Source organism: Amborella trichopoda, chromosome 5, assembly GCF_054954075.1.
Source record: "Amborella trichopoda isolate Santa Cruz 75 chromosome 5, AtrichopodaSantaCruz75HAP2 v2.0, whole genome shotgun sequence".
In the NCBI taxonomy this organism is placed as follows: Eukaryota; Viridiplantae; Streptophyta; class Magnoliopsida; order Amborellales; family Amborellaceae; genus Amborella; species Amborella trichopoda.
The window spans coordinates 13461076-13521981 of NC_142340.1; the positions used below are offsets into that span (position 1 = coordinate 13461076).

Genomic DNA, 60906 nt, shown 5'->3' on the forward strand with positions numbered 1-60906 from the left:
CGCTTGCCCTTGGATCCACACACACTTCGCGTGCTCTGCACATACATTTTTTCTCTCCTTTGTACTTAGAGTATATTGTATGGGAATACGTGTTCTTAAATACAAACAAACTCTCTCTTCTTTAATGTGGGACTCAAACCCACATCTTCTTCTCTCTACAAAGGCATTTTAGGAAAGTACAATAAAACCACAGTCATGATTTGAAATATACTTAAGCATTTTTCAAACAAAAAATACTAGCAATTTCCTCCACTATTTCAAAATAACAGAACAAAACATAAAAAACATATTATTTACATACCATCAAAATATCTTTCGATTTGAACTTTCACTTAGAGTGTACACTACAAAGTCCATCAAGTACCGTAGTAGCATATAGCTTTGAATCAAGTTGCTTACTTAACAGACTGGTATTATAACTCACAAACAATATTCAACTCTAGTGTATTTTTAGCTGCCAGCACGTTTATCCTAATTTCATAAGTACTCTAGAGACGAGTCCATCTCGTAGGAAGCGACCTCACTTACACACTTTAATAGGTGTGTCTATCAATAGTGCCCCTATATATAAAACACTCTGACTTATAATAGTATATCAACAACATTAAGAGCATAGCTCATCCTACTAATATACAAGTCATTACTAGACTTATCCACCTTATGGATTTTTTTAGAATTGGTGCTTATTATATTTTGTCGTCTAATCATCAACTAACCATACGTACAGTTTGTTTTTACCACATTGAGCTTAGAGTTTTGAGGTTACAAAAGATTAAGTTGGGTTCTCATTGTAGATGTTTACTCAATGGACTCTAGCCCTATTCGTTTTAACATCTTACTCATGTTATCCCTTACAAGGTCTTTAGTCAAATGATCAGTCAAATTTTCTTTTAATCTTACATATTCCATACTAATCACTTCATCCCTAATTAACATTTTAATGGAGTTATGCCTTCTCACAATATGTGTAGATTTTTTATTATATACATCATTACAAGCTCTCACAATAGTAACTTGAATATCACAATATATTGTTATTGTCGGTTGTTTTGGCCATATGGGAATGTCATATAACAAATTCTTTAGTCATTCAGCCTCTTTGTCGGGGGAGTCTAAAGCAATAATTTCAGACTCCATAGTAGAGCGTTAAATACACGTTTGTTTACCACCTACTAATGTAAATATATATCCGGATGTTGATAGTGAAACTTGGATTTCATTATTCCAATTAGCATCACTATACCCTTCCAACACTCTAGGATAACCTGCATATATTATGTCATAATTGATAGTTCATTTCAAGTATCTTAATACTCGAGATATAACATCCTAATGCTATTTACTTGGGCAAATTGTATATCTACTAAGTTTGCCAATCGCATATGCAATGTCAGGCCTCATACTAGTCATTGCATACATCAAATTTCCAATTACCCTAGCATATTCAAGTTGAAATATACATCTCTCATTATTTTTCTTTAGTTTAATATGAGAATCTATAAGGGTAGATATTGGTTTACTATTAGTATGCGCAAATTTATTAAGCATTTTCTTAATGTAGTGAGATTTAGTCAAGATTAATATTTTTTCTTTTCTCACTATTTTGATACTAAGTATCACATCAGCTTCCCATAAGTCCTTCATATCAAAGTTAGATGCGATGAACTTTTAGGTTTTCGCCACAATTTCTGGATTAGAGCCAAAGATAAGCATGTCATCCACATATAAAGAATTTATTTTCTTACTATACACACGTTTATCAGCCTCATTTCTCTTAAAACCATTTGACATCAACACGTTGTCAAATTTTTATGTCATCGTTTAGATACTTGTTTTAGTCCATAAAGAGATTTAACCAATTCACAAACTTTTTTCTCATGACCTGGCATTACAAACCCTTTGGGTTGTTCCATATATATTTCTTCATCTAAGTCACCACTTAAAAAGACAGTTTTTACATCCATTTGATGTATGACACGATGATTGATGGAGGCTTTTGTTAAGAGCAATCTAGTAGTAGCAATTCTTGCCATAGGTGCATATGTGTCAAAATAACCAATATCTTCTTTTTGTTTAAAACCTTTAGCAACTATTCTTGCTTTATATTTATTAATAGAACCCCAAAATTTATTTTTCTTTCAAAATCCATTTACAACCAATAGGTTTAGAACTTGGTGGAAGATTTATGAATTTCCAAGTTTTATTAGCTATTATGGAATCCATTTTTTTATTAATAGCTTCTCTCCAAAAAATTGCATCTTGAGATGCCAAAACTTCTTTTAGAGATGTAGGTTCTTCCTCCATATTTGAGAATATAAGTAAAGAGTTCAAAATTTTATTTTGATTAGCCTCAACAAGATAATTATAAAAATCAGGTCCAAAGTTGTAAGGTGGGTCACCTCTAATTCTCATACTTCTTCTTGGTTCTATTCTTTCGACATCATTATGTTCTTCCTCAAGATTATGATCATTTTCTTGATTATTTTCCCTTTGCATGCTGATTGATTCATTCAATTCACTTTTACAAGTGAGATTTTCACAACATTCAGCATCTCTAGATTCCAAAATTGTGTTAGAATTTAGATCCAAAAATCTATAAGCTTTATTATTATGAGAATATCCTACAAATACACATTTAAATGTTCTAGGACCCAATTTATTTCTTTTAGGATCTAGAAGTCTAACATGTGCAAGACAATCCCATACTTTGAAAAAAATTAAAGAAGGTTTTTTATCAAACTAAAGCTCATAAAGGGTCTTATCATTCTTTTTATATGGAATTCTACTCAAAATAAAGCATGCAGATAATAAAGCTTCACCCCACAAATTCAATGGCAAAGAAGAAGAAATAAGCATTGCATTTACCATTTCAACTAAAGTTCTATTTTTACTTTCTACTAGTCTATTTTGTTGAACGGTATAAGGAGCAGTTACTTGATGAATAATGTCATTATTTTCACAAAATTAATTAAAGTCATTTGATAAATATTCTTCTCCTCTATCACTTCTAATAATTTTGATTTTCTTATTAAGTTGATTTTCAACTTCCGCTTTGAAACTTTAAATTTTTCAAAAGCCTCATCTTTATGTCTAAGAAAATAAACATAAGAAAATCTAGAAAAAGCATCAATGAAGGTAATTAAATATCTTTTACCACCTCTAGTAATAATATTATTTAAATTACATACATCACTATGTATTAGTCCTAGCAATTTACCATTTCTTTCAATTGAAGGAAATGATTTTTTAGTAATTTTAACTTGTACACATTTTTCTTAGTCAATTAATTACAATTAAAAATCAATCCTAATTTAACCAAAGATTTAATAGAAGTATAATTAACATGTCATACATTACAAGAAGTAACAATATACGCAGAAGACTTATCCATTTTATTAACAAGATCAAATTTGAACATCACATCACATGAGTACACTTTGCCAACAAATACACCATTTTTTGTCAAGATGAATTTGTAATACCCAATGACCATTTTAAAGCCATTTTTGTTCAAGATACCATCTGAAACAAGATTTTTTCTCATGTCTGGTACGTAGTACACATTTTCTAAGGAAAGTACCTCGTTTAGTTCCACCATCCCCTTTCCATGCATATATGTCATAGCTTGGGTTCCAAGTTGAACTAAATACTGTCACCCACTGGTTTAAAAGTCTCAAACATGTCTTCATTATTAGATATATGAATGGTAGTGCCGGTATCAACCGATCATCCATTGTCTTTATCGATCATGTTTACTTCAGTGACCATTGCTATGTTAGGTTCACTTAGTCTCTAGGCATTTTAAGCCCTTTCCAGTGTCGGCACTCTCTTGAATAATGTCCCGATTTTTCACATACATAACAAGTGGCTTTCTTTTTATTTTTGTATCTAATAGACTTTTGGTCCTTATAATTTTCATTATGGACCTTAGAAAAGAAATGTTTCTTATTACAAGAAGCATTTGATTTTTGCTCAACAAAGTTTACCTTAGAGTGAAAATTAATTGATTCATCTTTCTTTTCCCTAAGTCTATTATCTTCTAATATATGAAGAGATCTTTGAAGTTGAACCAAATCAAGGTCAACTTTATTGTATTTCATCTTCTTTTGATACTCTCTCCAAGATGGGGGTAACTTATGAATTATTGAGCTCACTAGGAAATATTCATCCAAAAAAATACCACAATCTTTAAGTTCATTAAATACAAATTGCAATTCATATACTTAAGAGAGAATATGTTTGCTTTCAATGAATTTACAATCTAAAAAGTTAGATATCAGAAATATTTTGTTACCGGACTCTTCCATGAGGTACTTAGTTTCAAGTAGTTTCCAAAGCTCTCTCGCCATGCCAATGGAGGCATACATATCATAGATCGAGTCTACCAAGGCATTTAGGATATGGCCCTTACATATATAGTCATCCTCCATCCATCTCTTTTATGATTGAGTTTGCTCGTCGATGGAGTCATCCGATGGTAGCGACAGTGCAGGCGTTGACTCGGTGACTATGTAAGCTAGTTTGAGAGTGGTAAGTAAAAAGAGAACATTTTGCTGTCATATCTTGAAATTCAGCCCGTTGAAGCGTTCGAGTAAAGTAAATCGTGATTCATAACCTTCAAAGAAGTCATGTCAATCTCTCTTCTTTCACCCTCGAGATATCGTCTTGAATTATTGGAATTTGGTGGGTGAAATGGAAGCAAAAAATAGTACGATTTGTAAAAATGAAAGCTCAAACTCTTCTTGTTTTCGGGCACGTACATGCACTATTTCATGACGTTATTTGCCCCCCATCGATAGAGTATTTGATGTGCATAAGAAGGGCAACTCGTCCTCGGGATACAGGAAAACAAAGAGGTCCTTTACAATGTTCTTAAGCTCTATGCACCCGAGCTTGGATCCTACACAATAGATACTAGAGCCTTGATGTATAAGAGAGAGAAAGAAAGAAAATTGATCTAAGTATGTAACTCACATGGGTAGGAGGGCCCTTGTTATAGAGCACCAAGAGGCTACCCATTTAGTGTTGAGGTAGTTATATGCACCACCCAACTGCTACAAGTTACATGCCCCCCAAATGCTACAAGTTACATGCACTTGAAGAGTTATATGCACTTGATGGTTGCTACAAGCCTCCATCTCATCAACAGCAAGATGACTGTTGGATGTTCCATACGTATCAACAGCTAGATGACGGTTGGATCTCCTTATGAGCCATGCTAACAAAAAGATAACGAGCCCCACCTGCACACGTGCTCGGGTGAGGGGCGCCTCATGCACCAATGCGAAGTGCAAAGTGAGCCATCAAACGCCCTTGTGTCCACTCCCTCGCACGTGGACGCACGAGCACGTGCACGTCTAACTCTTCATGTGCTCCTCACATGTGATTTCTCTCTCTTTTGTATTTAGAGTATATTGCATAGGAATGTGTGCTCTTAAATACAGCTCAAGAAACTCTCTCCTCTTCAAAGTGGGACTCAAAATCACATCTTCCTATCTCTACAAAGACATTTTAGGAAAGTACAATAAAATTAAAGTGCTGTTTTGAAATACCCTTAAGCATTTTTCAAACAAAAAATACTAACAAACACTCCCCTTCGAGTTGGTGTATAGATTTCCATAGAACCCAACTTGGATAGTATCTTATGGAACTTTGTCTTTGCAATAGCTTTGGTAAACATGTTTGTAAGTTGGCTGTCATTTCAAACTTAAGTAATAATAATTTTTTATTGAGTCTTTTCTCTCACAAAGTGACAATCAACTTCTATATACTTGGTTCTTTTATGAAGGACTGGATTGGATGCTATATGCTTAGCAGTTTGATTATCATAGAACATCTCAATTGGATTGACCGTTTGGAACCCCATATCTCAAAGTAGTGATTTCAGCCATATTAATTCACTTGTAGTTGCAATCATAGCTCTACATTTGGCCTCTGCACTGAATCAGGCAACTACATTTTGTTTTTAATTTTTCCAAGTGACTAGGTTCTCTCCAACTAATATACAATAGCCAATGATGGACCTCCTGTCAATTGGGCTACCTCCCCAGTCAGCATCAAAATAACCAATAATATTAGTGTGATCATTTTGTTTCATCCAAATACCTCTGCTACTTGAAAATCCTATTGACAGTTTCCATATGACATGATTTAATAGCATGCATAAATTGGCTTACAAGACTAACTGCATGCATTATATCTGGTCGTGTTACAATCTGATAAACTGATTTGCCCACAAATCTTTAAAAGTGACCCTCATCTTCAATTGGTTTTCCATCCGTTAAATTAAGCTTGCAATTAAAATCAACAGGGATGTCAACGGTTTGACTCCCATTTTCCCAGTTTCTTTCAACAAATCTAAGACATATTTCGTTTGAAAAATGAAGAGTCCCTTTCTTGAATGTGTTACTTCCATGCAAAGAAAATATTTTAGTTGACCTTAATCCTTGATGTCAAATTTCTTATGAAGATAATTCTTAAGCTTCATGATTATTTCTTTATCATCACCTATAATAGTAATATCATCAACATAAATGTGTACAACTGTTGTACCTGAAGTTCACATTTTTACTGATATCAAAGGATCAGCCAAACTTCTAAGAAACCCAACACTCATCAAGGCTGCGTGAGTTTGGCATACCATGCGCAGGGTAATTGTTTAAGTCCATATAATGCCTTCTTTAATTTTCACACAATGCCTTTCTCCTTTTCTTTGAGATGACCTGGACGACGACTCATATAGACTTCTTTTTCAATATCAATATGTAATAAGGCATTTTTAAGATCCTTCTGATTAGGAGACCATCTACATTAATTGTGATAGACAAAAGAACTCAAACAATATTCATCTTGGCAACTGGTGCAACAATATTTTTATAGTCTCTTCCATAAGCTTGAGTAAATCCTTTAGCCACCAACTACTTTCCTCCCTTTAGGTAACTTGATAATGACCCAAGTATGGTTCTTGTCAAGTGCCCAAAGTTCTTCTTTTGTGGCCTTCCTCTATACACATTAAAGAAATAGCATTTGGAAAATTGGTTAAGTCATCATTATTAGAAATAGAACTAAAAAAAGCAAAGTAGTTAGGAGAAATATTTTCATAGGAAATATGATTTTGAATAAGATAAGAACTTGCATGATAAGTATAAAAATTTTGAAGTCTAGAGGAAGGTTGAGATACGAGAATACCTGTGTAAGGGGGAATCAAGTGAGGCCACGGCAAAGTCTTCTTCTTCTAAATTAGCTTGGTGGGTTTCAGAAATATCTTCAACTTTACCTTGATAATCATAACTTGTTCTGGGTATATTGGACATATCACTAATACTGATATTAGGCAAGTGTAAACGACTTCTTGAACACTCATGCTGAGTCTTATTTTCCAAATCAATTTTTGTATCATTTTACTTTGGAATTTCTTTGACAAAAAAGTGAATAATCGCCAACTTGTCCCTGTTCAAGATTGGGAAGCTGATAAAGTAAGAGCAATCTGGTAACTCAACAAATTTAAATGGTATGAGCCAAATTATGATAAACACCTAGATATTTAGGGATAGATAAAACAAGTTCTCATAGTGAAAACAAGTGAGCTATGAATTGCTAACCCCAAACAAATAGGAGTATTACCATAATTTGGCATTTTTTGTCGCTGATTTCAATCAACAAAGGGTATTATAATCATTGAGCTTAGGCCACTAAAGTGAGCCAAATTACTAAAATACATCTACTTGCTAAGGTTCCCAATCCTAGACAAGAGCAATTTGGTTATTTTCAAAAATATTTTCTGATGAATTTTCCAAGTGAAATGAAACTTAAAAAGGAATCATTCAAAGCAATTTGGTTATTTTCAAAAATATTTTCTGATGAATTTCCCAAGTGAAATGAAACTTAAAAAGGAATCATTCTATTGTTGAATGAGAAGGTTTGGCCGTCTTAATGATTTTGTAAATTGATTTGACCATTCAATTGATATTTATTTTTTAAGTTTTATTGTTAGAAATTTCTTAATAATACTCGAGACTCACCTTAGTTAGACACAAATCAAAGTTTGATTCTAACTTTTTAAACAAATATTTTTTCCATGTTGCCATGCCTCTATTATCCTCCACATATTTGATCGATGACGGGTTTGATGGTATATCGTACTATATCCATACTCTACCAATATTGTGTGGAAATGAATATAGTGACCTCAGTAATATATGTTCCAGAGCTTGTCTTGAATTGAGATGGCTTGATACCCCTTGCTATCATTAGATGTTAGCCAAGGTATATGAGTTGATCGACGTTCATGACTCTTACGGCATATAGAGGCCCTCACATAACAAGTTCTACGTGTATCACACTCTACTATCATAGTAGGAGCATGCCTCACAAATATTTTTTCAAGAATCATATCTATAGGGTTTGTATAATGATCCACCATCAGCCAAAATATATAGACCTGGAGTCCGTTCAATGCTTATTTCATGCATTGCATGCTTGGGTTTGTATGTGAATTTCTCTAGGTGTACTTAGTCTTGTATTATACTAAAAATACACCCAACAAAGCCTTAAATACAAAAATTTCTAGGCAGACAACTAAGATTGGGTCAATAGACCTCATGAGACGACCATCCTTTGAGGATTGGTTCTAAGACTTTCAGGTTTTCGTTCATTCATTTGTCTTGGCTGTCTACGTTTTTGTCACTCTCTTGTCCCTTGAAGGATAAGAAGTGTCAAAGAGGGGTAATTGTAGACACTCTCCTCGAATTCAACTTTATTTATGAATTTTAAAACCATGCTCTAACTTAATATACCAAAGGACACACTTAATTATAGTCATGCTCAAACCATAGTCCAACCTAGAATATCCCTAGAATATTCCATATTTCCAAATATCCCATTTTAGGAAACCAAATATTCTTAGATATCCCAAATATTCGAACTTGGGGAATTCGATATTTCCCAAATATTTCCAAGATATTCCTAATATCCTCTAGAAATCCTGAATATCTCATTTTGGAAGCCGAAACATTCCCAAACACTCAAACAAGCAAGTCAATCTCCGAGTATGGAAACCAAATTTCCATATTAGGCAGTTTCTGTAACTTGAAAGGGAGTAACTGCACCTTGCGAATCTCTAGAGGCATTCAAATTCAATCAAACCACCACCATTGGACTGAACTCGACATTCTAATTAATAAAAATTAAGAAACAAGGAAGAGATGGATCAGCATGCAATATGTGGTGTGGAAAATTGTTGTGCAAGACATGTGGCACCTCCATATAGGTCCGAACATTGCTTTCCTTTTTTAGGGTGTATTTTGCCTATATAATGACATTTTCCAGCTATTTCAGGAGTGAAAGACCCAAACAAACACCCTAGTCCTAATCCTCAATCACATAAACATTAGAGCCCTCAAATCCTAAACGTTGGCCTTCAAATCCTAGTTCTAGAGACCTTACTCCAATCATTTTCCAATATCAAAATCCCTAGATGTAGAACTCCTAGGCATCTATGTCTTTCCCCAGGTGTCTTTAATTCAATCAGATCTGCAGTCTCAAAGATCTAAGAGTAAAGACTTCTCATCGTTGTCAGGCCTAACTCTAGGTATCAGGCCTAGCTTCCAGGTTCGTTATTTCCTTACTACTTTATTGTATTTATTATTTGCTTTACTTCATTATTTTCTTTAATTGTTTAATTCATCTTCTTTTGTAAAAGAATTAAATAATTACATTACTTTTTTAATGAATAAATTCATTATGATGCACAACAATAACAATATGAATAATCTAAATGTAATATATTAATAATAAAATATTGTAATAAAATTAAATTTGATAATTATGAATTCTAGTAAGAATACAAATATTAATAATTGATGATTACAAAATAATGGAATAATTTTAATATTTTGACTAACTGTAAATATTAATTAGGATACACGATAATTATGGAGATGTTCTACTAAGAGAAGTTATGAATAGTCATAATTCTACATAAAAGCAAAATTGCCCAGCCAACATACACATTACAATTCCAAGAACACATCAATTTTTACCACAGGGCATTACTCATCACAATACTAAAAACTTAACGAATACGACTCCTTATTGATTCTAACCTTTTTTAATACAAGGACCCAGTTTCTATGCGGCCAAGCCTATTTAGAAATGTGGGCCTATTAATAAATCTATTTTTTAGATAGATTTTTGGATTTAATTTTTAAAGATACAGAGATCATGAAAATGAAAAAATAAGTAAATTTTAAAAACTAGAAATAATAATTCTAGTAATAGAACATTTGGAGCATTAGTTTCTGTTGTTTTTAGATTGAATACCTATTTGCATCCATCTTTAAGATGGATGCTTTACATTTTTTGGACCGCATAAATAGTGGTCCAGCCCGCATGAAACAATTTTCCTTAATACAAACATAAAAGTAGTAAAACAACGTTACTTTTCAGAAATTCCCTTTTTTCCCTTCTTTTAGGATAGAAGGGGTACATGGAAAAAGTACACAATAAATTTTTAGCAGGGACACATGACACATCAAAGGGAACATACTAAACTAATTTTAGGGTTATGAATTGAAAGAAAAATGAGCATGCCTCAAAGTTAAGGGAAGAAGGTACCCTCCTCTTATATGCAAACTTATATACAAAAATTATAAATATAATACATTATTAATAAAACCATTGTAATTTACAAGAATCAAATTATCTATAAATAAACTTACAAAGAATTAAATACTTACACTATTTTTAGTGGATAAATTAATTGCGACACACAATTATAGGAATGGTTTATTGAAACTTCACAAACACTAAAAAATACTTGTCTAAAACACACATCTAGACAAAAAACAAGCACCCAAAAAACAAACTCATGTTATTCTTCTCAAATGGCCTTAACTCATCATTAGTACAAAAAAAAAGAAAAAGAGAAAAAAAAAGGATGTAACTATTATACCGGTTACGTATGGATCACTACATTTCATTGAACCACAACATGCAATCAGTATCTTTCATGAAAATAGCAGTGTCATTTTGGACAATTCCCTATTCATGTAGTTATTAGTACAATTGCAAAGAGCATACATCTTCACCCAGTTTCTCTATAAGAATAATCACCCAGTTTCTCTATAAGAATAAGCACTATGAGAGAGGAGCATGAGGTCATAGGGTGGGAAGAAACATAAGGTCTATATCTATTTCACAAGGACCCTAGTTAGTTGGACTTATACCCTAAAGCATTGTGATGCAACCCTAGTTAGTTGGACTTATAATTGTAGAGAATAAGCACTATGAGATAGGAGCATGAGGTCATTTAGTGGGACGAAACATAAGGTCTATAGCTATTTCACTAGAACCCTAGTTAGTTGGAATTTGTTTGATCAATTATGGATCCTTGTATATTGTGAAAGGAAAGCATATATTGTGTATCTCGTTAATATGGAAGATATATATTGCAATCTGTATATTTAGAAAGTGTAGATACAATATCTTGTATTTATAGTAAGTTTGGGTATAATATACGAAACTGTGATTTATTTCTATATTTTCTCATGTGTAATTTTTCCTCATGTGTAATTTTTCTATAAAAGACAAGTCTGTATATTCATATACTTAATGGACATTGAGTCTCTTCAAAGGAACCAGAGACTCTTCAGATGATTTCATAGTCACATTAATCTTTGTATTGTCCATTCCTATGATCGAGTTTGTCTATCTGTTATTATTCCATTCTGTCTTAATTTAATCCATTTGAAAAATAATATATATATATATATATATTTGTGCCTCGGGATCTTCTGCTGCCTTTGAAATTGACCCTCTCGTATCCAATCTGATAAATTCCCTCTTAAAAATTCGTCTCTCATATGTGTGTTTTTCTCTCTCTCCTCAACTTATCGGTATTAGAGAGCTTCTTCCTCATGGCTTATGGAAAAAACAACCCCTTTAGAAAACCACTTGAGAGAGAAATCATTAAGTATCAAACATCCCAGTTTTCCCTTTTATTGAGAGAGACAATCACGTATCTCTGTTTCATGTTCCCTCTAGAGAGAGAGAGGACTATCACCTATCAAGAATCTCAGTCTTTCTCTTGTTCTGGACTGGAGAGCGAGCAATCGACTATAAAGAACTTGTTCTACAAAGAGAGTTTTGATCGGATAAATCTTAAGATGACCGGAAATTCAATCAGTTTCTACTTCTTGACCGATAAAGTACATCACGCCCAGAAACTCAAAAAACCGCCTACCCGATCTGAAAAATCCCTTTTGAAATTGGATAGAAAACACAAAAAAACTAAAAAATATATAAATAAATAAATAATAATAATAATAAAATAAAATTGAGAAACCCAAATCTGCCTGATTTGAGATCACCTTAGTCGCTACTTCATTCTTCTTCAGATTTGAAATCTCCTTGTTTGAAACCCGCTCTCTATCTGAAATGGGGATAGGTAATTTAGTGGATAGAGAAATAGATATACTAAAATGGGGACCGGTAATTTAGCAATGGGAACTTGTAATTTAGTGGATCTTTATTCCGTCCGTGAAGCAATCGAGTCACAATTCGAGCTGCTACTGTGTTGCTAGACCTGCATTTATTCCATTTTAGTTTTTTTTCAATTAATTGAAGTTGGTTACATGAATCATGATTATCCATTCTGCTTCATTAAATGTTTTATCTTCAGTGAGGTCACAAGTCCTCATATTTTTTTGAACTACTTCCAACCACATTCTTTTGGACCTACCATTTGCTCGTTTTTGTCCTTCCACTTGAATTAACTCGTACCTCTTAACATTAGTTGTACTTGGTCGGCGCCACACATAGCCACCCACCTAAGTCTACTCTTTCTCATTTTATCGCCTATTGGTACCACGCCTAATTTCTCATGAATAGATTCATTTCGAATTCTATCCTTTCATGTCTTGCCAGTCATCTATTGCAACATCCTCATCTCCGTTACACTCATTTTATGGGTATATTGTTTTTTGTCTGCCCAACATTCTGCCCCATAGAGCAAAGCTACTCTCACCATTGTCATATAAAACTTGCCCTTTAGCCTTATTGGTACACGGTGACCACATAAAATTCCAGTTGCACATTTTCACTTTGTCCACCCAACTCTAATTCTGTGTGCAACATTTTCTTTGATCTCTTCATTTTTCTAGATTATCGACCCAAGATATTGAAAAATGGGGTCTTTTTTGTACTTCCTATCCATCAACTTAACTACTTCCTCACCCGTACTCCTATTATTACTAAACTTACACTCTAAATACTCTACCTTAGTCCGACTAATTTTAGAACCTTTGGATTCTAGAGCATATCTGCAAAGTTCTAACTTTGTGTTGACGTCATTTTGGGTCTCAGCAATCAAAACTATGTCATCTGTGAATAACATGTCTTACAGTACCTCATCCTGTAGGTGCCTAGTTAATTCATTAGAGTAGATATACCAACATCAAACATAAAGCAATGAGATCCAAAGTAGAAATCGGATTTGGTTGAAAATCAAAATATTTCACCAATTTTAGCTAGTTGAATTGGATATTTTTTAAAATGGTTGAACTTGTTAAACATAGGGGTGTCGGGCTTGGCCGGGCCACAGTTGGCCCTAGCCCAACTCAATACGCCCAACCCAACCCAACCCTAACAAGGCCAAAAAGGCCCTGGCCTAAGCCCGACCCTAGCCCTATAAGGGACAAGTTGGGCTAGACCCGAGCCTATTAAAATCGAAAGAAAAAATAGATAAAAAGAGGGACAGGCCGCGCTGCCCTGGACCCTAGCTCGGTCTGGTCTACCCTCGGGCCACATTTCGTGGCCGGATCCCTAATTTTTTAGGGCCGGGCTGGGACAGCCAGCCTATTGTCACCCCAAGTTAAACAAAGTTAGTCAACTACTTTTTTTATATACTTTAGAATTTTAAACTCTTATTCCTATATTTTTTTACTTTTTAAGAGATCCAATATACCAAGACTAGTACGATCTAAATATGTTTTGACTTAACCAAAACCCTACCGCTTTCCTCGTAGTTCATATTACACAATGCGAGCTTAAAGATGGTGAATGGCAGCATAACTTTCCATCATCGACAGTTGTGACTATACTGTGTATTACTGTACACATTGAAAGGATGGGTAGTAGTTATGTTTTCAGTTACCGATACCTACTATTTGTTTGTGCCCTTTTGAGAATTGGTTGCCTCGAAACCAGGCTAACTGCCAAAGTTTCCTCAAAATTTACCTTTATAAAGAAATGGTTTCACCACTCTTATAAATACAAATTTCCATATTTGTGAAAAAGGCGAAGACGTGGACCTTCAGGTGTAGGCTGCTGCCGACCATTGGAAACTAGCAAATCAATGAACATTTTCATCATAATAGCATTTGTAAACAGTGAGTGTTTCATCCAGGGTTTTAAAAATCGTCCGACCTACTCAGAGATTGCCGAGTCATAGGCTGGTCTGATTTTCTTTTGAAATCGGAATTGGGTATATCTTTTCCCTTTTTTTTATTATGTTTCTAATTAAAAAAGGTGTTTTTAACCCTTTTTATTCAATTTTTCACCCACAGATCTTTTCCGAACCCAGTTTCATGTGCACCAACAAAAGTTTGGGAACCATTTTAGGGCGACATTTTTTGAAATCAAAGTTGACAGTTGCCACTTTGCAGCTCAAATGTTCAATCCACCTTTCTACTGATTTCTCCTTCAGTTATCCACCAAAGCTTTTTAAATTTGTTTCAAGATGAACCTTTTGGATCTAACAAATCTATAACATAATTTATGGGATAGAATCTCTTGCTATAACATAATTTATAGGATAGAAGCTCTTGTTCAAAGAGATCTGGATTTGATATTTCAGGAGTTTTTTAACTTGAAATCATACTCAAATTTGTCCCAACATTTGAAACAACATTTTTTGAATCCAGACAATATTTTAATCAAAACCACAAAACTCTAAGATCGTTCTAGTCTTTTCTTTTTCTTTTTCTTTTTCTTTTTCTTTTTCTTTTTTATTGTCATTTTTGTGCATCATTCTTCCCAAAATGCTCCTTTTATATGATCTACGAAAGCCTTATCATTTTCTTAGTTTTTTTTTTTTTCAACTTTTTTATCCACATTTTGTTTTCTAAAATGTATTTGGGATTTCTTTTTTATTTTGATCTTTGTTTATAGCTCGTATTAGACGATATGAAATTTTTTATTTTGATTTTATCATTTCTTTTGTATTTTTATTTTAAATTTTTTCTCTATTTTCAACTTGTTTTCATTTGACTCAGCCGGTTCGGCATTTATACTCAAAACCCGTGGGTGACCAATTACGCCCACCAATCTAAATTTTTTAAACACTAATTCCCTCTTATGTGGCAATTTGAGTTTCGTACTGACAACTACATTATGAATAGAGCTTGAGCTTGAGTGGTTAACAGTTGCAACTACGTTATGAATAGAGCTTGGGCTTGAGTGGTTAGCAACATCATATTCCAAGTTTCATTCCTACCACTTAACTACCAAAAAATAATAATAATATTAATAATTACCGGTCGTCAACAATGAACATCAGGGAGTCATTCCTCTTCTCAAACTGCGCACTCCCCAGCTGTCCATACTGGCATTGGACGGCTAGGAAAGTACTTGACCAATATAGGAAAACAAAGTACTAGTTTTTCAACCTTGTAAATGGGGAGCATATAATATGATGTATTTGAAAATACTAACATCACTATAGGGGTAGTAACTCCATTAGGCTTCTTCTCTTTTTCTTTTTCTTTTTCCGTTTTTTTTTTTTGGTCTAGTGAAAATCAACCCCGTTGCTAAAATAGATTTATTAAAGTGACAAGAAAAATAATTTGAAAATATAAAATACATCAAGAAAAGTGCTCAATCTTGTAGGATTGTATATTATGCAACTATTTATCTTTATTACAAGAAGGTCACAAATACTGCTATTCATTAGATATCAAATTGGATGGCAAAAGTCTAACAACCACCTAATTTGCAATCTGACGGACATAGGTAATTGTGACCTTCTTGTATTAAAAAGAAAAAGTCTTGTTGAATGTTGGTCAAATATGATAAATAACTTAAAAATATAAAATATATTAAAAAGAACAAATTTATATAAAACCGAGGCTCTAAACAATCAAATTAGAGCCTACCTAGAAAATTTCATTGGAAGAAGTTGTTTGTTCAAATTGATCATCTCAATATCAAATGCATGGACATGAAAAAAAAATAGATTCAAATTTTGAAAATAATGCATCTTGTAACACATTTTTTTACCATCAATTTTCAAGATTGTCAAGGTTTTATAGATCTCCCCAGTCTATACTATTTTTTAAGTTTTTAAATTTTACAATTAAAGATGAAAATATATTTTAAAGCTATTACATATATTTTCCATATTGAAACCACATTTCTAAATACTATTTGAAAGTAGGCTTTACTTTGATTGTTTAGAGCCTCACCTCCATACAAACCACACTCATATTAAAAAGTCATCCAATATTGTTTGACCAGGCTATCCAATCAAAATATGTTCAATCCCCTTGTCAAACCTAGTATACTTTTATTTAAAAACAAAAAAAGACCGGTCAAGAGTTCGACAAGTCAGCTTACAAACAACACTAGCCGGTAAAACACTCAATGCTTGCTTGTATGCGCGTACATGTACCACCTCTCACCACCGCAATTCATCCCAATTAACCATAAGAAAACATTTCGTCTGTTTACGGACTTAAAATCATTATTTCATTCCAAACTAGGCACACAAGTCCTTTGTCCCTGATGAGGAGGCCCATGAAAGAAAAAAAAGCTGGAAATTTATTTTCTTCTGCTCATCAAACATAGGTCACCTATTTCATTGGCAACAAAATCCAACCCTTAATGCCTCATTCCTAGCCTCTTTTTGTTTTTTTTTTTTCTTTTTTTTTCTCATTTTTTTCCCGCTTGGTGCTCACCGACTTTTACTTGTCCTCAAAACTCTTTTTTCCAAAATCTTTTGCTTATAGATTACTTCCCCACCGAGACGGTATCCGTTTCCTCCCTTGGGCAAAACCAATGGTTTAAAAAACGGATCGGTGACCCGGATCGGGCTTCCAAAAAACCGATCCGGATCGGCGAATCGGCGATCAGGATCGGGAATCGGGTGAATCGGTCATAATAAAGCTTAAAAAAAATTCGAAAAAATTATTAAAATTCATTATAAATATTGTTTTTTAGGAATTCAATAAAAAATGAGGATACTCCATTAAGAATTTTTATGTTTTTGAATGAATATGCGAATATTGATATGTTCTTTCCCTGCGTGAACCGCCATTCAGCATTTAATTTACAGTATTTCGTGCTCATCCCTACACTGTTGCTGTTGGGACTCGATATGTGAATAATATGGCTGGGATAGGGTGCCTCAGAATCATCATCTCTCTCATTTTCTCTTTGAATAATATGGATTAAAAAAAAAATAACAATTTTTCAAAAAAATCGATCATGGATTAAAAACAAAATCACAAATTTTCAAAAAATTCTATCATGGATTACAAAAAAAAATTCGATCATGGATTAAAAAAAAAAATTCACAAATTTTCAAAAAATTAAATCATGGATTACATAAAATTCGATCATGGATTACATAAAATTCGATCATGGATTACATAAAATTCGATCATGGATTACAAAAAAAAACAAACAAAAAAAACAAAAAATTCAATCGTGGATTACAAAAAAAGAAAAAAATAGTTCGATCATGGATTACAAAAAATTCAATCATGGATTACAAAAAAAAAAACAAACATTTCGATCATGGATTACAAAAAAAAAACTAACATTTCGATCATGTATTACAAAACATTCGATCATGGATTACAAAAAATTCTATCATGGGTTACAAAAAAAAAACAAAAAACAAAAAAAGCGATCATGGATTACAAGAAAAGAAAACAAACATTTCGATCATGGATTACAAAAAATTCTATTATGGGTTACAAAAAACCAAAAAATTCGATCATGGATTACAAAAAAACAAAAACAATTCGATCATGGATTACAAAAAAATCGATCAAGTATTACAAAAAAATCTATCATGGATTACAAAAAAAAAAAAAAAAAAAAAAAAAAAAATCCGTACGGACTCGCCAATTCCGCACAGTGAATCGGCGAATCACTATGCGGAATCGTCCGGTTCTCTCTAGAACCGGACGATTTCCGATTTTTCAATCGATCCAGTCCCTTTTCGCGAATTTCGAGTCGAACCGGTCCGGTTCGACTCGGCGTTTTTTAAAACGCTGGGCAAAACACATGCTATGGATGCTTTTTGGACCTCGAATTTTTGGGGATGTACTCTTTACAACCCATTGAATAATGGGAAAATTTTATATAGTGCCGAGGCTCTAAACAATCAAAATTGAGCCTACATAAAAACATTTCACTAGAAGATGTTTTGATGTTCAAATATCTTCAAATTGATCGTATCAACAACAAGATGCACGCCTAAATACTCTATATTCTAGACCACGTTGTACCAAAAGTAAATGATCACTACCCTTCCAATATAACACATTGTACCAAAGGTGCATTGTCACTACCCTTCCCTATTTGTATGGAGTACGCATACTATGCTCCCTTGAAAGCATAGTTTACTTCTACTCCACGGTTAGAAGAGTGGGAGGATTTTTTCACCTTAGAATCACTAGGTCATTCTTAAAAAAAGAAATTGAGTCTTTTAACACTTGAATCTCACCGTATAAAAACTTAATGGTTTCTATTAAATCTTGAGACATTATTTTTTTCAAGTGCTTAGAGGGTGTACAAATAGGTACTTTTTTTATAAAGGTTAATATGTCCCATAACTTGGGGTGCTAAAACTAATCCTAGATAAGATTTTACACAAGGAGTAAATGGACAGTACACTCCCGAGGGAGTAGGATATCTATTGGCAAAAGTACAAATTCCCCTAAAATGGTAAGGGGGCGGACCAAATGTAGTACCACTAATTAATACATCTGACTCGTTACATTTCACGATGTAGACGTGCAACTGACTCGTACTGCGGCCTCAATCTCACGAGTGCGAATATAATCCTAGACACGTGCGGATCTCCCACTTTTCGCATGTGCGAGGCCCAACTGCCCCTCCCATTCTTATTTAATACACCTGCCTGTCTCAAATCGCCGAACCCGTACGATCAGACATTTGGTTCATCTGGAACGTACACGTAGCACCCAACTCTCCCAAGGGCATGGAGGCGCCTCCAGTAACCAAATTTCGGTCCTGCCCCACTTTGTGTAAAGGACAATCGCGCCCCTATAGGTTCCTATTCTGCCTCTACCAAATCTATGATATTCTCGCCCATTGTTTAAAGGATGCGGTTTGGATAGGGCCTCCGCTCTAAAGTCTAAACAATCCAATTAGAGCCTATCTTCAAATAATATCGAAAAAATGTGACTTTAATATCGAAAATATTTGTGATAGTCTTAAAATATATTTTTATATTTAATTATAAAGTTTAAAGCTTCAAAATTAGTGAAAATCGACATATCTATGAAAACTTAAAAATCTTGAAAATTGACGATCCAAAAATGTGTAACGACATAAACTATTTCCAAAACTTGTAATCTATTTTTTTCTTATGTCCATGTATCTTGATGTCGAGATGGTCAATTTGAAGATATTTAGACATCAAAATAACCTCGAAATTTTTTAAGTAGGCTCAAATTTGATTTTTTAGAGCCTCGGCTCTATATAACATTTCCCATGTTTAAAATCCTCAATAGGCTGGGTGATCGGCCCTCCCATAAACCGATGGAGGTCAACAAATCATCAATCTGGATTGAAGATCTGGCCCATAGAATGAGCGAATACAAAATAAAAAATAAAAAATTAATAAATGCTAAAATAAAAATCAGGGCCGGATCGGCTTGTTCCAAGGGCAAATTTCGTGGTTAGTGATATATTCAGGAATCGGAATAGCCTCACCAATTTCTAAATCAGATCCAATTCCCATTCAAATAAGCAACATTTTGATTGGAATTTTGAAATTATACCAAATCACATGGGTAACTTATTAAATAATCAACATCTTATGTGCATTTTTCCACATACTTCCAATTTAGCAATTTAGCAATTAGGAGAAGATAGATCTTATGAACTATTTAACATTTTTCCCTTGGAATAGTTTATGAAAATTGCAAAATTCATGTTGATGCATGATCTAGTGGGCTATTTGTACCATGATCAAAATAACGAAAGATACTATTTTGAAATTAGATAATAAATATGGATAACTTAAATATTAGAACCTAGTTTAAAAGGGATTGTATATTATAAGGCCATCTATTTTTTAATAAAAAAGTGACAAATGCTATATTAGTCATTAGATGTTTTGATAACTCAAAATATGTCATAAAGTTCGAAAAAATAAAAATTTGAGCCCATTCAATAATACCTTTACAATCACTTGATTTGATATCTCGTGGATAAGAATGATTAGGCATCCTTCTTTTAAAAGTAGATCGTCCTTTATATACTTTTTCAATATAAAATTCTTAAAAATATTAAATTGTATATTATAAGACAATTTACTTTTCCTATAAGAAGGTCAATATTATTTTTAACCATTGGATATAAAATGTAATTGATTGAAATGTGTCACATCCTAATTATTTTATTTTGGATTATGTGCCCAATAAATGACACATCCCTGGATCACTCGATTTCATAATGAAAGTTCAACAATGATTGTGACTTTTTTTTTTTTTTAAAAAAAAAAAAAGTTTATATAAGAGCGAGGCTCTAAACAATTAAATTAAGATGCACCTTAAAAATCCACAAGAAAAAGTTATTTCGAAGTCCAAAAATTTCCAAATCAATCATCTCGACCACAAGATGTATGAAGATGAGAAAAAATAGATTTCAAGTATTAAAAATAGTCCATCTTGTAATGTATTTGTTGACCGTCAATTTTTCAAGATTTTTTAATTGTTCATAGATCTTCTCGATCAACAATATTTTTGAAGCTTTAAATTTTATAATTAGATATAAAAATAAAGTTTTAATCCATCACAAAGATTTCTAGCATCGAAAAATATATTCCGACACTATTTAAAGATTCGCCTTACTTCGATTGTTTGGAACCTCAGCCCTATACAAATCACACCCTTAAAAATATGGGTGGAAATTGACTCCAAATCCCCCAAGGGCATTTTTGGTATCCAAATCCTACGTGGCATTCTTGCTTGCGTTAATTATTTGATTACGCAATAAGACCCCCATTTATACTCTATTTATAGTAACAAACAACGATTACACGGAAAAGCTATTTTAGCTAATAACAAAGAGCTTTTTTAATGCAAAAATTGGGGTCTTTTCAAAGCGAAAGAAACCAAAGAAAACCCAACTCCTCTTTATCACCAACTTTAATTTTTTACCAAAAGAAAAGCAAAGAAAAGGACTTCCGTGTTTTCATTATTACCAACTATTTTCTATGTAGGCCATTCTGCCAACATTCAATGCACCCTCTCTCCTCCGCCTTTTCTTTTTGAAGAAACTCCTCTCTCTTCCACCTCTTTATAAATCCAGGGGCGACGGTTCACCCCGTGAATTTGTTAGATCTATAAAATTAAAAAATTATTAGATAAATTTTAAAAAGAAATTAAAATAGGAGTTTTAAGGGAGCATCGGGCTAAGATTGATGCTTTTCTAGAACCGGTTCAAAACTGATCGATTCTCGATTGGAATCAACGATTCCAAATTTGGATTATTAGATTTTGAAAAATTGGTTTGAAACATTGAAAAATGGAGAATTGAGTGATTGTCTTTATTCTAAAATGGGATACAAATAAATAAAATAAGTGACTCCAAGGTATCAAATCATGAGAAATGATCTCCAAGAGAGAGACAAGTCTCTAAGAAAAAGACATCACCTCCTAAAGAGAAGATGTTTTTCGTAGAGGTTTGTATCAATAATTTCTACTTTGGGATTGCTCGATCCAAAGATCAGGTTTAGAATAGAAGATATTTGAGGTTTTTATTGAAATTCAGAGAGAAGTATATTTTTTGTAACCTAAAATTATAATCTTCTTTAAGATAATAGATTTTTTTTTATCGAGAGACATAGCCCAACAAAGTTAACTATATAAATCTTCTATGTGATTGTGGCGTTTTGTTGTGGATTCAACAATTTTTTTTTACTTTAAAATTAGTTTGTTTTTTTAGATAAAATATGAGAAAATCAATATTAATATTTAATTGTATTTTATTTGGGACCGAGTGCGTATGTTATGCTCCGACTCAAGCATTAGTATATATTTACTGCCTCAACTAGAAGACCTATCTAAGAGGATTTATTCAATCCAACATTTCAAGAATCACCTAAGAATCTTATATAATTATTTCAAGCAAAACGAAATTGAGTTTTGAGTTTTCTAATACTTAGATCTCGCCCTCTATAAATTAAATACCCTCTATTCAATCTTGATATATTATTATTTTTAAGTGCATAGAGAGTCATCATTATCTGGGGTCAGCTATATGATTCTTGATCGTCATTCTGTATATCTTTTCTCACTGCTTCTAACCATCTACTTTTGGCCTTACCTCTTGCCATTTTTTAGTCTTTTATTTGAACTAAATCACACCTCCAAGAAGGTGTTGTATTAGGTTTTGCGCCACACATAGGCAGCCCATCTAAATTTACTCTCTCTAGTCTTATTGCTTATTGGTGCCTCACCTAAATTCTCTCAAATATATTCATTTCGAGTTCTATCCCTTCTTGTATTGCCACTCATCCATCTCTACATCATCATTTATGCTACACTCATCCTATAGATATATTGTTTTCAAGCGCATAAAGAGTACAAATAGGATTTTTTTTTTTTTAATTTAAGTTAATTTATTAGTTGAAGAGGTTAAGTTTCTATAATTGGAGTCCTAAAATTAATCCTATGAGAGTAATATCTTTAGAAAAAGTTTATATAAGGTTGCAACCTTAAAATGTAGAACTACGGATGCACATAAAAAATCCACCGGAAAAGTTTGTTTTAATGTTGAGCATCTCAACATCGAGATGTATGACAATGAAAGAAAAAAGGATTTTGAGTCCAAAAAATAGTACATCTTACAACATATTACCTAGACTGTCCATTTTCAAAATTTACATATGTTTATAGATCTACTTGATTTTAACTATTTTTGAAGTTTAAAAATTCTATAATTAGATATGAAGATAGATTTTGAGATAATCCTAAGAATAATTTACATCAAAATTATATGTTATGATCAAATTTGAAGGTGCGCCTTAATTGGATTGTTTAAAGTTGCAACCTTATGGAAACTACACCCAATATCTTTTGGCTTTTGCACTGACCTAAAATGCGACGCAGTGAAGAGGAGGTTTAAGAGGCCAATAACTTCAATTTTAAAAAAAGAAAAGTGTTTTATGTGTCACGTGGAACACATGACTACATCAGTCTCCCCCGAGGCATCATAGCTGTGATCCTTCTAAAAAAGATAAAAATCAATGGTCTCTAAATGTTTTTCATAATTATCATTTTTAGTTTTTAAAATTTATTTTTTTACATATTAATGATCTCTACATTAGAGTTTTTTTTTGTTTGGGTAATTGAGTGGGGATGACTAGCCCCTACCCGTTTTTTAAAATTGTTAGTGTTTTTTAATGCGTTAAGTAAAAATAGAAACCAAAACTTTAGCCGGGGGCACAAGTGGTACAACCACCGTGAACCCAACCCCATTCTCAAAAAATCAAGAGATTAGATACACCTAAAAGATTAGGTCCAAAATCTATCTAAAAAAGAGATCATAAAGAGGGGACTTATATCTACATGAGTCTTAGGACTCATAAAAACCATGTCCTCTAAATAAAGGAAAATAGTTTTATGCGGGCTGGACCGCATTTCTACATATGAGGTCCAGAAAGTGTAAAGCATCCATCTTAAAGATGGATGCAAGTAGGTGTTCAACAAGAATGGAAACTAACCGTCTAAATTTTTTCTTTTTAGAATTATTATTTTAGAGTGTAAAATTTATTTATTTATTCATAATCATGATCTAGATTATATGTCCTTAAAACTTAAATATTAGAACCCATCTCAAAAATAGATTTATTAAGAGATCCATATTTCTACAGACGTGGACTTGGGCGCATAGAGTCCCTAAATAAATGTCATCGACCGCAAAATGGTAAGTCACCTCACCCTTTCACTCAGCGTGCCGCAAGCCACCTCACCCTTTTACTCAGCGTGCCGCAAGCCACCTCATCACCGCCGGAAAATTAGCCGCCAATTCAGCATACACAACACGCCAAATTTTGCCAGCTCAGCGTATCCCTCTATCCTACGTGGCACCACATTCTCCCGCCACTCTTCCTTCGCCTTTAAATACCATGCCCCATATCCCAAAAAACACGTAAAAAAGAAAAGAAGCTTAGAGAGAGAGATGGGAGCATACGTTCTTTAGAGAGAGAAAGAGAGAGCAGAGAGAGAAAGAGCTGTTTGTTAGAAAGAGAAAGAGAGAGCAGAGCAGAGCTTTGGTTTTAGGTTTTTGTTCTTCTGTGATAAAATGGCTGAAGAATGGCTACTGCAAGGAGATGAGGAGGAGGAGGTCCTAGGTGGGGAGGAGGGGGGTTTTGGAGAGGACGCTGTGATGGAGGTCATGAAGCGGCTCGAGGCCGAGATAACCAGAAGTGGCTCGTCTTCTTCAGGTGACACTCACACCTTTGGAAATCAGGAGACCTGCGGCGCATCCTTTTCCGACTCAAAATCCACAGTCATGGCCAGCATAGACATGGCCGGACTTGTTTTTCAGATGCCGAGTTCTAGCAAAACTGAGGACTTCGGTGTCCCGATACCCACAGCCTCCGAGCCCTTCTCAATTGAAGAGGGTGAAGACGCAGATGATTCATCCTGGTGGGTGGAGATGATGATGGTTGGGGATGAAGAGCTCTGGGAATTTGTGTTTGGTGATGACTGATTTACCTCAAAAAGAGAAATCAGCAACTTCCTTTCTGCCTCTCTTTTTCTTTTCCTTTTCCTTTTCTAAGGCCATTGTCCTTTCATTACCTGTTTTTCACAGTTTTTTGATACTTGTAGTTTTTTGGGGGATTGGAGCTTGGGAAGAGGAGCTTCTTCATTGTAAAAAGTTTACACAGAAATGAACCGTTATACGCCTGCAACTGCTGTTCATGCTCTGTCTGCTCCGCATTTTTATTTCTGTCCTCTTTTTGTCTTTTCCTTTTTTCTTCTTTCTTTTTGTCTTGGTTGACTGTTTTGTGACTTTGTCATGGGTTTTTAAACCAAGCGACTGCAAGAACCCTTGTCTTTTGAAGAAATGGCAAAATGCTACTTGGCCCTTGTGTTAATTGGATTGTGGTGCACTTTTGTACGATAGACCCTTGTGTATGACATTGGTCTTTCTCAATGTTGTCCGAAATTCGTTTTGGAGTATTTTTTGGTTTGGTGAAAAAGACGAAGTAATTCGGTGCTTCGGCTCTCGAGGAAAGCTTTAGATTTTTTTAATTTAATATAAATAAATTAGATATTTTTATATAAAAATAATGAAAAGTACAAAAAAAAAAAAAAAAAAAACCTTTAATATGGATATTTTTTTATTTCGACTGAATAGGGTGAAGCTTCGACCAAAACGGCTCGAAATTGATTGAAGCGGCAACACCAAGCTTTGTTTCACTTCGTTTTGGTCTATGTCTAAAATCCAAAAGCTTCGGCCTCTTTGGTCGAAGCAAAGCAGATTTGACAAAGCTAGGTCTGTATTCTCCCAAATGGGACAAGTGAATTATCAAAAAGTATACAAAGAGACTATTTATTCTTAATATATAAGGTCATAATTATTTTTGTCCCCTAGATTTCAAATCGTATGGTTATGAATAGTTATTGACTAGATTCAAAGTTAAAAACCACTTCACCAACTTTGTGACTCACACCAAAACCATCTTTTACCTTGAAGTTAGTATATAGTATATGCCCCTACATAACCGTATTGTATGCTGTCAATAAAATAACTTATGACTTAAAAAATCCCTACATGGCTTATTAATGGGCTCTAAGAACAAAATAAGTTATTATGGACAAAAAAAAAAAAACCCTTGTATATCTATGTTCCGCATTCGGTGGGGAGAGAAAAAGCCAACAACTTAAGAAGGAATGTTTTATTGTTTTTATCAAAATATACTCAACTTTCCCACTATTTTACATTACTATTATTCATTATTACAACTCATGATTACATATATTTTTACAGGCCTTCTAAAATTAAATCAATAGTAGTCAATGTAAATTATAAAATTAAATCAACAAAAGTGTGTATGATGTAAAAATAATTTCTCTTAGGTGCATTTTGATAAAATTTTCTAAAATTAAATTGAAGAGCACATTAATAATTGTATAATACTTTTCCCATTCACACTCATGTGCGTGCAAAGAGAAAGAGAGACTTCCAAGCATTAAAAAGGAAATGCATTCAGAAACTAAAGAAGAGAAAGAGAAACACCATTAATATATCAAGACATGTATTTTCACAACGATATTTATGCATATAAAAATTAGAGTTATAACTTTTTAGTTTTTTTAGTGTTATTACATGTTTAGTTTTTTTTAGGGATAGGAAGTGCATTGAGATATGGGAGGAAATATTTGGTGCCCGCGTATTTTGAGTAGCTTTATCTTTAAACTATAGAAAATCAAGAGGGAAGAAAGAGAGATTTAAAAAGATCTAGATAATAAAAGATAAAAGATAAATAAAGGGGACATGAAAAGTTGTTACAAGACTAGCGAGAGATGTGACGAGAGAAATAAAATAGGGAGATGAAGAAAGAAGATAGGGAGGGAGGGAAGTACAAAACTTTTTAGAGAGAGAGATAGTTTCTTTTTTTTTATGGGTTCTTTTAAGTTATTTATTTATCTTCTTTTGAGTTACATTTAAAGGGAAAGATCCCTTATTGTAAAGAGATTAGATAATAAGAATTGAGTGAATTTGATATTCTGAAAAGATTTTTTTTGGGGTGGATTCTCTTGCAGACTTTGAGATATAGTATATTATCTCAAACTTTTATTTTATTTTTATTTATTTGTTTGTTGCTATTTCTCCTTGCATCAATTGGTATCACAGCAAGTAAGATCCATCAATTACAATGCCGCCGAAAATTAATCTTATGATTGAGGATATATTGCCACAATTCATGGATTATGTGGGTCATCAAATTCAGGAGAGATTGAACATAACATTGGAGGGTGTCTAACACGACATAAGTGAAACCTATCGCGGGATGCAACAGATGAATCAATGATTAAAATGGTTGGAGAGCAATCTTCATCACGAAGATGGTGCTCGTAACCACATCGATCTTGCATTAATAATCCCACAACAAACTCAGGGTGCTGATCCGAATCGCAACGAAAAAAAAGTGTAAACAATATCAACATCCTATAAAGCGTCTACGAGATCTATTTCATAAATTACAATCAGATGAAGAAGAATATGAAGAGGTAGATCTCAATGCAATAGATGAATCAATGATTACAACGGTTGGATAACAATCTTTATCACGAAGATGGTGCTAGCAACCACATAGATCTTGTATTAATAGTCCCACAACAAACTCAAGGTGCTGATCTGAATCGTAACGAAAAAAGTTGTAAACAAAATACACATCCTATAGAGCACCTATGAAATCTATTTCATAAATTACAATCGGAGGAAGAAGAATATTAAGCGGTAGATCTCAATGCAAAAGACGATGTTGATAGCCCAAACGTAGAAAGAATTTCAAAAATCAATTATGAAGAAATCAACATGCATTTAAATATTCCGGAGGTGGGTGTCTCAAGCTTCTACTACAAATCGTGACAGATGTATTATTTATTTATTAAAAAAAAAGTATCAAGGCACATGGTGGGACTGCATCACCAGCTTTTGAAAAGACCTCTAAAAGATTTGAGTTCTATAAAATCGAGGTCAAGCTTCTTCAAACCCGAAGAGAATGATGCAGATAAAAATTATAGTGTTATTATTTTTTAGTTTTTTAGTGGTATTATTATTTTTTATTTTTTTTAGGAATAGGAAGTTCGCTAGGATATGAGAGGGAAGATTTGATGCGTAAGTTGTCTTGAAAAGCCTTTTCTTTAAACTATAGAAAGTCATAGGGGGAGAAAGAGAGCTTTAAAGAGATCTAGATATTGGAAAAGATAAGAGACGAATAAGGGAGAGTTAAAAAGTTGTTATAAGCTTAAAGAGACGTGAGGGAGAGAGAGAGAGAAAGAGAGAGAGAGAGAAAGAGAGAGAATAAGGAAATGAAAAAAGAAGATAGGGAGAGAGGGAAGTATATAACTTTGTAGAGAGATAATTTCTTTTTTTATGGGTTCTTTTATGTCATTTATTTATCTTATTTTGTGTTTAACTTAAAGGGGAGAGAGAATTGAGTAAATTTGATATTCTGAAAATATATTTGGGGGGTGGATTTCCTTGTTGACCTTGAGAGGGGGTACTTTTTCTCAACCTTTTATTTTATTTTTATTTTTTGGTTTGTTACTATTTCTTCTTGCATAAGATATGCAACCAATAGTAGCTCGTGTATGCAATAATCCAAGCACTTGTAATGCTCAATGGTAATATGGATGGTAAAAACACTACACTTGTCCTCCAATTCCAACATAAGTGATAGACGGGATGTATATCATAATGGTTCCTAATAGGAGTATAACCAAATGGACTTAAGCATATACTGCCATGAATCACAACTTTGTACCCATTAAAGTACACATTAAGTGACAAAGCTTGAGGGTTTTATTCAAGCTTTCCCTCCTTATGTCTTTGATGTGGGATAAATTTTTCTCACCACAAGCCCTTTCTCCTTTTATGCCTAAGTTGCTCCAATAGTTCTCTTTCTCTCTCTCTCTCTCCCCCCTAACAACCTCTCTCTTCTTTACTAACAATCCATCACTCTTAACTAACAACTTCTCTCTACAAAATTTGTTTCATTAAAAAATTTACTAAAATTCTCTCTCTCTCTCTCTCTCTCTCTCTCTCTCTCTCTCTCTCTCTCTCTCTATTAAGTGGAATTATTCAGGACTCTGCATGTTGCTTTGGAGAAGTTTGGATCAATCATAATATCTTTAGACATATTTGGGTTGGTTTTCCAAATTTTGGGAAATATAATTAGGTTTTGCAAGGTTCACATAGATTTGGTCATTTATAAATATTCTATAGGGATTCCTAGGAACTATGGACTACTAGACTATGGGGTACTATGGTCTACAAAGCTAGTGTGGTCCTTAGGATTCGGAACTACAGGATTCTAGGAATTCCCTCAACCAAACTTTTAGGCAGGTGTCTACATGGTTTTCCTTGTTCATCATCTCGTAAATGTTGACGTCTATCCCTTTAGTCACTATAACGATGATGAGACCACCCAAAGTTCATTGTTTAGATCATTTTTAGGTTTATTAAATCTAATGTTTAACTATAGAATTATACATTTCTATTTGCTCATGCCATGCTTTAAGGGAGGTCAGTCCTTAAATAGATCATGTGTAGACCACCTCATGTTAAGGAAAATGTAACCTTCACTCACTTTTTTCTTCTTTTTTCTTCGTACTTTCTTATCGGTTTTAAGTTATAATAGAATTCCTAGACGCTCTTTTGCTCGCTCAATGCATACACACTTCTCTAACTGACTCTATTGCTGACCGATTATGTTGTGGTTTGAAGCAAGCAATGAGAAAAGTTTAATAGTGACTTGTCTAGCCAGATATTTACGAGCCAACCGCCTGTAGAGAGAAAGAATGGGAAGAAGAATAACTAATACCTCTAAAAGCAGAAGAGCATATTGCCTTTGAAGAAGAGCCCACTACCTATGAACAAGATATTGAGATTTGCCTACTGCCTTAAAAAAAACAAAAACAAGTTGCCCTCTTTTTCCTACTGACTTGGTTGCTCTCTATTTCCTCTATTACCAATGTTGACTCTACTTTAGGCTACGGTCTTTACTCGCCTTTTTTCACTCCCTAAAAAAACCCTCACTCATATATACTATGGTAAGAGCTCCATAACTGATATGAGTAGCTATTACGAAAGATCACACTCGCTCTTACCTCCGCACTGTGCGTATTCATTTAGGGTTTGATGGTCAAGCTTGACATCCAACCTTGTTTGTCTACAATATTACTATGAAAAGTATATGATATAATTAATATGCACGGGAAGGTTAGATATAGTATCTTATATTTTTTGGTAACTGTTAGTGTTGTCCAGGTGTTCATGCTTTTTTCCATTCTTATCATTCATCATATGTAGAGGTTGTATATTCCAAACTATATATCAATATGCATAGAGTTTTCTTCGTAGAAACTTGATACTCTCATGGTATCATAGCCCTAGAACATTATCGTATTTTTTCTATCTACTTGAGCCTATCGTTACTTTATCATGTATGTTATTGTCTATGAACTGTTCTTTGATTAACTGTTTTGTAGTTGTTGAATCAGTTCTAGATTTTATTGATTTGGGCTCCAATTTACGCCATCTAAAACCAACTATGTCAGCTCTTTTAAGCCTCTTTATATTCTTTCATCAATCTCGACTATTTTTCTCTCTCTAATGGAGATCTCAAGTTGCAACTCTTTATCTCTCAATCTCATACGTGTCTAAACAAAACTTTCTTACCAAATCATCTCTCATCGTTTATTTTCTTTTTTTTCTGGCCTTCCAATTTATTCCCAATACTCATTTTATACAATTTACTTTCAATATTTTAGTACAAATACCTTCACTTTGGTTGAATATAAGAACCTTCTTTCCCATTTGGCTGAATAGATAATGATAAAATTGTTTTGGTGAAATTTTGTTGCAACAAACAATTTGTGGTCATTCAGCTCAAGTTTAGTGGTGCTTTTCATAGATCTAGAAGAGATGTAATATCTACAAGGTTAGAGGCCGCGAAAGATAGAGAGAAACACTGTTTAACGATTGGATCTCATTGCAAGTATTCATTTTATCATTAATTTTAGAACATTTGCCATAATTGAATCGAATAGTTCTTCTGATTAGTTCAATCATTGGTCTTACCTTATACAAAGTTTTCTCGAGAGAAAAGGACTGTGGAAAATTTATTACTAGTGATAAATTATATCCCAAAGTCTCTGATACATTGATGAGACATAATTTATAACTAAATTAGAGGATGAGAAATAAACAATCATAAACTCCTTACATCAAATGCCTACTCTAGTATATCTTCAGTCAGTATGGAACTTGGTAAATTTGAAACTATCAAAGAGGTTTGGGACTTCCTAACCTCTTGATATGTCTAAACTAACTTTGCTTGAAAATATAAAGAGATAAATATTTGATCTATAAGGCAAAGGAAAAGAAGGTTAGTCTTTGACTTCCATTCCCAAATGTTAGTTAATAGGGGTTAGCTATCTCTAATGGAGCCCAAGTGGATAACTGGTGTAGACATTTATTACAAGCATAGAGAAGATGTGTTTGGTACAATTTTTTATGGCACTAGAAGATGATCTCAAATCAATTTGAGCATCTATTCTTTATTGCACCCCTGTTTTCATTTATTGATACTGCTCTTTCTTAGTTGATGGCCAAAGAGATCTCGAAATGTACAATTGAGCATTCTCTATGGAAGATCTGTTCTTATGTTTCAAATGCATCGTCCTATGATCGCTACACAGACATCCTCTCGTCAGTTGCGATTGGAAATAGTAGGTCAGACATGTCCAATATTGACACATAAAATTTAATTGTCTTATTAAACAAAAAAGGAAGTCTTTTGTTCAGAATCCTACTACACCAAGCCTCAGCATTAGCCCTATCTTAGGTTCTCTCCTCATCAAATCAACCCACTGCTAAACACGTATAGGATGTCAATAGACAATCTCTTTCTAGAATCGGTATTACATATATTGATACATCTTGTTTATTAGGAACCTCATGTATGAATTGTTGGGTCATTGATTTTGGATCTTAATATTTGACTCTAATATCTTGAGTTCTCCTATTTCTATTAATTTATACAATAAATCGTTCTATTATGTCCATAACTCACATTGGTTCAACTGAATCATTTTTTCCTTAATTACCCCTTCCTAATTGTTTTTACTTCCTAAACTCTCAAATGAACCTGATATTTATTGGACAATTATAAGATCAAGGTTTTGATGTTGTTTTCTCCTTCTCAAGTTGTGTATTGTAGGATCGCTTGACGAGGAAGCAAATTGGAACATGGCATAAGGTTGAAATATATTACTTCATGAAATTACATATTCTACAACATTTTGACAATCCATTACTTGCTGGTTTGGCATATTCACTTTGGCATAGTAGATCATGTCATGTTTCCATTTTTAGGTTTAGGTATCTGGTGTCAACTAGCAAATATTGGTCATATTGACTGCAAATTAGCAGAATGCATTGTATTATCATTTTCTAATAGTGAAACTATTTCTTTACCTTTTGATCTTACACATTTTGATTTATGGGGACTTGCTTCCATCCCATCTATTGGTGGTGTTCATCATTATGTGTTTTCATTGTGATTTTTTAGTTACACCTAGATGTATATAGTACAATTCTAAATAAGAATTTTGTAAAGTTTATGATGAGTTTTCTTCCATGGTCAATACTCAAAATTTTAATAACTATTGAAATTATTTATTCTGATTCTAGTGAAAAATATTTGTATAAAACTTTAAAAGAGGTTTTATGTCTCATGGATCCTTGTCTCATTTGTCTTGTCCTAGCACATAACAAAATCGTATATCAAAATGCAAACATAGTCGTAGCTTTGAAACTGCTTGTATTGTCTCCCTTTAAGCGATATTATTTATATTATCTTGATTATTCAAACTTCATGTCTTTGAATCAACAAATTTTGTTCTCTTATCTAAATATGAAAAAAATAAGTTGTCCAAAAATTTTGTCGTCTGTGTGTTTTTGAATTATGTCATTCAATAGAAAGGATTTCCATGTTATGTCCAAGTAATTTATCATGTGTTTGTTTTTTACTATGACATTCAATACAGAGGATTTCCATGTCACGTTTTGGGGATATGTACCATTTTACCCTTTTCCAAAAGTTTGAGATCTCTCCAATTTGTCTTCTAAGTGCCTTCAGTTTCTTGATCATTTCACTAACACTATTCGTAGTAAGCCTCATCCACCCCATGTTGAACCTATCATGCTGGTGTGATTCCTTCCTAGGATGCTCATAGTATTAACCAGTATAGTGCCTTTGACCATTCTGATTCAGAACATAATGAGCTATATCCTGATTTTGCGCCTCCTGACAGCGACCTCCAACTAATATTTTATTAAGCATCGTTATGGGTATAATATGCACCTTAGTATTTTCAATATTTTTACTGCATATTGACTATTGTTCTTTCTCTTCATGAACCAAAGTGCTATAAAGAAGCTATCAGATCCAAAGTGGCAGCAGGTTATGATAGATGAATTAAATGCCTTACACAAAGCCCATATTTGAGAACTTGTTGATTTGCCTCCTTGGAAGTCTGTATTAGGTTGTTAGTGGGTTCACAAAATTAAGCTCAATTTAGATGAATCAATTGAACGGTACAAAGCCCTACTAGTTGCCAAGGGATTCACTCAAGAATATGAAGTTTACCTTTACACCAGTTGCTTGTTTGACCTTTGTAGGGACCTTATTTGTTGTTACCTTTATCCGCAATTAACCCTTGTTTCAAATGGATGTGAAAAATACATTATTTGATGGTGATTTGCACGAAGAAATATACAAGAAATCTCCTCCTAGTCTGCCCCACCAATCCCATCAATGCGTTATATGATTTCAAACAGGTTGAGAAGATTTGATATGTTGTCCTTACTCTCAATTTTACTTGAAGTATCCATAATTCTACCTTTTTAGTTCAATGACCCTCAAGTTCATTCAAAGTCGCCATGAGTCTGACCCTTAGGTTCATCTACTTGTGGGTATATCCTCTCCAAGCAAGTATGCATCAGATCTCCTAACGCAAATCGCTTCAACATACAATAAAAATGTCCACATTTCTCTTGATTGAATACCAATCTTCATCTTACATTATGGAGAGCTCCTTTTTAATCCTATTTGATACCAACAAATTATTAGCAGTCTTAAATATTTGGCAATTACCCCCACCACCCCCTTTTTCGGTATTAAAGTAGGTTCATATACTTGTGGTTATATCATCTATTAAAGTAGTTCATATACTTGTGGTTATATCATCTCCAAACTAGTATGCATTAAATCTCCTTACGTGGATCGCTTTACCATACAATAAAAATGTAAACACCTTTCTTGATTTGAATGTCAATCTTCATATTACATTGTGGAGAGTTCATTTCTAATCCTATTTGATACCAACAAATTATTAGCAGTCTTAAATATTTGGCCATCACCCCACCACCCGCTCCCATCTCCTTTTTCGGTATTAAAGTAGATAGTATTAAAGTAGGTTCATCTACTTGTGGTTATATCCTCTCTAAGCAAGTATGCTCGGTATTGAAGTATGTTCATTTACTTGTGGTTATATCCTCTCCAAGCAAGTATACATCAAATCTCGTGACGTGGATCGTTACAATTAAAAAGTCCGCACCTTTCTTGAATTGAATGTCAAGCTTAATCTTACATTATAGAGAGCTCTTTTCTAATACCAACAAATCATTGGCAGTCTTAAATATTTGGCCATTACCCCACCATCCCTTCCACCCCTACCGTCTGCCCGCGCACACCAACCCACCCGTCCCCCTCCTCAGCTATCAATCATGTCGTTCATGTTGTAACTCAATTTATGTCTATAAAAAATAGAAACAGTAGGTAGAAGATAGAGAGAGAAAAACATGGGATTTAAAGAGAGAGAGAGAGTTTTGTAGGTGTGTTTTATTTTATTTATTTCGTTGTATTTAAAGAAAAATTTGTCTCTCTTTATAAACAAAGTGAATGGTAATTGAGTAAAGAGTTTGATCTTGTGAAAAGATCTTTAGGTGGATTCTATTATAGATCCAAAGATATGGAATAATCTTTGAAATCTTTAGTTTTTATTTTTATATTTATTATTTTTCTTGCCATCACTAAGCAAGTACTTTGAAAAGAAAGACCTTGGCTAAATTTTTTATTTTTTCTGTATTAACGTAGGTTCATCTACTTGTGGGTATATCCTCTCCAAGAAAGTATGCATCAGATCTCCTGACGTGGATCGCTTCAACATCTATAAAAATGTCCACATCTTTCTTGAATTGAATGGCACACTTTATCTTACATTATGAAGAGCTCCTTTCTAATCATATTCGATACCAACAAATTATTGACAGTCTTAAATATTTGGCCATTACCCCACCACCCCCACCCCTTTTTCGGTATTAAAGTAGGTTCATCAACTTGTGGTTATATCCTCTCCAATCAAGTATGCATTAGATCTCCTAACGTGGATCGCTTCAACATACAATAAAAATGTCAATACCTTTCTTGAATTGAATGCCAAGCTTCATCTTATGTTATGGAGAGCTCCTTTCTAATCCTGCTCGATTCCAACAAGTAGTCTTAAAAATTAGGTCATTACGCCACTACCCCACCCCCAAGCCCCTTTTTCGATATTAAAGTAAGTTCATCTACTTGTGGGTATATCCTCTCCAAGCAAGTATGCATCAGATCTCCTAACGTGGATCGCTTCAACATACAATAAAAATGTCTGCACCTTTTTTGAATTGAATGTCAAGCTTCATCTTACATTATGGAGAGCTCCTTTGTAATCCTACTCGATACCAGCAAATCATTGGCAGTCTTAAATATTTGGTCATTACGCCACCATCCCCTATCCCCCACGCCTCCTTACCCAACCCCCATCGCCCCAACCCCCACCCCCACACACCGATCCCCCTCCTCGGTTATCAATCATCGTTCATGTTGTGAGTCAATATATGTCTAGAAAAAATAAGAAGAGAAGGTAGAAGATAGGGAAAGACAAACATAGGATTTAAAGTGAGAGAGAGAGAGAGTTTGTGGGTGTATTTTATTTTATTTAGTTCGTTGTATTTAAAGGAAAATATGTCTCTCTTTATAAACAAAGTGAATGGTAATTGAGTAAAGAGTTTGATCTTGTGAAAAGATATTGAGGTGAACTCCATTACAGATCCAAAGAGATAGAACAATCTTTCAAATCTTTATATGTTATTTCTTGATTTATTAATTTTCCTTTCATCCCTGAGCAAGTTCTTTGGAAAGAAAGACCTTGGCTAAATTTTTTGTTTTTTCGGTATTAAAGTAGGTTCATGTACTTGTGGGTATAACATCTCCAAGCAAGTATGTATCTGATCTCCTGACGTGGATCGCTTCATCATACAATAAAAATGTCCACACCTTTCGTGAATTGAATACCAAACTTCATCTTAAATTATGGAGAGTTCCTTTCTAATCCTAGACGATACCAACAAATTATTGGCAGAATTAAATATTTGGCCATTACCTCGCCACCCCGCCTCCCCCCATCCTTTTTTTCGGCATTAAAGTAGGTTCATCTACTTGTGGTTATATCCTCTCCAAACAAGTATGGATTAGATCTCTTGATGTGGATCGCTTCAACATACAATAAAAATGTCCACACCTTTCTCGAATTGAATGTCATGCTTCATCTTACATTATGGAGAGCTACTTTCTAATCCTACTCAATACCAATAAATTATTGACAGTCTTAAATATTTGGCCTTTACCCCACCATTCCCCACCAACTACCCATTTTTCGGTATTAAAGTAGGTTCATCTTGGTTATATCCTCTCTAAGCAAGTATGCATCAGATCTCCTGACGTGGATCGCTTCAACCTACAATAAAAATGTCCATATCTTTCTTGAGTTGAATGTCAAGCTTCATCTTACATTATAGAGAACTCCTTTCTAACCCATCCTCGCACGCCCACACAACCGTCCCCCCTCCTCGGTTATCAATCATGTGGTTCATGTTGTGAGTCAATTTATGTCTATAAAAAATAAAAAAAGTAGGTAGAAGATAGGGAGAGAACATGGGATTTAACGAGAGAGAGAGAGAGAGAGTTTTGTGGGTGTGTTTTATTTTATTTATTTCATTATATTTAAAGGGAATTATGTCTCTTCATAAACAAAGTGAATGGTAATTAAATAAAGAGTTTGATCTTGCGAAAAGATCTTGAAGTAAACTTCATTATAGATCCAAAGGGATGGAATAATCCTTCAACATACAATTAAAATGTCCACACCTTTCTTGAATTGAATGCCAAGCTTCATCTTACAATATGTAGAGCTCCTTTCTAATCCTACTCGATACTAACAAATTATTGGCAGTCTTAAATATTTAGTCATTATTCCACCACCCCTGACCCCCCCGCGCACCCCCAAACCCCCCTCCCCTACAACCCCTCCTCCCCTATAACCCCCACCCCCACAACCCTCACCCCCGTCCCCCACCCCACCTCCACACACTTGTCCCCCCTCCTTGGTTATCAATCATGTCGTTCTTGTTATGTCTACATTTTGCTATGTTCATTATGTTGTGCTTTGAATCTTATGTTGTATTTGATGTTTTTTGTTTCTAGGCTTGTTTCTATCATCTATATCTGCTCTTGAACTTTGTGCTTACTTTGACACGGATTGAGAAAGAGATATTATTTATAGGTTTTCTACTAATAGTTTTTGCTCTAGAGATTTGGGACAAGAAAAGTTAGCTTCTCCTTCTCACCTGTTATGTTTTTCTGGTTTGGATCAATGGCTTCGATCAGAATTTACAATATTTTCACATACTATCTTGGGGTATTCAAAGTCTTGTCTCCACATTACATTTACTATTACTTTCTTGAAACCATAAGCATAGATGGGAGATGCGTGGAGCAGTTTTGTGTATAACAGGTTAGTGAAATTTCCCTTGTTTTAGAGAGAGAGAGAGAGAGATTGTGTGTCTGACTTGGGGGTAGAGGTGGTTTTGCATTTTATTAGAAAAGTAAAAGTTTATCTAGGTTATGCGCACTTTCGTTTATTTTCCCCTTGTTGTATCTTTTGTTTGATTAAAATTTCAATGTTCACTTTTTACTCATTTTATCTTTAAAACTAGATAAACAAATGAAAAAATAAAAATAAATTGGATTAAGAGGTTTCATCACATTTGTCTTACAGTTAATTGAATAGCGTATAATACCCAAACAATTAGAAAAAGGGGGAATTCAAAAAAAAAAAAAAAAAGAAAGAGAAAAGTGTTATTATATTTACTCAATTTTGCCCCCAGAGGCTATGTTTGTTGATCTAGGTCACTTCAACATGAGAGGAATTCAGGTAAGAATCAGCTTAAGCTTAAGTGTGTGTGTGTGAGAGAGAGAGAGTGTGTGTGTTCAAGGTTTTGTTCTTTACGTTTAAGTGATGGTTTATTTGTGCATATTGCATTCTCTTTCCTTGTGGATCCTTGCCTCCTCCTAACTTACGCAAGAGATGTAGCATATTCGATAAAGAACCTAGAGAACATGAACACCGCCTTCTACAACTCTATGTAGGTGTTTTGGTCCACGTTTGTGATAGCGACTGGTAGCCATAGTGGCGAGTGCCGCCCTGATATCAGTCAGCTTGCATCATACGACAATCCATAGCTCTAGGGTGCTTCCCTCATATTAACATGTTCCACACTTCTTCGAAGTACGAGGGGTAAGTCTACTCTGAGGTGAACAACTTCCTCATGGTCATCTGCATCCTTATAGTATTTTTAAAATTTAATATAGTTTCTCTCCCTAAAATTTTTAGATTCTTTCTCTTTTGAAATTTGATATAGTTTCTCGATAGAATTTTAGTATACTTTCTCTCTCTAAATCCATGAGCCAAGACTGTTATGATCGATGATAGTCAAAATACAGCAGGTGTCACATTAACAGTTATTGTGCATTCAAAATCACATAAACCAATAGTAGAAATAATATGAAATCAAAAGAACAAGATATAATGAAAATACAACAAGTATATCACATAACACAAGGATTTAATGTGGTTCAATCACAAGTTATGATCTACATTTACGGGAGAATGGTGCGAGGTTTTACTTACTGATTTGGGAAGATTACATTCTGAAATCAAGGTTAAAGTCCTTCAAACAAAAGGTTTTCTCACTCTACAAAGTCCCCTTTACAGTACAGCCAACAAAAACAATGCAATAAGTTCTTCCTATACACTTTCTCTCTTTATAACATGGCACACAATAAATCCCAATGGAACTCAAGCATTTTACTCACTTTCTATCTCTAAAACAGAGTATACAACAACTCACAAGAGACAACCCAACTACAATTACACTCTCTCACTCTAAAAAAAGGGGTTTTAATTCCTTTAATTAGTAAAGTTCCTACATCAGAACTCTTAGATTAGTTTTACTACAAGAGCTCAAAACAAGAGATGAAAAGTAAAAAGAATTACATATGTGATTTAGATTTATATATATATAACAATCTCCCACTTGAAGATAAAACATCCACCAATGCAGCACCTCCAACCTCGAAAGTCTTCTATACATCTTATTCTTCTCAGTTGAGACAACTTTTGTCAATATATCAGCAAGGTTCTTTGCTGTGTGGATCTTGTCCACCTGTAGCTTGAGGGCCAATCGAATGAAATGGCATCTGACCTTTATGTGTTTTGTCTTAGAGTGATAAACTGCACTTTTAGCCAGATGAATAACACTTAGTTATCATAATGCACAATATATATTTATCTTGTTTCACCCCAAACAGATCAAGTAACCTCTCAACTAAATCAATTCATTTGATGTCTTTATAGATGCCACATACTCAGCTTCAATTGATGACAAGGCAATAATATCTTACAACCTTGACATCCAGCTGACTGCACTACCACTAACCTTCAAAATGTACCCAGTGGTAGATCTTCTAGTGCCACAACATCCTACATAATTTTCATCTACATAACCAACAACTTCCAAGGATGAGTTTCCAAAACATAAACATACATTTCGTGTCCCTTTCAAATACCATTAGGCCTACTTAACTGCTTGTCCATGTTCCCAACCTGGATTAGACATAAATATGGAAACAACTCCCACTGCATGGACAATATCAAGGTTAGTGAGCACTACCACTAACCTTGAAAATGTACCAAGTGGTAGATTTTCTAGTGTTACAACACCCTACATAATCTTCATCTACATAACCAACAACTTCCAATGATGAGTTTCCAAAACATAAACATATATTTCGTGTCCCTTTCAAATACAAAAGGACCCACTTAATTGCTTGCTCATGTTCTCAACCTGGATTAGACAACTCCCACTGCATGGGCAATATCAGGTCTAGTACAATCCATCGCATCCATCAAACTACTCACTGCAAAAGTATATAGAAATTTTTTCACCTTACTTTTATCTACCTCATTCATTGGAGACTCCTTTTTAGACAAATTAAAATGTGTAGCTAATGGTGTAGAAACATGTTTACAGTCAATTATACTGAATATGCTCAAGAACTTTAGAAATATATTCAGATTGACTTAACTAAAGCTTAACTTACTTTCTATATATATAGATGAGCATGCCTAATATCTTCTTGGCTGGTTCAAAGTCCTTTGTGGCAAAATATTTGAACATATCAAACTTCAAATGCTTGATTTCATACATATCATTGCTAGCAACAAGCTTATCATCAACATAAAACAACAAAACAATAAAAAAATCATATTATGAACCTTGAAAGAACACACAATGATTAAATTTGCATCTAGAATAACTTTCATCCAACAATAAACTGTCAAATTTCTTATATCATTGCCCAGATGCCAGCTTCAAACCATATAACCCCTTTCCAACTTGCAAACCAAGTTAGGATTGGTTTTGTCCACAAAACTTTCAGGTTGACACATATAAATTTCTTCTTCAAGATCACCATGTAAGAAGACAATTTTAATATCAAGTTGGTCTAGCTCCAAATTCAAGTTAACAACCAAAGATAAAACAACCCTAGTAGAGCTATGCTTAACAACATGAGCAAAAAATTCATTAAAATCAACTCCTAATTTTTTCCCATAGCCTTTTATCACAAGTCTGGCCTTATCGCGTAAGATTATTTACCTCCCACTTAATTGTATATACTCATCTATTCTTCAATGCTTTCTTTCCATGTGGAAGTTCCACCAACTCCCATGTATCATTCTTATGCAAAGCATCAAACTCCTCCTCTATTACCATATAATACTTTTCATTATTAGGATAATAAATAACCTATCGAGAAAGCTTAGGTTTACCACTATCAGTATAAAAAGCATAATATAAGGAAGGAGAATACCTTTGTATGGGCTTGTGAGGATATATGGATCTTTTCAATTCTAATACAGATGTAACCGATGGGTCTTATTCATCTTCAATCGATTTAGTGTCTTCCTCTTAACTAACATCCCCTCCATCAACACTATCTTGAGCTTGAGTTTGAGTCTCTTGCACTTACTGAGGTGAAACAATGAGATTTTAGACTTAAAATGTCCACAACAAGTCTTTCTTTCTTTACCTCTTCTTGCTTCTTTTCCGCAAACATCATATTCTCGTTAAAGAGAACATCCCTACTTCTTATGATCTTCTTAGCAATAGAATCTCAAATCATATAATCTCTACCATCACCACTGTACCTAAGAAAAAAGCACATCTTCTTGACTTGCCATCCAGATTGGCTCTACTTTCACTTGGAACTTGAATATGAGCTTCACATTCGATTGTTCTTAGGTGTTCATATAACACACTCTTACCTTTTCAAATAATTTAAGGCATTTTACCATTCAAGGGTGCACTAGGAGATCTATTGATCAAATATACAACTATATTAGTAGTTTCAAACGAAAATTGCTTCCTAATTATGAAAACATGCTTCTTACTCTTTTGATGACGATCATATTCATCATTTCAATGATACCATTTTGTTGTGGTATTCCAGAAATAATCTTTACCCTGCAAATGTCATTCTATTTATAAAAAGCATTAAAAGCATTTGAGCAATATTCACCACCATTTTCAACTTTTATGCATTTGATAAATCTCTTTGTTTCTCTTTCAATCTTGGATTTAAAAATTCCAAAAACTTGATCCCTAAATGCCAAAGGATACAATTAACACTTTTTAGTATAATCATCTAAAAATGTGAAAAATAAGAAGCTCGACCAAGAGATTTAACATTAAAAGGACCATAAATGCCATAATATATCAATTTCAATGCTTTACTTTTTCTATGACATTTATTTATTTTAAAGTTAATTTTACAGCTTACGAATGGCACAATGATCACAAAAATAAAGTAAAGAATGCTTAAAAATAAGAATAAGATTTTGGCCTTGCAATACCTTCATACCATGCTCACTGAGATGACTCATGTTCCTATGCCTAATCTATATATCCTGTTGCTTGCTAGCTATAGAAAAGTTCTTCTCTAGAGCATCATTCTTTTGAGCCATGCTACGAAGAATATAGAGACCTTCAAAATTTTACCCCTTTAATATTGTCATTTAACCTCTTAAAATCTTCCATGACCCATTTCCACTATAAAACCATAGTCATCTAATTGTCAAGCTGAAATGAGATTCTTCTTCAAGTCAGAAATATGCCTTACATTTCTCAATGTGTGCTTCTTTCCATTTGATTGCTTGATAACAACATTTACAATGCTCGAGATTTTGCAAGCTCGATCATCACCAATATCAACAAAGCTACCATCCACATCTGTGTATGATGAAAAGTATGATCTTTCTGGGCAAATATGAAATGAAGCACCAGAATCCAAGACTCAAGTATCTTCAGTAAATAGTGTTGTACATGCAACACTAAGAGTGACCCCATATTCACCAATAGATACTACACCTGCTTCGACAGCCATCCTGCTCTTGCCCTTTTGCTTATTCTTCAAGGCATAACAATCTTTCTTTCTATGACTAACTTTCTTACAATACTAATAAGTAACCTTCTTGCCATATGACTTAGACCTGCCTCTACCATGAGATTTACCCCTATTAAATCCAAAAGGTTGATCTCAATGTTGTGTACTTCCTCTATCTCATGCTATCAATGCTTGATTTGATTGAACAAACATTTGTTAGATATCTTTTTAGTCTCTTCATTTAACAATGAAGCAACAACATCTTTCAAATTAAACTTGTTACCAATTGTATCTGTCACAGTGGTAACGAAAGAATCCCAACTAGCAGGCAAAGAACTTAGGAAAAACAAACAAAACTTCTTCAACTAAAATGACTTTCATACACATCAATTGTGAAGAAATATAATTAAATTCACTCATATGCACTTTAATTGTTCCACCTTCTTTCATTTTTTTAAAAATAGCTTTTTCATTGCATGTATTTGATTTTCACCAAATGGTTGTTCAAAAGATTGCTCTAAAGATTGTCAAAGCTCTACATATGTTTTACATTGACAAACAACAAATAAAATTGAGGGTAAAAGACAAGGTCTAATGGCTTCCAAACATTTTTCATCAAGAATATCTCATTCACATTCTTCTATTCCAACAAGCATGACCTCTTTTCCCCGAAGTGACAGTTCTAATTTTCTCCCAACAAGATAATCTTCCATCATCATCTTCAATATTGGCTAAATACTTTGATTTAGTTTTACAAATTCCATTGCCCTTTCTATTTTAAGAAAGAGCAATGATCTAATGCAACGGTCATATCATAGTATAATGCAATGACACTTCTAAAAACCCATGTTTATGGTATTTGTATGACCCCAAATTTTGCACACACTCTCTTCATCGCAATAATCAATCTCCCCCCCCCCCCCCCCCCCCCCCCCCCCCCCCAAAAAAAAAAGTTTAATTTGAACTTGAGATGTGGTCAAAATGAGTCCCCTCCAAAACAAATCTAGACAATTCATTTTGTGAATTTCAAGATTTTACCCTTTATGAACTCCAAATCATTTTTTTCTTTTTTAACATTGTTCATCTAATGATAATAAAACCATCTAAAAAAATTGGAAATGAAAAAAATCCTTCTAAGGACTAGATCTAAGCATCTCACTAAAATGAATCCCCTATGTTATTTGGGCTAAAAAAATACTTTCTAGGTTGTTTTTTCAAAATTTTGTTTTTTGTAATTGTTCATTAGAATAAAAAGAGTTTATATTTCAAAATTTGGATCAAACAAAGAGAAATAAAATGGTTTTTGAAAGTTATTGCATCATATTACTACATAACTGTTGCATGAAATCATTGCTCTTTAAGAAAAATACAACAAAGAAAAATACAACAAATAAGTACAATAACAAAATTCCTTTCTCTACAAACAAATTGAAAAAACAAACCCTAAGCTCTGATACTAGATGTTGTGATTGATGATAGTCAAAATACAACAATGTTATGCCACATTAACAGCTATTGTGCATCCAAAATCACCTAAACCAACAATAGAAATAACATGAAATCAAAGGAACAACACAAAATGAATATAAAGCAGCAAACACATCAATTAACACAAGGATTTAACGTGATTCAGTTACAAATCGTGACCTACATCTACAGAAGAATACTGAAAGGCTTTACTTACAGATTTAGGAAGATTACAATCTGAAGCCAAGGCCAAATACCTTCAAACAAGGGCTTTCCCTCTCTACAAAGTCTCCTTTACAATACAACCAACAAAAACAATGCAATAGATTCTTCCTACACACTTTATGTCTCTAGAGCAAGGCACACAATAAACCTCCAATGGAGCTCAAGTTGTTTACTACTTTCTCTCTCTAGAACAAAGTATACAACAGCCCACAAGAGAACCAAACTGCAATCACACTCTCTCACTCTAAAGAAAAGGGATCTAAACCCTTTAAAAAGTAAAATTTCTACGACATCACAACCCTTAGATTAGTTTCATCCACGGGCTCAAAATAAGATATGAAAAGTAAAATGAACCACATGTATGATTTGGATTCACATATATATAATAGAGACAAAAGATTTCGTGCTATAGGAGCATGTTATCTATTTACACCTTAGATAAAATTTAATTTAGTGGTGATCCCCAAATAATTGGGATAACATTTGGATGATGATGATAAAATTTAATTTAGTGTAATTTTAAGACTTCAATTTTTAAGAATGTGACCTTTTCAACCCATAGACTAGCCTCAATAGTTTATTTATCTATTTTCTTTTCAAACCACTCTCGCAAAAATAATGTTCTAAGATTGAATAGAGACCGTTTAGTTTTTGGAGGTCAAGATCTAAGTGTTAGTAGACTGAATCATTTTTTTTTTTTTTTTATAACAATCATCTAACGATTCCTAGGTGGTTCCAAACCTATCTTCTACCAAGGAGTTGGTGTGTTGTACATGCCCCTATATAACCATACTGTATGCGGTCAGTAGTTTGAAAATTCACACGCCCTATTAACTACCAATTAGACCAAGATAAGTTATTATGGACCAAAAAACCCCTTGTACCGCTATGTTTTCGCATTTAGCATGGAGAGAGGAAAATCCGACAAATAGGACCTAGGAAGGAATGTTTTAAATTTTTTTATTAAAATATACTTAACATTTTTATTATTGTACATTTTATTATTTTTCGTTATTGCAACTCATGATCACGTAAATTTTGATAGGCTTCTAAAATTAAACCAATAGTTGTGAATATAAATTCTAAAATTAAATCAACAGAAGTGAGTATTATGTAAAACTAATTCATCTCTTAAGTGCATTTTAATAAACTTCTCTAAAATCAAATTGAAGAACATGTTAATAATTACATAATATTTTTCTTGCTCACACTCATGCTGGCACATGTGTGAGCACACATGCAAAGAGAGAGAGAGAGAGAGAGAGAGAGAGAATTCCAAGAGTTCAAAGAGCAATGCATTTGGACAAAAAAGCAAACAAAGAGAAGCACCATTAATATGGAGAGAGGTATTGGTGCTAAAGTTGAAGAAAACATTAATTTCTTACTCTTAATCGTCTATAAGAGTTGGGAGTTCCTCTAGTAAATATACTTAACATTTTTACTATTGCACATTTTATTATTTTTCGTTATTGCAACTCATGATCATGTAAATTTTGATAGGCCTTCTAAAATTAAATCAATAGTTGTGAATATAAATTCTAAAATTAAATCAATAGAAGTGAGTATTATGTAAAACTAATTCATCTCTTAAATGCATTTTAATAAACTTCTCTAAAATCAAATTGAAGAACACGTTAATAATTATATAATACTTTTCTCGCTCACACTCATGTTGGCACACGTGCGTGCACATTCACACAGAGAGAGAGAGAGAGAGAGAGAGAGAGTTCAAAGAGTTCAAAGAGAAATGTATTTGGAGAATAAAGAACACAAAGAGAAGCACCATTAATATGGAGAGAGGTATTGGTGGTAAAATTGAAGAACACATTAATTTCTTACTCTTAACCCTCTATAAGAGTTGGGAGTTCCTCTAGTAAATATACTTAACATTTTTACTATTGTACATTTTATTATTTTGCGTTATTGCAACTCATGATCATGTAAATTTTGATAGGCCTTCTAAAATTAAATCAATAGTTGTGAATATAAATTCTAAAATTAAATCAATAGAAGTGAGTATTATGTAAAACTAATTCATCTCTTAAGTGCATTTTAATAAACTTCTCTGAAATCAAATTGAAGAACACGTTAATAATTATATAATATTTTTCTCGCTCACACTCATGCTGCCACACGTGCGTACACACACACAAAGAGAGAGAGAGAGAGAGAGAAAGAGAGAGAGTGAGTTCCAAGAGTTCAAAGAGAAATGTATTTGGAGAATTAAAAAGACAAAAAAAAGCACCATTAATATAAAGAGAGGTATTGGTGGTAAAATTGAAGAACACATTAATTTCGTACTCTTAACCCTCTATAAGAGTTGGGAGTTCCTCTAGTAAACATTCGTAGAAATGACAAAATTGATCATTTGCTCCGATGCAAACCACTCCATTCTTTTGCTTTTGATGATGCTTTTGAAGAATCAGATATGTTGATTGATTCATAGTCTTTGTGTTTGGACTCTTCCAAAGCAAGAAAACATCAATAATCAATGGATTTTAGGTATGACACAATACGAATTATATCATAACCTTGGAAATCATTAAATCGTTCCTATACTAGAATTTTACTCTCCATAGGGAAAAGTTTAAAGAAAGTTTAAATTGTGAGGAGATAATCGATTTTGATATGCACAGAAATCCAAGATTTCGCTTTTCTGACCTGAAACATTCATAATCAATCTTTTGTTTGAAAGAGCCTTTTTTTCTTTTTAGAAATTCATTGAAAAGGTTCTATTTGACCAATTCACAAGGTTACTCCCCCCTTTGTCTGTCCGATACTTCTTTCTTATGAATCCAAAGGGGTTTCGAGAAGCATACCTTTAATATTTAACGAACGAGATTAAGAATCATATTATTTCGACACAATGAAGGATCGAAAGATTGACTTTGTAGAAGATTAGGGAGATGAATAATGATTATTAGAATCACTTATTCCTTTCATTTATCCCTTGTATCCTCCTCCCCTCACCGCCTATTGGGTACAACAGAATAGAAAGAAAGTAGTGATACATTCCGTAGCGTTTACAATGTGGCAGGCAATAGGAGACCCAACATAGTAACAAAATTTGTATTTTGATTGAATCAAATCACCTTGAATCAAATCACCTTCTTCCGAAATACTATTACTAATAATGGTAATGAGATAATGGGATATAAATAATTCCCGATATCCTGCAGAAGAGAGAAAAAAATAGTATAAACAAGCAAAAGGCTTTCCATGATGTTTTTTTAATTACAGTACAACCCAATGGATATCTAGGGGTAGAAGGATTGGGAATCAATCTCCAATGTGGAAGGGCAATGTGGGTACTAGAACTTTGGTTCAAAGTTGTTCAAGGTGGGTGCTCGGCATGGGGGATTCGATATCATTTTGGCATACAAAGTGGTTGGGTGATAGTGTGCTAAAATTCCAATTTCGTCAGATTTTTGCATTGCCCACTCATTCAAGGCTAAAGTAATGGGGATGTTGAAAAAATAAGGGGGAAACTGGAATGGAATATTCAGCTTTCTCATAACAAGATGTCAGACTCTGTGATTTCACAATATTCAGATCTGTTAAGCAATCTTCAAGGATGTCGAATATCACAAATGATTAAAGATGAAATGATGTGGGAGGTTGAGAATGATGGGGGATTCAATGTCAAGTCTGCCCATAATATCTTGTTCTATGATAGATTGAGATGGAATTGATCATCTTTGAACAAGATTTGGAGTCGGCCGAATCCGTTAAAAATTCAAGTTTTCTTGTGGATTTTATTTCAGGGGAAGACAACTTTAACAATGGATACAATTTGATGAAGAGAGGCAATACCATAGTCAATGCATGTATTCTTTGTAAGGTAGATGAAGAGTGTGGGGACCATCTTTTCCTTCATTGCTCATTTGCTTATAATATATCGTGTTGGGTATTTTAGCTATTGGAATTGTCGATGGTTATCTCAAGAAGTCATTTTGATATTTTGAAAAACTAGGATTGTGAAAGTCCAACAAAGTGGGAAGAAAGATAGGGCAAATGGCTAAGACAGCCGATGTATGGGACTAATGGAAGGAGAGAAAGTTAATGGTTTTTGAAGGAAAAGATGTGGAAGAGAGTATGGTAAAAGAATGATTCTTCACAATATTTGGAGTTGGCTTTCTATCACAAAAGAGGGTTTTGGGGTGTCCAAAGTTAATGTTACTGTCAATCTTGCAAATTGGATTAAACCAAAGTTCATCAAGGTTCGACCCAGGAGTACTTGGGTAACTTCTGTGGGTGATAACGTAAACATTGAATTTTGATGGACGCTCATATGGAAATCATGGTCAAGTTGGTTTTAGAGGGGCTAAAAGGGACTCAAATGATGAAGTAGTTTTATGTTATGTAGGACACTGTGTGGTGACAACTGTAAATTATGCGGAGATGGAAGCTATGCTACAAGGGATTTGCCTTATTCATCAGAGATTTAGTTATGTATTGTTGAAGGTGATTCCCTTAATATCATCAATTGGTGTAATAAGGAGTCTAGATCACCTTAGAGTCTGTGAAGTAAGTGGATGGAGGTTATGGACATTAGCAGCTAATTGGAAGTATCATTCAAATGTAGGTATATAGAGGCTAATGAGATAGCAGATGGCTTGGCGAAGAGGGGTGTGCAGTTTGATGAGATGGTGATATTTGAAGCTTTATTTGTTTGAGGAGATCATATGTATGTAACTTTTCTTATTATTAATGAAATAGTAGTATTCTTTTTAAAAAAACCAAAAAAAAAAGAATTTCCACAAAGATATAAAACCAAGCCAACAGTGACTCATGTATGCAATAACCCAAGTACTTGTAATGCTCAATGGTAATATGAATAGTGAAGGCACTACACTTGTCCTCAAATTCCATTATAAGTGATAGATGGGATATAAATCATAGTGGTCAAATTCCAGCATAAGTGATAGATGGGATATAAATCATAATGGTACCTAATAGCGGCATAACCAAATGGACTTAAACACATACCTCCTAGAATCACAACTTAGGGGAGTGTTTCATTGGTGATAGTATCTCAGTTTATATGAACAGAACCCTCAGAATGTTAATATATAATTTGGAGTATTCAACCTCTATATATATATATACATCCAATGAATGATAAGATCAAAAAGAAATCATGAACAGATTGCACTAATACTTACTATAAAATACAAGACACTACACTTACTCATCCGATACACATTTATTATAAGAAGAAGATGTTTTATATAAGGTTGATACCTGAAATTATAAAATTAAGGTACATCTTAAAAATCCATTGAAAAAGGTTGTTTAACTGTTAAAAAATTGTATACTTGATCATCTCGAAGTCGAGATGTATGGATACAAAAACAAAAGAAGAAAAGATCTCAAAGTATTAATTTTGCGACACATTATTTGAACCGTCCATTTTCACATATTTATAGATCAATTTGATTTGAATAATTTTTGGAGTTTAAAATTTTATAATTAGAGATAAAAACATATTCTCAAGCTATCTAAGAATTTTCAATGCCAAAATTGCATCTTATGACAACGTTTGGAGCTGCGCCTTACTTTGCTTGTTTAAGATTGTAACCTTATACAAACCACACCCTAATTATAATATACACTTTTCTACAGTAACCTTGTAGACAATATACACTTCCTTTTACATCCCCCCCCTCAAACTCAAGAAGCGGTTCAAAAGAGCAGTTGGAATTTGGACAATTAAGTAGTGAAAATAAGCAATCGAGTGAGCTTTTGTTAGAAGATCATATATTTAATCATTCATAGAGATAAAGAGCAGAGTAAGAGTGTTTTGGAGATATCGGCAAACAACATGACAATCTATTTCGAAATGTTTCATCCATCATGGAACACATAATTATTAGCAATCGAAATTGCACTCTTGTTATCATAAAAAGTGGACTAGGAATAGAATTAACAATGCCCATATCTTAAAGAAGCCATCATAACTAAACAATTTCTATTGTATTATGTGCAAGAGCCTAGTACTCAATTTCGGCACTAAAATGAGCAACTACATTTTCTTTATTTCTTTTCCATGAGATAATTACTCAAACAAATAAAAAAATCACTAGTAAAACACCTATCAATAGCATCTCTTTCTCAATCTGCATAAGAATAAGCACAAAGTTCAAAAGTAGATGTAGAGGATATAAACAAGCCTTGAAACAAAATATATTAAAATAGCATAAGATTCAAAGCACAACATCATAGTGAACACAACGTGATGCAGACATAAATTGACTTACAACATGAATGCCATGATTGATATGAGAAGGGGGAAGGGGGGGGGGGGGGTTGGAAGAGGTAATGGTCAAATATTTAAGATTGACAATAATTGTTGTTACCAGGTACGATCAGAAAGCAACTCGCCATGCATGAACACTCCTATTATATGTTGAACAATCCACGTCAGGAGATCTGATGCAAACTTGACTTGGGGAGAATATACCCACGAGCAAATGAATCTATTTCAATACCAAAAAACTAATTTGGCCAAGGTCATTTTCAAAAGCACTTGCTTAGTTGACGTTAAGTATCATGGATGCCTACAAAATCAATAGAAATGAGCAATAAAATAAGTTGTCGAGGTAATCGTCGAATGAAAGGGGCAGAACCATGGCAACTTCCTTTTTTTATTTTTTGTGTAATTCAGTGGGGATGACGGGCTCCTACCCTTTTTTGAAATCATTAGTGGTTTTTGACTGCGTTAGGTGAGAATGGAAGCCTAGATCTTAGCTGAGTCATAAGTGGTGCTACCACCACGCCCCCAACCCCATTCTCGAAGTGGTAAACATGACAACTTTGAATGAACTTGAGGGTCATTGAATAAAAAGCGCAAAATCATAGCGACTTCAAACAAACCTGAGGGTAAGGATAACAAATCAAAACTTCTCAAACTAAGCACGAAGTGCCTATTTGAGATCATATAAAGCATGTCAAAGCTTACAGACCTAATGGGACTGAAGGGGCAAACTAGGAGGAGGTTTTATGTATGCTTCTTCATGTAAATCACAATTGAAGAAGGTATTTTTCACATCTATTTGAAACAAGGGTTAATTGCGGATAGAGGCAATAACAAATAAGGTCCTTACTGAGGTCAAACGAGCAACTAGTGTAAAGGTAAATTTCATATTCTTGAGTGAATCCTTTGGCAACTAGTAGGGCTTTGTACTGTTCAACTGATTTATCTGAGTTGGGCTTAATTTTGTAAACCTACTAACAACCTAATACATACTTCCCAAGGGGTAAATCAACAAGATCCCAAGTATGGGTTTTGTGCAAGGCATTTATTTCATTTATTATAGTCTGCTACCAATATAGATATGATAGCTTCTTCATAGCACTTTGTCCCTTGAAGAGAAAGAACAAAGTCAATATGAAATGAAAATCTTAAAAATGCTAAGAATATTATACCCATAACAATGTTTAATAAAATATTAGCTGCAGGTCGTTGTCAAATGGCCCAAAATCAAGATAGAGCCCATTCGGTTTTGAATCAATAGGGTCATAGGCACTCTACTGGTTAGTTCTGTGAGCATCCTAGGGAGGAGGCCATCAGCATGACAGGTCCAACATGGGATGGATGATGTTTACTACAATTACGATTAGTGAAAGGATCACGAAACTAAAGGGACTTAGAAGCTAAATAAGAGGGATCTCAAATTTTTGAAAGAGAGTAAAGAGGTACATGTTCCACAGAGGTGACATGGAAATCCTTTTGGTTGAATGTCATAACAAAAAACAAATAGATGACACACAAATGGCAAATTTTTGGACAACTTATTTTATTCATCTTTAGATAAAAGAACAAAATTTGTCGATTCAAAGACATGAAGTTGAGAATAATCAAGAAAATATGAATAACATCGCTTAAAGAGAGATAATACAGGCAGTTTCAAAGCTAAGACTATGTTTGCGTTTTGCTGCACGATTTTGTTGCGATGTGCTAGGACAAGACAATTGAGCCAAGCTTCCATGAGATTTAAGGAGTCCTTTAAAGGTTTATATAAATATTCTTCACTAGAATCAGGACAAAAATTTTCAATGGTTATTAAAACTGAGTCTTGACCATGGAAGAAAATTCATCATAAACCTGACAAAAATTAGATTTAGAATTGTAATATATACATCTATATGTAACTAAAAAATCATCAATGAAAAGCACATAATGCTGAGCACCACCAATAGAAGGGATGGAAGCAAGTCCCCATAAATTAAAATGTGTAATATCAAAAGGTGAAGAAAAAATAGTTTCACTATTAGAAATTGACAGTGTAATATATTTTGCTAATTTGCAGTTAGTATAACCAATTGAATTTTTACTTACAAGATAACCTAGTTTGCTAGTTGACATCAAATACCTAAGCCTAAAAATGGAAACATGACCTGATTTACTATGCCAAAGTGAAAGTGAAAATAGTGAATGTGCCAAACCAGCAAGTAATAGAGTGTCAAAATGTTGTCAAACATGTAATTCCATGATGTACAATATTCCAACCTTATGTCATGTCCTAATGTGCTTCCTTGTCAAGTGATCCTACACTATACAACTAGAGGAGGAAAAAACAACATCAAAACCTTGGTTTCATAATTGTCCAATGTATATCAGGTTCATTTGGGAAGTAAAAGCAATTAGGAAGGGATAGTTAAGCAAGAGATGATTCAATCGAACCAACATGAGTTATAGACACAATACAACCATGTATTGTATAAATTAATAGAAATAGGAGAACTCAAGAGATTAGAATCAAATGTTAAGATCCAAAATCAAACCCAATAATTCGTACCTATGGTTCCTGATAAAGAAGAAGTAGCAATAGACGTATTACCGATACCAGAAAGAGCTTGTCTAGTGACATCCCATATGTTTCTAGCAGTGAGTTGATTTGAAGAGGAAAGGACATGAGATGGGGTTGATGTTGAGGTTTGGTGGAGTAGGTTTCTGAACAAAAGACTTCCTTTTTTGTTTAACAAGACAATTAAATTTTAGGGTAATTATCGCAAATATACCTATATTTTAGCTTAATTGGAAAAAAAACCCCCTAACTTTCAAAAACCTTGTCTACACCCTTTTTCTTCATTTTTTGGGTTTTTTTGGACGAAAATAGCCTTCACAGTAGTCGTTTTACTGTAATTAAAATAACGTAATAACTTGAAGTAGTATTATGATAATTAAAGTACCGTAATAACTTGAAATAGTATTACGGTACTTTAAGTACCGTAATAGATAACATTTTTTTTACGGCATTCTTTCTACCATAATTAGGCACTATGTATGGCTTCCTTCTCTACCAATGAGGGAGAGGAGAGGGAGATGAGACTTGAGAGAGAGAGAGGGGTTTTATGTATGAGAGAGAGATATTTGAGAGAGAAAGAAGAGAGAAAAGTGGCGTGTTGGGAAAGAGAGAAAGTTTAGGGGTGGATAGAGATAAAATAGAGATAAGGACTGGCGGAAGAGTTGAAAGGGATAGAGATGGTTTGTTGGGGGGATTGAGAGAGATAGAGGGGGAAAGTTGAGAGAAAGAGGGGTATTTGGGATTAAAAGTACCATATAAAATGAGTTAAACATTACGATAGTTAAAGTACCATATAAAATGAGTTAAACATTACGATAGTTAAAGTACCGTATAAAATGGAAACATTACGATAGAAAGAATGCCGTAAAGAAAATGTTATCTATTATGGTATTTAAAGTACCGTAATACTACTTCAAGTTATTACGGTATTTTAATTACTGTAATACTACTTCAAGTTATTACGGTATTTTATTTACCGTAAAACTTAATATGAATTACGGTAAAATGACTACCGTGGAGGTTATTTTCGTAAAAAAAAAAAAAAAAAAACCCAAAAGTGAAGAAAAATGGTGTATACGAGGTTTTTGAAAGTTTGGATTTTTTTTCCAATTAAGCTAAAATATATGTATATTTGTGATAATTACCCTAAATTTTATGTGTCCAAGTTGTTTGCAATAGTTGCATTGAGCATTGGACATGTCCGTGCTATTCGTTCCAACTGTAACTGAATGAAAAGAGGAGGTCTATGTAGCAATCCTAGGATGATGAATTTGAAATCAATTGTTTCATTTCCATGTCTCTTCGGCCATTAACTCCGAAAAAGCAGCATTAACAAATAAAATTGTACCAAACACATCTTCTCTATGCTTGTAATAATATTCTACATCAGTTGTCCACTTGGGCTCCATTATAGATAATTAATCCCTATTAAGACATTTGGGAATGAAAGTCAAAGATTGACCATCCTTCCCTTTGCTGCATAAATCAAATATCCATCTCATGTTTATATTTTCGAGTAAAGTTGGTTTAAACATATCAAGAAACTAAGAAATCCCAAACCTCTTTAATAGTTTCAAATTTCCCAAGTTCCATACTGATTGAAGATATAATAGAGTTGGTTATCCATGTAAGGAGTTCATGATTGTTTATTTCCTATCCTCTAATATAGTTATAAATTATCTCCCTTTAATGCATCAGATGCCTTGGGGATGTAATTTATCACCAGTAATAAATTTTCCACAGTCCTTTGTCTTATTTGTTGTGTTTATTTTGCAGGGACCATCAAATGCTAGCCTAAATTGTAATTTGTTTATGAGATGTTTAGAATTAAACGTGCCTCACTCAGATCAATGCTATGGAAAAAGAGTCCATTGCGTCATAACCCTCAAGCACTATTATCCATAGACATTGGTTCTTCACTCCAAAACGATCAATGGCGTTACTGTATATGGATAGCAGCCAGTCTTTGTGAATGGTGTCGCTTGTAAAGTTTAATTATCAAAATTTCAAAACTAATTTGTATCTTTGAATATAAAGCTTTTATGGTAATTTTTTTTTAATATCTTGAATTAGGTAATTTTTTTAACGTTTCATTTTTTTCTTAATAAGAAAATGTTGTAATAATCAATGGCATGCAAATATATGCATGACTCATACACCTCAATTAGCTATATATCGAAAATATAGCATATGGATGCTTTTTATCTCTCCAGATTTTACTGGTTGTGAGCAATCGAAGGGTGCTAATAAACTTAGACTGTAACACCAGCAACTAGCCAATACCCAATCGGACGATTGGATGAATGGGTGACGGGGTGCCATCCTAGATGGCATCCGATCTGACAATCACGGATGTTGGGTAATGTTTGAATTTTTTTTTTTTTGTATATAAATCCAAATCACTTGAAATTTTATGCGTGTGTTCATCAAAAATAGATGAATCTTTGAAAAATATCAAAAAAACATTTTGCATAAAATAAATTGACCAAAATATCCCTAAAAATATTTGGGGGGTATTTTGGTCAGTTTATTTTTTGCGGATAATTATTTTTATATTTTTATTAGATACACCTTGATGAGAAGATCATACAACTAAAATTTCAAGTGATTTAGAGTTGTAGAAAAAAAAATAATTCAAGCACTACTAGACATCCGTGATCGTCATATCGGTCGAGATTCAATATTGTCTGTTGGGCTCATATGGTCATATGAGCAAGAGGTCCTAACCCCAGCTTTTTCTATATATATATATATATATATATATATATATATATATATATATATATGAAGATGCTTGGGTGAGCCCATTAGCTCACAAAATATTACAAGTCCAAAGGCCCAGATTGAATCTGGGCCGATATGATAGTCGGGAGTTTGAATTTTAATTTTTTTCTACAAATCCAAATCACTTGAAATTTTAGGTGAATATTCTTCTTATCAAGCCGCATCTAATAAAAATATAAAAAAATAATCCATAAAGTTACAAATAATCAAAATAACCTTGAAATTTAATGAGGGTCTTTTTGGTTATTTTTTCATGTAAAATATTTTTTTAATATTTTTAAAATATTCACCTATTTTTTTTATCAATACACGTCTAAAATTTCAAGTGATTTAGATTTGTAGAAAAAAAATTAAAATTTAAACACTATCGGGCAACCGTGATCGTTAAATCGGCCAAGATTCAATCTGGGTCATTAGACTCATTTGTTCTTTGTGAACCCATTGGCTCACAGAAACCTTTTTTAGATTTATATATATATATATATATATATATATATATATATATATATATATATATATATATATATATATATATATATATATATATATATATATATATATATATATATATATATATATATATATATATATATATATATGGAAAAGTCTTCCTAACGCCTACAGGCGAAAATGAAAATAAATAGTGATTTTGCCTACCTTCATTACCGTCCAAGTTTCATCTCGCGGTCACGATTGTCTGGTAGTGTTTTATTTTTTATTATTTTTTTATAAATCGGAAAGACCTGAAATTTGGAGAATATGTATATCTTACTAAGGTACATCTAATAAAAATATAAAAACACTATCCGTGAAAAATTATTTGACCAAAATACCCCTAAAATATTTTAGGGGTATTTTGATCAATTTTTTTCATGTAAAATATTTTTTTTATATTTTTCAGAGATTTTTCTATTTTTTATGAATATATGCTCCAAATTTTAGGTTATTTTGATTTATAAAAAAAATAAAAAATAAAATACTACCGGACAATCGTGACCGCGCGATGAACTTTGGAAGATAATGGGGGTAGGCGAAATCACTGTTCAATTTCGCCTATAGGCGTTGCGTAGTATATATATATATATATATATATATATATATATATATATATATATATATATATATATATATATATATATATATATATATAGAAAAAGCTAACAATAACTGGCCAGCTATAAGGAATAGTAATATAAGTGGAATAGGAGCCGTTAGATATTCATCATGCGGTTCATAATGTATATCATTATTTTAATTTTAATTATTTTTTTATAAATTGGATCATTATGAAATTTTATAAATGGTAATAAAAACATAGGGCGCAAAAATAAAAAATATAAAACAAATATTTTCCAAAATATAAAATGATTGAAATGCCCCTGAAAATTCGGGGGTAGTTTGGTCATTTTAAATTATTGAAAATAATTTTTTTATATTTTTATATGGTTCAAAATAGTGTTAGGTATATACACCCAAAATTTTATATTAATCAAAGTTATATAAAACACATGAAAATTAAAATAGTGATGTACATTTTGAACCGCATAATGAAGATCTGATGACTCCCATTCTACCTATATACTATTCATTGTAGCTGGCCAGCTGTTGTAAGGTTTACCATATATATATATATATATATATATATATATATATATATATATATATATATATATATATATATATATATATATAGAAAAAAGATGAGATTAACCCACTAGCTCATATAAACATATGAGCCTAACAACCTAGATTGAATTTAGGTCGATCTAACAATCACATATGTTTGGTAGTGTTTGAATTTTATTTATTTTTCTACAAGTCCAAATCACTTGAAATTTTAGGTATGCGTTCTTCTCATCAAGACACACTTAATAAAAATATAAAGAAAATTATTCGAAAAAATAAAATGATCAAAATACTCCCCAAAATGTTTTGGGGCTATTTTGGTCAATTTATTTTATTTAAAATATTTTTTTTATATTTTTCAAATATTCATCTGTTTTTTAAGGAATATACGCCTAAAATTTCAAGTGATTTGGAAAAAAAAATTTAAATTCAAACATTACTGGACATCCATGATTGTCAAATCGGCCCAAAATCAATTTGGGACATTGGGCTCATATGTTCATATGAGCTAATGCGCTAATCTCATCTTTTTCCATATAAATGAACATATGAGCCCAACGACCCAAATTGATTCTGGGCCGATTTGACGATCATGGATGTTCGGTAGTGTTTGAATTTTAGCGTTTTTTCTACAAATCCAAATCATTTGAAATTTTAGGCGTGTGTTCATAAAAAACAGATGAACCTTTGAAAAATATGAAAAAAATATTTTACATGAAATAAATTGACCAAAATAACTCTAAAATGCTTTGGGGGGGTATTTTGGTCATTTTACATGTCCACCCATAATTTTTTATATATTTTTATTAGGTGCGCCTTGAAGAGAAGAGCGCGCATCTATAATTTCAAGTGATTTGGATCTATAGAAAACAAAAAAATTCAAGCACTAACGGATATCCGAGATCTTCAAATCGTCCCAGATTCAATCTGGGTCGTTGGGTTCATATGTTCATATGAACTAGTAGGTTAATTTCTCCTTTTCCCTATATATATATATATATATATATATATATATATATATATATATATATATATATATATATATATATATATATATATATATATATATATATATATATATATATATATATATATATATATATATAAGGAAAAGATCATATCAGCCCATGGGCTGATAGCTACAGTGTCTATTCTTAAAAAATAAAATAATATATTACAAATATAACAAAAATAATTTGTAAAATATAAATTGATCAAAATACCCCCGAAACATTTTGGGAGTGTTTTGGTCAATTTATGGGAGTATTTTGGTCAATTTATATTTTGTGAATTATTTTGTTATATTTTTATTAGATGCACCTTGATAAGAAGAATGAAAGCCTAAAATTTCAATTAATTTGGATTTATAGAAAAAATTAAAATTAAAATACGAAATGAGATTGTAACCGTCAGATCAGCCCAGATTGAATCTGGGTCATTGGCTAACACTGTAGCAATCAGCCCGTGGGCTGACAGAATCCACTCCTATATATATATATATATATATATATATATATATATATATATATATATATATATATAAGTAGTGATTTCATGTATAATGCAACAATCTTCAAAAACCATATTAGGGCCATTTGTTTGATCAAAATTTTAAAATATACTTTCTTTTTATTCTAATGAACAATAACAAAAAAGAAAAATTTGAAAACAAAACCTAAAAAGTATTTTTTTAATCCAATTAACATAGGTTGTTCATTTTAAAAAGATGCTTAGATCTAGGCATTAGAACGATTTTTCCTTTTTCAATTTTTTTAGATGACTTTATTATCATTAGATAAACAATGTTCAAATAAAAAAAATGATTTTGAGCTTGAAAAAGCTAAGGTCTAGAAATTCACCAAATGAATGGTCTAGTTTCGTTGCTGAAGGGGACTCATTTTGACCATATTTAGGGTTCAAATTGAACTCTTTTTTTTATTATTATTGGGATGAAGAGGGAGTGTATGCAAAATTTTGAATCATACAAATACCACAAACATGGTTTTCTATAAGTGTTGTTGCATTATACTATGATACATGATAATCTGTAACCAACACCAAATTTGATACATGCATTTATCATATTAACAAATGATTATGCATTGATAATATTAAATATAATAATATTCTTGATAAATGCACGAGCAACTTCTTTGTCAACAAAATCTTTATTTTTCTTGTTCAACAATGATGGTAAAGAACTTTATTGCAAACAATAACTAACTGTAGAGGTACCAAGTAATTACCTAGTTTATTGAATCTTAATCATGAAAGAAAGAATAATGTGATAATGTTGGGTATATATTTTTTTATCTTTCTTCCTTTCACCCCTTTTTTTTTTCTTTTGGTAAAGATCACTTACAAGTAGTCTTATTACAATAAACTCTTGCTTCAAAGAAAATAAAACTAGCAAATCTAAAATCTTAAAACCTTGATGTCACTAAACCAATTTTCTTTAAATAAAGAAAATAACTACAACTCTTATGCTTAGGAATATAAAGATAATATAATTAAATATGATAAGAAACAAGAAGAGAGTATCCGAAATTACTTCAACCAGGCTTATTACACCTCACACTTAGTCACCACAATCCGATAGCGTGAGATCAACTATCAACCTTCAATCTCAATCTAGGGGAAAACAAGTTTAGGCCAAACCCTCCAATGTAACTTTGAACTCCTCTTGATCACAAATCCCAAACTTAGGTGTAACCCATAAAACCTAATTTAAGAGAGATAGCATCTACTTACTACTACCTAACCCCTTTCTATCTAAGTGGGACGTGCCCCTTAGTTTTCCATAAGAGAATGAGAGAAAGCACTTTTTTTCCTAAGTGGGGTGTGCCCCCTATTTTGGCATTCTAGAGAGAGATAGAAATATCAGAGAGGGAAGAAAGATTTTTGGTGTAGAGATTTATGAGCATGAGGTCATCTATTTATAGTGCAAAAATAGGATTAGGGTTTTTCATAGCTTGCATCTTCTTGTGAGATTGAATATGCATCATTGATCTTGGGTGACTTGTTGGGTAAGAGATTTAAGTCTTTCATTCCATAGATGGATCATCAACATTACATGGAAGGTGCTAAAACATTTATCCCCAACTT

General features: G+C 33.1%; 1 long non-coding RNA gene across 1 annotated transcript; it reads left to right on the forward strand.

The window, feature by feature from the left end:
* Positions 1 to 9331: 9331 nt before the first annotated feature.
* Positions 9332 to 25177, forward strand: LOC110006691 (hypothetical protein). The gene is made up of 2 exons (XR_016056691.1): positions 9332 to 9609; positions 24134 to 25177. It is a non-coding gene; the product is annotated as a hypothetical protein (long non-coding RNA).
* The last annotated feature ends 35729 nt before the right edge of the window (positions 25178 to 60906 follow it).